General features: G+C 34.0%; 1 protein-coding gene across 2 annotated transcripts; it reads left to right on the plus strand.

The window, feature by feature from the left end:
- Positions 1-46,086: 46,086 nt before the first annotated feature.
- Positions 46,087-60,584, plus strand: LOC107893820 (uncharacterized). Of its 2 annotated transcripts, none has more exons than XM_016818909.2 (4): positions 46,087-46,422; positions 46,509-46,709; positions 46,808-47,080; positions 60,193-60,584. In XM_016818909.2, exons 1-4 carry the CDS (start codon positions 46,417-46,419, stop codon positions 60,268-60,270), a joined length of 558 nt encoding a protein of 185 aa, XP_016674398.1. In that variant the 5' UTR covers positions 46,087-46,416; the 3' UTR covers positions 60,271-60,584. The 2 variants fall into 2 exon arrangements, with proteins under 2 accessions (XP_016674398.1, XP_016674397.2); XM_016818908.2 differs by having other exon boundaries at positions 46,112-46,422; positions 46,811-47,080; positions 60,193-60,571.
- The last annotated feature ends 1,738 nt before the right edge of the window (positions 60,585-62,322 follow it).

A 62,322-nucleotide genomic window follows, 5' to 3' on the forward strand; every position in this document is an offset into this window, starting at 1 on the left:
TTATATGATTCATTGAATCGGTAAGTTTTTAATTTTTTTTAAGTGATCTGCAAATGGTAGTAATGCTCTAAAACCCTTTCTGGCAGCGGATACGGGTTAGGGGTGTTACACCGTGTCCTCCACACGGTTGAGAAACATGGTCGTGTCTCTACCCGTGTGTTTACTACCATGCATACTGACCTAAAATTTTAGGTGCAGGGGACACATGGCCGTGCAACATGCCCATGGGAACTGACCGTGTGTCACACACGACCTAGGTACATGCCCTTGTGTTTACCCGTGTAGACCTTTTTGTAGGCTATATTCCAAGCCTTTGGTCACCCTCAAACATCCATACACGCTAATATGTTCCTTGGACGTCTATCATGGTATAAATGTACCCTTACAACCTTTTTAGCCAAGGTCAGCATGTTGCTTCATGACTCTTCTTAACCTATATTGGTATTACCCTCTTGTTTTAGGGTTACCATTTTACAAATCATATTATATACTTGGCTCATTTTATACATCATGCCAATTATGACATAAACCATTTTCAAGTGGTTTGGCCACATTATACATATCCATTCATGGTATATCACATTAACCATCTCATGAAACATTAAAGCATAAACATACACAATTAGTAGGTTTACAACCTACATCAACATGAGCCATATCTCATAGCCATATAAAAAATGAATTAGCATATCATTTAAGCCCTTACATTGGCTAGCCAAATGACACATATAACAAAATGACCAAAAATCTTATACATGCCATTATAACAAAATAAAAGTTTCTATAAACCAAGACAAGACAAGTTGATAGTGTGATCGATACTCCAACTGTCTTCTAATTTTCACGAGTCCGGGAGTTCTGTAAGACAAGGGAAAAAAGGGGGTAAGCATTAACATACTTAGTAAGTTCGGATAATAGGAAGGTAAACTTACCAATTGTTTAGCATACAACCATATTAGATTCATTCCAATAAGTATAGTATAATCTCTCTATCACATACACTCAATTATCAAGTTAGTCTCGCGTTAATACATTATAACATTATTCTTAGATGAGCTCATCAATTCAAGAATTTCCATTCTCATTTCCCATTTTAATCTCATTGAATTTTCTCAGAATTTCGATAGATATCCCCTTTATTGTCAAATATGCAAGTGATCATTTTGAGTACGTACTCCCGTGAACCTTGCTCTTACGACAGGATTACCAGTCCAAGCTAAATCCCCCATAACATAAACTCATAGAGCAATGTCAGGATTACCAATCCAGGCTAAATCCCTTATAACGACATACACTCCTATGAGTTCGGATCCGAATTACCAGTCCAGGCTAAATTTAAATCCTAATCGGATTACCCGTCTAGGCTAAATCCATTATAGCATACATATTCTTCTAGAGGCTAGATCACTCAAGGAACACCCGTCTGGGCTAGATCCCTTTTACCGTCAATTCATTTCTAGAAAATACATCAGATATCCTTTTTATTCAACCGGGACAATTTATCCACTTTTCATCAACACAATATTTATCATACATTGTTTCACAACAAATATCAATATTATAATTCATTCATGAATATACATTTTTTATGTATTTAACAGTCTATATTCAAGTTACGCGAACATACCTGGTAAACATTTCGGATTCGTATTTCGGTTACTCCGAAACCTTTTTTTTCCCCAATCGACCTCCGGAATTGGTCTCCCAGGGTCTATATCAACAAAATAAATTATCAATACATCACACTATTCATTTTAGGCCTAACTTTCACCCCCGGTCAAAATGACCATTTTGCCCTTAACCTTTCAAACTTTTACAAATTAATCCCTAGGCTCGTAAAATGAAATGTATGAAATTTATTGGTTACCCAAGCCTAACCGAATGTTTTTCATACTTATAGCAGCCCATATTTTCCTTCATTTCACAATTTTACCATACATTTTATACCCTTTACAAATAGGTCCATTTTTGGTGTTTTCATGAAAAATCACCTAGTAAAATATGTTTATCTAACATCTAACTTTCATAATCCTCCATAAATCATCAAAGAATAATCATCTCATGCATGGGTCAAATTTCTAACATGAACCCCAGCTTGAATTATGGGTAGAAATGGATAGAGCATGTTACGAGGATCTCATAAATACAAAGAACATTAAAAACGGGGCTTAGGGAGCACTTACTATTAAGCCTGGAAATGTTAAAAACCCTAGCTTATGAAACCCTTGAAATTTCGACAGCCACAAGGAAGAAGATAGATGATTTTAGCTTTCTTTTTCCCTATTTATTTCATTTATTACCAAATGACCAAAATGCCCCTCCTTACTAAACGTCTAAATTTTTCCATGCATGCCCATTTTTGTTCAAAAACATAAAAATCGGACAATTTTCTAGTTAAAACCTCCTAATTAATAATCCAAAGCAATTTTATAGAAATTGCTTCTAGAACCCAAGTTTTGCAATTTATTCAATTTGTCCCTAATTTCCACTTAAACACATTATACTTAGAATTTCTACATGAAACTTTCACACATGCATGCTTTCATGTCCTAGACCTCAAAATAATCATAAAATAAATATTCTTAAGTTGGATTTGTGGTCGTAAAACCACTATTCTGACTAGGCCCTATTTTGAGATGTTACAACTTAGGCTCTCTCTTAATATATATACATATCAAAACAAAAGTAATGACATAACAAGCCTATTACATGTCATATAATCAAAAACAAACATTTAAAAACTACCAAAAACTATTGGATAGTGTGACTCAAGTGCTGATCTGATCGTCTAACCTTTAAAAGTATCTACAAAAAACAAAAATTAACACAAGTAAGCTTATTGAAGCTTAGTAAGTTTAACCTAAAGAAACAATAAGTCTCACAGAAGTAAATATAACAATTCAATTAAGAAATAATTCAACAAAAAGTGTTTCCTGTCATCCACAATGTCAAACCAGTGAATTGCATAATTCAATTCAAAGCTCAAATAATAATTTTCAAGAGAACATATATGTCCACAACGAACTCAATTCAAGATGTCTAATACATGTCATGCCATTCAACGTCATTAAACAAGTTATAATACAAAAATTTACGACTTGATGAATAACTTACAGATATGAGTACACAAGTGATCCAACCAAAACACGTCGAACACTCATAAGAGCTAATCCAACTGATAACAAATGTTGAACCTCGGTATACTCAGGAAAAATGTATAAAGCATGTCACATCAATCTCCACTCCAACCTCATATAACATGGCATCATTCAATTGTATTCTATCTTGCGTTCATCCGGCCCAAGTATTGATATTCAACAACATTCTCCAAGCAGTTTACATCATCAATAGAATAATTTATATCCACTATTTCATATCATATCATCATACAATTCATATAGATATTAAATTACAAACCGAATGAACTTACCTGGACTATGATGTAATAGTTGTAGAAGTTCAAGGACTATTCCATAATTTTCTCTTTTTCACGTAAATCTAGAGGGTCTTGATCTAAAATGTAAAATTTCCCAATTACTAGCTTACATTCCATGTTCCAATTTATTCTACAGTTTATACCCTTTTAATTTTTTTCAAGATTACTAATTATTCCTAACTTTTACAACTTTTTCAATTTAGTCCCTTAACCCGAAAATCATCAAATTAACCATTTTCTCAAGTTAGAATTTACATCCGAATAATCTAGGCCTTTAAATAGTCCTATTTATACTTCTAAATCACCATCAAATCTTGAAATTTTGACATTTTAACAATTTAATCCTTAAATCAAAAACTAATAAAAATTACTTCTCAAAACAACCAAATACCACAATCAAAACTTCAAAAACATATTTATCATAAAAAAAAACCAAGATTCATCAATGGAAATTTCTAAAATTTTTAACAGATTCAAAAATGGAGATACGGGCTAGCTGGACCTAGTTGCAATGATCTTAAAAACATAAAATGACAAGAAAGGGGTAGAGAAATCATTCACATGCAAGGTATTGAACTTGGCCGATTCTCTAAGCATAAAAAACCATGGACATTATGTTTTAGGATGAAAAATTAAGGAAGAAGATGATAATTTCATGTTTTATTTTTGTTTAATTAATACTTATTTACCTTTTTAACCTTTAAAAGCAATAAAAATTCCTTTAAATACCATACTAGACTGTCCACTAAATTATATAAGGTCTAATTGCTTTATTGGACCTCCCACATTTATTAATTAGGCTATTAAATCAGCCAAATGCAATAATTAACAAGTTTTGCACCTTTTACAATTTAGTCCTTTTTCTTAAATTAGCTATCTAAACGTTAAAATTTCTTAACCAAATTTTGATATGACTCTAATGACTCCGTAAATATTCTATAAATAATATTCACGGACCAACACAATAGAATTTTTTAGTCTTGAAACCATTGTTCCATCACCACTCAAAAACGGGTTGTTTCGTGGGTTGTGTTGTGTGATGCTATTATAGCAGGTAATATGTCAAAAACAATGTCAATCTGATATGTGATATATTTTTTGTAATGCACACATATGAGATCTCATATATGATAGCTCAAGTAGCATTATTATGGCACTTAGAGTGCAATTAAATGTGAGTCCGATAAGCATGTATTATGTATGAGATTGTGGTGTGAATCGATGAATATTATTAGAGGTTATGTGCATTAAAACATTAATTAAATATATGCACTGTTTAGTGTCTAAATTAAGCAAGAAATGAGTTATAGGTTTAATGGTTAAGTGTTAGAGAGTCTTTCCAAGAGATCCAAGTTCGAGCTTTCTTCCTCCCATTTTATTATTTTTTACAAACTAGGGAAAAGTCACACCCCAAAATAAATATATACAGTTAAGAAATAAGATTAAGAAATAGGTATCAGATTTAATGGTTAAGAGTTAGATTCCCTCCCTTGTAATCCTAGTTCGAACCCCTCATTTCCCTTTCATTTTGGGAATTTGGCAAGTCTCCCTAAAAGAAAGAAATATATACAATTAAGTGTCGAAATTAGGCAAGAAATGATCTACGAGCTCAATGGTTAAAACAATAGAGCCCTTCTGGACCGAAGTTCAAGCCCCTTTCTTCCCTTTTTATTTCGTAATTTCGCCAAATACGCCCCAAAACATATGTATATGATTAAGCATCAAAACTTAACAAGGAATGAGCAACAGGCTCAATAGTGTAAAAACTTGGGAAAATTGCATGTGACATCCCTAGGGTTTATAATGTGGTGTCCCAAACTTGGCTGAAATGAACCAACCCAAATTTGAAACGTCACATTAGCCACTTACTTGACTCTCTTTACCAGTCAACCAACACATCACAAACCAACCATCACACTAATCTAAAACAAGCTTAAATAAGTTGTTTTTAAACAAACAAACCTAAATCATGCTGCGATCATCATAATATAATGAAAAATGAGCAAAGGTAAAATTATCGTTTTACACAACATTAATGATAAACACATAAATAATAAAATTAATCTAACGAGTGTCCTAGCAATTTATTTAAAACCATTAGAGAAAATTGTAGCTCAAAACAACATTTAAAACCATTTTAATTTCAAAACATAGTTTAATGACCAAATCGTAATTTTATTCAAAATATCCAGTAAAACCATTTTAAGAAATTGAAGTTACCATATTAAAATTCAATATACAAAACCAAGTCATGTAATTTTTCAAAGCATTTCATGTTGTTTAAGGCCTCCAATTTTATTCTATAAATATCAGGACTTATTTGCAAAAGTTTCAGAACATGCCCAGAACTCTTGATCACTATGTCACGAACTTGCAATTTCCATGTCACGACATCAACCCGGTATCGCTATATCCTATGGGTGTGTCGCAATATCAACTAAAAAATTTGCAGGAAAATTTTAGTACTTGTGTCGGAGACTTTTACACCCTCATACACATACTAAATCAAGATTTCGTGCTATTTTCCCTATTTTAACATGTTGTATAACTTACATAAAACATGTCAATCATGCTCAAAACATAAGATCATACATTAACATGCTTTGACATCTCAAGTAAAATTTTATGCTATCATGCAATCCTAAAGTAACAATTCAATTACTCAATATGTCAATTTTACATTTTAAGCATTTCTAAGTGCATAATTGATATAGAACATACCACATGGCCATTTTGGACTTACCTTAATACTCAGCAAGCCAATCCACTTGCAATTTACATGTTGGCCAATAAACAAGTATAGAACACCTTATTAATTCAACCAATAACATGCATTCTCAAATCATCCATTGAAAGCATTTATCCAAACCAATTTTGAAAGTTCTAAAAACCATTTAAATAGTCCATATTGTCCATTTACAAATCATTAAAATTTCAAAGTCTAAAACCCTCTAGATTAGTCCCATATTGCCTTTTCTTGTTCAGTTGGAAACACATCAAACATAATCAAGTTAAATTGCCTTGCTTTGGAGAACTTGGTAGCTCACTTCTCCTCCTCGATTCAACTATATCTCTACATTGTTAAACATAAAAGAGTATAAGCTTTTTCAAGCTCAGTGAGTGCTTAAAGATTTTCATAAATAATCACAATATTCAAAGTTAGAATAAAGCATACTATCACAATTAATCGTGGTGAGCAATCAAGCATAATTCATAGCATTTACTTTGATATGTTGGCACAATATGATTATGAAGCATATATATAGCAATCAAGCATAATTCATAGCATTTACTTTGATATGTTGGCACAATATGATTATGAAGCATATATATAACATATTACAAGGGATAACTAGATTTCTAAATATGACCGATATAATGTGTTGCATAAAGCTATAACCCACCAAACATAATCATTATACTCTCTAACACAACCATTATAGCCACTAAACACAACTAATATACCCTCTAAACATATCCACTTAAACATGTATACTTACTATTTTATGTATACTTCCACATAACATACAACTCATGTTCATATTACATATTCTAGTCTCATATAATGCACTTACAAGTGCTCACATTATGCTCAAATAGCCACAACCTATATATCTCATATAGTGTACATAAAATCAACAATACTTATATCATATTCAGTCATAAACATAACATTTTCATTGTCATCTCAATATACATCACATAACATATCACATTTAAGCATCATTTGTAAATCATCACTAGTTTAGTTAGAAAAACTTACTCTTAAAAACTTAGTATAGGTAATTACGCTACCTAAGCTCCCCTTTAACACTTTGAATTGTGCTTAATTGCAGCACACCGAACCACTCACCTTGTCAATACCTCTTGCACAATAATGTCAACCAAGCTTTTCTTTCCCTTTTTCCTTGCTCATGAAAGCTCCCGGCAAGTCCGACACTTTTCATTTACATTAAATACATTAAAAACACATTGTTAATAGCTTTAAACTCAAACAGATAATAGTATGACCACAACTCTAAGCTCTCTTTTCTCATGCCAAAAACCAACTTATTTTGTTGAAATATGAGGTTTCTTCACTTGATATTTGTTCCTAAACCTTAATTAAGTTTCTAAACATCCTATTTAACCTATTATTAAAAATATAAAATTTTAATTTTGCCTAATCTCACAAATTTAAAATTCAAGAAAATCAAGCTTTTATTAACACACAAAAGAGGGAAACTCAAAATTCATTAAAATTGGATATTGATCTATCAAAATGAGTTCAAATATCTCCTATTCAGTTAAAAATTGATTAGAAATCAATAAAAAAATGGTAGGTTTACTCATTATTTCAGATTTCACTATTGTTGAATCAAGATTTGATTAAAAAGCTTTAAATCCTAAAAAATCTCAACACACTCGATTAAATTTTGAATTAAACAAATAGAAACCATAATCAAATCATAATAAGTTAAGAAATTACCTCAATTTGAAGAAAAACAAATTGTGGAGCTAATTCGAAATTGAACATGAAAAGGATAATCACGAATTTGATCAGGATTTAATGATTTTTCTTTAAAATTGGAAGGCGTTAAGGTGTTTGGATAGCTAGAAAATCACTAATGAGGAGTTAATTTTAAGAGAAAATATCATGTTTGAATTTGGGGTAATTTTGAATGTGAAGATTAATAGGAGGGAAGGGACACTAGGTTCTTACAGAAGCAAGAAAGATGAGCAATTTTTTTTAAATTAATGGAAAATTGCATTTTAAAAACTCTCAATTTTCCCCTGTCTTTCAATTTAGTCATTAATTTAATTAATGTAACACCCTAGATTCAAGGATTAAAAGTTTTGGGGTTCTAAGTAAGGGTTAGTGAGTAGGTTGGTCTATTGTGCTTAGTTTCGCACTCTAATGTAAGAATGAGACTGATGGTTTGATGGTGGTGAGTGTGTTGGTTTACGTTTGGGTTTCAGGTTTGAATCTTGTGTGTATTTTGGGGAAATATTTTTACTCTAGCTTTTGTCTTATGTTTAAATACATATTAGTTTATTATTATTATTTTAATTATATTTTATTTTTATTTTATTTTTTCATGCTCTCCTCTCTCTCATGTATGTCTCTTCCCTTTTTTCTTTCACTATTGTTTTCTTCCTTTCTTCTTTCCTTTTTCTTTTAGAAAAAAATGTTTTTGTTGTGGCTTTGAAAAGCGTCGATTTCCTTCTCGTCGAGTCAGTGTCTAGGCACTACCCAATTCCTATTTTGTTGTTGCTAGTTCGTTTACATTTTTTTATCGACAGAAGCTTTGGGTTCTTTTTGTGATCGTCAAAGTGCGTCGATTTACTTTTGGGCATTTTTATCACGAATCAGGTGTGGGTTCGGAAAATTCTTCCTTTTCATTATTGAAATTCTGAATTAGTTTCGTGGAATTTGATATATTTTTTGTGTTACTAAAATTTACCAATTGATGTGTGGATTGTGGTGGAATTGCTTGAAATATTGTGTGTTTTGGTGTATTACTGAGTTAACGAGGGTTGGGAGTTGTTTCAGCATTAAATGCACATTCTGTAACCTATTCCGATGTGGTCTCATGACCACACGGCTGCCCACACGGGCGTGTGCAATACATAAGTGGCTCACACGGCCATGTGAATTTGGGAATTAGGGTTTTTGGGCAATTTTTAGTGCCACAGGGCATGTATCCTCAATTTGGGGATTTGGGGATTTTAATCGATATACACACGGGCATGTGTTTTGGACACACGGCTGTGTCCCTCAGCCACACAGGCGTGTGATATTTCCATATGGTCGTGTCTACTCTGCACTCTACTTTATCTAATTTGGATAGAGAGTTACACGGGTAGTTTGCACGGCCACATCACCTAGACACATGGGCGTGTGTCATCTCCATATGACCGTGTGTCTCCTTTCACACGGGCATGTGCATTTTTCACATGGGCGTGTGCCTCCTTCACATGATCGTGTAGACCTCCACACGGCCTAGGCACTTCCACACGGTCGCGTGGCCCTAATTCTTAGATTTTTTTTCTATGATGAATTTTTTACTCGTGGGTATTTCTGTGTGTTCTAACCCTCAGTTATACTTTAGTAAGTTGGTAGAGACTTTGATTGGCTCAGATTTGTACGTTTGTATACAACTAGAGTGTTAATTTATTAGTTCAAATAAGGGTTATGTGATGTTACTAGTAAATAGCTACAAACTTGATTGATTCTGAATTTGGTCGATTGAATATGTGCACCTCTAATTCTGTTTGAATGAAATGTGTCTGACTGTAATTTATTTACATTACTTCTATAAGTCTGTTGATGACCAATTTGCATACATACATTTGCATAAAATTTTGGGTTTGGTAGCGAAGAAAAGGGAGTCTGATCTGATTTGGCAGTTTTAATTGCAATACACCTGTACAACAGTTTACCTTACTGTACTATACATATGTCAACCCAGCTGCATATTATGATTTCAGTGGCTTAGTTCCACATATGTGGTGTGTAGGGTGGATGGGCCTTTCGAGGTCCTACGTGGTATGCATGGTTGGTTGGGCTTGATTATCTCAAATGTGGTCTACAAGGTGGTCGGAGAGGTGTTCGGTTGGTGGGGTGGGTTTTTGACTTGTTGCATTCATACGCATCTGATTATATGTCTTAAAATATGTGACTAATTATGCAAGTATTGAGGTCCTATGTGACTTGTTGCACTTCTTCTTCATATTTGCCAATGGAAAAAGTCACGAGAACTTGTCGAGTTACCTTGATTTCACCATCGTCGTTGAGCCATTGAAGCTTGTAAGGGCTCGGATGCTTGGTGGCCGATAGGCCAAGTCGCTCCACCATAAGGGCACTTGCCACATTGGTACAACTTCCACCATCGATAATCAAGCTACAAACCTTTCCTTTCACTTGACACCGGGAATGAAAGATGTTTTCCCATTGCTAGCACGAACAGGCTTTGATCTCTCCTCCTCGTGAGATATTATTTCGGCCTGGTTCTCGTTCTTTCTTCTATCCATGCCTTTCGACAAAGAAAATCATTTTAAAATCCTCACCTCAAAACCTCACTTTCCACTCGAAAAGAAAAATGAATAAATTTCACTGACGCTCATGTTTGCACTTGTTTCAAGGCTTTTTCTCCTCTCGAATGAACTCACACACTCTCGCCTTTTACCACTCAAACTCCCTCTTATGGTTTCGTATGTCATCTCTTTGAACTTATTTGTTACTTAGAGGGTTGGTTTCAAGGGGTTTACAAGGGTTGTAATGTAAAGGGTGTACGGTAGGTTGAAACTAAGCTCAAGTGAGCTGATTTGAGCTGAACAGAGATCAAAGAGCTGGAAATGAGTTGAGTTTGACTTGCACAAAGGTGCAAGGATTCTTTAGGAAGCTGGTTCGAGCTTCGCCATTAACATCGAGCTTGTTTTCTTCCCAAAATTGAGTGATTAAAGCTGAAACAACTTCTTGGAATTGCCTAGCTCGTGCTCGAGTCATTGGTCCTTTAGGTAACTCGAGGGATTCTTGGCTCGTGCTTGATGAGCTCCCAGGCTTGCTTACATCAATGTGGACCACACCCCTCATGGCAGTGTGCCCTAGAAACCCTAGCTAGTTCGTGAACCACATAGCTTGCCACATGACTATGCCTCTCCTGTAAGTTAATTTTTGCATTTTCCATATGGCCATGTAACCTCTATTTATAGTTTTACCCAAAAAATTACGATATGCTCAGTGTAGTCCCTGTATACGCCTTGAATTGTTTTTAGAGTTTTTATTTGCTTAATTAAGTCCCTGATATTGTGTTATTCTAAAATTTATCATTTAGTGACTAAAGTGATATTTCTATATCATATGAGAAATGAATGTTACATGCTTTTGTCATTGTAAAAAGATAAATTGTTAGTGTTAATATTGTTACCACCTTATTAAACACATGTTAAGCATGACTAATGCTACTGTTGAACTGAATACATGTTAAGCATGTCTACCATTTTACATGATACTGTGTTAAGAATATTTGATTATTTGATAGCATTTAATAGCATCTTTAGAGCTTACAGCTGATTCTTAAAGTCTCTAATTAAGAGATATTCTTTCCTTAGTTAATTCAATGCTATATGTATATATAGTTGTACATATTTCTAAGAAATACATACTTTTGAGTGAGTTTTTCCTAAATACATTAGAGTATTCATCTCTAATTACAATATGGTATCAGGTTTTTTATTCGATTTGTGGGATTTTTTTATTTTTGAAGTTTGTTGAAAAAAACCCTAGAAACACTAATTTGGTACTTTCCACCCTAGCCTTCTTCTTCTTTTTCTTTCGCCGCCCCTACCATTGGAGTCAACATCCACTCACCGGTGAAACCCCAAAATCTAGTGAGTAGAAATCCTCGTGTGGTCCTCATGGGCTACCACAAGCTACGACACTTTTTTTTCACACGACGCGCGTGACCTTCACCTGCTGCTGCTATGTTTTTTTTATGCCATCGTTGTGCTCTCTACTCCTTTGCGACCATTCTCCTCTAATTAGGGGTGTATTTTGGCTAACTTTTTTTTGTATGGGATATTTTTGGTTTTTTTGGGTTTTTTTCTAAGTTTTCATGAAGATTTTTGGGTAGGGCATTAGTTGTTTTTTAAGCATTATGTTTAAAGACGAAAAGCTCGTAATTCCAACTGGTAATCCCTCGTTGCAAATGAGTCCTGTAAAACTTGATGGACATAATTACATTACTTATTCAAGGTCTTGCTTATAGTTATTCAAGGCTCGTGGCTTGCAAGGATACATCACCAATAAAATGTCAAAACCTGAATTCACAGATTCAGCTTTTAGTTGGTGGGATTCAGCAAATTCTCTTGTTATGGTGTGGCTTATCACATTTATGCAACCCTATATTTCCAAAACTTATTAGCTACTTGATACTATGGAAAAGATTTGGAATGCTAATTTTTTCACCTACTCTCATGTTAGGAATGATGCATAATTTTTTTAGATTCGTAATAAGGTCAATGGTACAAAACAGAGGGAGTTAACAATTTCACATTATTTTGCTGAATTAAGTGGGTTGTGGTAGGAACTTGATTATTATTAAGATTTTCAAGCGAATTGTACCAATGATGCCATAAAATTTCAATAGATGGTTGAAAAGGAGTGCATTGTTAATTTCCTGGCTAGGTTGAATACTGAGTATGATCAGATTCAGTTTCAAGTTCTTTGCAAGACTTTGTTCCCTTCTTTCCATATGCCATACTCTTATGTACAACAGGAGGAGAGTTATCGTGTTGTTATGCTCTATAATCCACCTATAGAGAATGCTAGCCTCATTGGTAACTAGGTTGGTCTATTGGGTGCTAAGTCTTTTAATGATCACTTGACATGTGACTACTGTGGTAAGCCCTGGCACACTAAAGATTCGTGTTGGAAGTTGCATGGTCGCCTCACTCAAGCCCGTGGTGGAAAACAAGGGGGTAATTCTCAGTCTCAGGCAAATTCGTCAACTTCTATGAAAACAGAGGACAAGTACACTTTTGTTGGGAGTTTGACCTCGAACCAGATTCAACATCTCTTATGCCACTTGTCTCAAATGGACTCTACCTCGATTGCTAAGTCTAATCATGTGACATCGGGTACTGTTTTAAATGCTCCATCTTCTTCTAATTCTTGGATTATTGATTCTAATACGAATAGACATATGACAGGGTCAAAAAAAAAGCTTATTTAACTATACTACTTGTCCATCTAAAGATAGTGTGCGAATAGCCAATGGCTCCCTTATCTCTATCTTCAGAACAAATTCCGTTGTTTGTACTCCCAATATCACTTTATCCTCTGTCCTCCATGTCCCTAAATTCCCGATTAACCTTTTATCTGTTAGTATTATCTGTAACACCTTAAATTGTAAACTTGAATTCTTTTTTGATCATTGTGTCTTTCAGATTAGCAATGGTAGATTGTGTTATGGCTTATATCTTCCAGATCGATCGTCCAGCATGTCTTAAGCCTTATTTAGAGACAATAAATATGTCAACCAGGAGATAATTCAGTGGCATAGACTGTTAGGACATCCATCATTTATTGTTCTTTCCAAGATGTTTCCTGATTTGTTTTCAAGAACTCAGTTAGACTCTAGTTTGTGATGCCTTTGAGTTTTCTAAACATACAAGCATGTCATATTGCATGACATGTGGTGCGACGACTATACAAAGGAAATACTAATAGTTTAATAATCTGCAAACAGTGTGGTTTATTCATGAACCAAGTGACAATGCTTATTTGCAAATATATTTTGCATCCAAAATAAGTGGCAAATTATCTGCAAATGTATGGTTCGATCATGAACCAAGTGATAGTTTATTTGCAAATGTTTCTATCTAAAAATATTGACAGTTTATCCACAATTTTTTACAAACCCAATGGCAACTTTTATCTCCAATTATGTTGTGTATCCACAACAAGTGGCAATTTATTTGCTAATCAGTGGTGGTTTATCCACAACCCAAAGTTATAAGGTTGGATAAGTTCTGGGGAACTCATAGTGTGGCGTGTAGCTGTAAGGTAGGACCTTTTTTGATAAACTAAAATTTCATTGCCATTCATAAGCATGTGCATATAAAACTGTGAATTCTAAAATATTATAATGATATCCTATTCTAATAAACCAATAATGTGAAAATCGTGACTTGCTATACGAATGTGTTTATGCTAAGAACTATATCTTGCATGTTCTGCTTACTATTTCACATTGATTCTATTGCAATTGAATGCACATTGAGCTTTTTAAGCTCACCCCCTTATTTTTCATCTTTGCAAATAACCCATCAGGCTAGGACACAGACTTAGCATATGGAGGGCTCGGCTCAGATAATTTTTCTTATTAAAAAGTATTTTAGTCTCTATATTATATTTTCTACTATTTGGTATTGTACTATTTTATTTGAATTGTGACATGGGACTTAAGTTTATGATTCATTAGCATGCATGATATTTAATTTGAATTTAGGATATTGAATAATGGATTTAGAATTTATTACGCATAAAATAATTATGATGTTACTTAATTAAAACTAAGTTGAATATCACTTTTCCACTGCTAGATTAGAAATAAATTTTGAGGAATAAATAAATTGGAAGTTAAATAAATTTTCAAAAGTAGCCATTGTTATAAGGAAAATGCTTTACTTAATCGATTTTTGTTACATCATGAGTTTTTTTTTTTTGAAATATGCTAAGTTTCTTTCTAATATAAACAAATGTTTTAAAATGGCTATTTTATAAACTCTGATAGCTTACTGGGTCATTTCGATGGCCAATATAATCTTTCGAATTCGAGTCTAACATCTAGGCCGAGTTGGAGAAGTTAAAAAAAATAAGATTATAAAAAATAAAAATATACAACACGTAAGAAATACCTTAAAATTGGACAAAGACAAAGTAGAGTTATGCATTATCTGGTTTGTTGTTAACTATGACTTGCTAATGATAAAAAAAAAAGTAAATAGAGATGCAATGGTTAGAAATGTAGCAAATATATATTATGGAAATATAAAAGTTGTTGAACACTGCTCTATTTATATGTGACTCTGAACCAAACATCAGATGGTATTGGTTACAGATACTTATTCAAAAATTCTAAATAAAGGGTTTTTTACCTAAATAATATAAAAAATAAAATATATACCAAAATAGGTAAGGGCCATAATATTTACCAATCTAGGCAAACTGAATAGTGTAAAACCATTGCTGCCTAACCAATCGGTCTCCCCTACCACCAATGACATCACATTTAAATAATAATAATTTTTTTAGTGTCGCCTGAGCAATCAGCAGCACTAGTATTGTAGACCCAAAAATACATCATTTTTTTGTACATGTATAATGAAAAAAAATTATTGGTGCCATTAATGTGACAGGTGACACTCTATCACATATTATGATTTTTTTAAAGCTACAAAAAAAAGCTAGTATACTCGATATCGGGTATTGGAACCTAGACCCATGACCGACGGGTCACATTGGTGGTAAGCCGTTAGGCCTGTGCCGCTTGCTGATCTGTCAGTCACAGGTTCGGGTTCCAATACCCGAATATATTTCTTTTTTTACTTTCACCTTTAAAAAAATGTTTTTATTGTTTTATTTGTTTCATGATTATTATAAAACGGGGCTTGGTTTGGTCCCCAACCCCTACAGATTTCTTAATTCAAAGGAAAAAAAATAGATTACTACTGAAGGTCCCCCGAACCCCATTGAAAATCAAAAGATAAGAGAAGGTATGTTGTAATTTTTTTAGTATTATTAGTTATATTTTAGTAGTAGTTTATTAATGTTAGTATTAAAGGATGTTATTTGTGTTAAAAGGCTAGTATTAATTTAATTTAATTTTTTAATTTTTTATATTACAAACACTTGGATTTTAAAAAATAATTAGAATTGTGTTAGTTTAGATATTTGTAATATTATATTTTTAAAAAAAATTAGAATTGTGTATGCCAATTTTGTAGTGTAAGTATATTTATATTATTTTGCAATGTATATTTATTTTATCTTATAGCGTATGTTTCTTAAGATAGGTTTGGTAATGCATGTTCATTTTAGTGGAATAATTAGAATTGTTGGAATTTTGTATTAAGATAGATTTGTGTTAAAGTAATATTAAGATTGATTTGACTATTGTATGTTTTTTTAAAAATAATTTGTATATTTGAAGATATAAAAGTGAACGTTATATGTTTGTTTGAGTAATTAGATTTTTGTTGATTACGAAAATGGGCTTAGAAAAAAATAATTGCCATTATTTTTTTATTTGTTAAGTCGATGATTACAATTTTAATTGTTTGCGCATATATCAATATGGGTTCTTTAATTAGTACAAAAGATCACATAGCAAGGACGATACATTTGCCGATGCATGTAATTTTAATAATAGTTGCACGTAATTTTTTTATTTAATTATGAGATCTTAAATTTAATATGATTAGGGTGCGTACTGCGTGTTGAGGCCACATGGTCATGGTCCAAGCTACCAGTTAGATGAACAGATTATGCCCTACCTAGATGCTGCGGGATTTGTATCAACGGTATCAATCCGTGTGATTGAGTTGAGGGGCGACTTAATATCGGCACCAGTTGACCGATGGCACCCATAGACGCACACATTTCATTTCCCGTGTGGGGAATGCACCATCACACTGGACGATGTCGCAATGCAATTAGGGCTCCCTGTGGATGGTGATGCAGTAAACTGATTTTGTAACACCATTAACCTGTCTCAGTTGTTAGATTAGGGTTACGAAGTATTACCATACAATTCAGAACTTTTAACTTCAAATAGAAACAATTATGCAAATTATATAATAACATTCAATAACTCATTTTAATCAAGGTAGAAATACACTTATTGGCCTTAAACTGAGCCTACGAGGCCCTAAAAATAGTTTGTGAATGTTCCAGAATTATTTTGAAACAAATAAAAAAAGTTTCGAAAAATTGAAAATTTTTTAAAATAGGGGTCACACAGCCATGTGACATAGTCCAGACCGTGTGAGCACTCAAAGTACGAGACACATGAACGTGTCCCAGTCCTTGTGTCCACCCTTATGGGTATTCGAAATAGGGCCACACGACCGCGTCGCAGGCAGTGTGCCAATCGTAATACCCTAACATGGCCGTCTCGCAGGCCATGTGCTTGACCGTGTTCAAATCGATGTTGGGTCACATGACCGTGTCATAGGTCGTGCCTAGACCATGTAACACACTGACTTGTAATACATGGTCATGTAAAGAGACCGTTTGCAGCACACTGCCATGTGATAGTTCGTGCCCCAGGCTGTGTGCCCCTAATTTTTCCTTCAAATGCAAGCTTACCAAAACATGCTTTCTTGAACATCAAGCAACTCATTTACCATCATTCAAACCTATTAAAAACAAACTTAAACAAGCTCAAAACATGCCAAAATCAACCAACCTTAGTGCCTAACCAATGTGTCTTCATTGACACCACAATTGAATTAACAAACTCATCCACAAATCATATCAAATAAGTTGCATTCTAACTTATGAGTTCATACCTAAAAACACTTACCAACTTACCATTTTATTTTATCTATTCATATTCAATCTTACCACAATTCAAACATTTCCAAATGATTTATATCAACTAACCAAACACCAAGGTTAAATGCACACTTCAATCCAAACACAAAAGGCACATACATAAGTGATCTAAAACCAAGTTTAAACAAATTTACATCAATCAAATATATAACACAGAAATATTTATTCGACATAAATACGAAACACATCTATTACATGCTATATAACCTAAAGATAAACATATCAAAAACTACCAAAAAGATATTTGAATAGTGTGATTCTTTGAGTTGATCTGATCGTCTGATTCCACAAAAATGTAATCTACAAAACAAATAAAAGAAGATACATGAGTAAGCTTGATAGAGCATAGTAAGTTCAACAGTTACAATGATAAAGTTTACCAAACTAAACATAGCATTTATAATAACAAAGTAATAAAAAGTGTTTCCTGTCAACCACAATCATTAACAGGTGAGTATATACATACAATCATGTACAAGTTACATTTTTAATACAATCATACGAGATCATTCAATATTAAGCCACAATGCTATCAGGAAGTTCATGATCAACTTTCAAACAATTTAAAACAAGTCTTTTAACACTAGAGGTATTGTCTGATACACGATATACGGATATGAGTCTACAGTTACCTATCTGAAACACGCTAACAGCTCAAACGAGTCAATCCAACCAAAAACATGCTTCGGCACCAAGTGCCTAGCCCATAGGCTAACAGCCCTTCGAAAACATGCCAGGGCACCAAGTGCCAAGCCCGAAGGCTTTACATCTGCCTCTGGTAACACACCAAAATCATTGTAATATAACACGATAGTTTGCAACAAATGTTGAACCTCGGTATACTCAGTGTATAAACACTAATCAAGAACCATTGCCTCATCACAAGTCAATCCTGTATAATGTGCATTTTAATCTATTGGCATGTCAATCATACTTTGTCCTACGTTCATCTGGCTCATAAGATAATATCACTAAACAATGTTCCAAGCAATTTACTACTTCAATTCACTCTAATTAACATCGAACAATTAATTGAACATTAAGCAACTAATTTCTAATTCAATACATTTCAAAATATACTAAACTAAACTGAATGAACATACCAGGGCTAAACTGCAGAGTTTGTAAAAGTTTAAGGACTACTCAGCAACTTTCCATTTTCCTTGGTTATCAACTTGTTCTTGATCTATAAAATAGTTTATTTCAATTATTAATCTCAATTTCATATAATATTCTATTTAATATAAATTTATCCATATTTACAACTTTTCACATCTGCCCCAAACTTTTATACATTATTCGATTTAGTCCCTAAAACTGAAACAAGATTATTTCTCAATTACTTCATATACCCAATTTTTTCCTAATAATTACCCAACATAAACAACTCCTAGATTCAAAAATTTCTCAATAAACTCCTTCCAATTTCACATTTAATATATTTAATCCTTAAACTCAAATTTACTAAAAATCATTTTACAATGTAATCATATCTAACAACCAAGCTTCCAATAAAACCAATTAACATCAAGAACATTCAAAATCATCAATGGTAAATTTTTAAATATTTGATGGTTTCACAATTTAATCCTTAATTTATCTAGACCACAAGACAACAATCACAAAAATAAAAATTTCATGAAAAATAAGTTAAGAAAACATTTACATGTACTAGCTTTTGTTTTGTCAAATTTAAAGCTCCTCTACTGGAGATTTTTGGCTTGAATTTTCAATGGGTGTATTAAAGAAGATGATGATATTTTATCATAATTTGTTTAATTTCATTATTAACAAATTACCTTTTTAACCTTAATATTAACATAATATTTCAATTATAACATGCATGAACCATCCCCCTAATCAACCATATTGTATAATTTCCACTTGAATCCATCCATTTATATTTCCATAGCCACTTAACCCTATAACTAATAGAAATTAACTTTTTTTAGTTTTTACAATTTAGTCATTTTTAATTACTTAACTACCTAAACATTAAAATTTCTTAACCAAAAATTAATACAACACTAATAATCTCATAAATATTAATTAATTAATATTTACAGACTAACAAGTCAAAATTGTGGTCCCAAAACAACTATTTTTGACACCACTAAAAAATGGGTTATTACAGGTTCAAGCCTCATAACAGATCTTGCAACACTCTGCTACAATTGCTTGGATGCTTTCCTGATGATGGTACTGATAAATTTACAGGTTTAAAATTTTCGTGGTTGAAGGAAAATTTTGAAACTTTATCAAATTGTGCAATCGAGAGGGAGAAGATACAGTCGGGCCTATATACTAAAGCTTATAGGGGATATTTATGCCTGACTTCGATAATAATAGTGTCCACTTGATGTACTTGCCCTTACTAACTGATTTGCAAGGTGCCCGTTCCTACAGCTGGGGTTTGGCATTACTAGCGACACTATATCGTGAGCTTTATCAGGGGACAAAGCATAGAACACAAGATATAGGTGGTTGCTTGATATTGCTACAATCTTGGGCTCTATACAGGATGCCATTTCTGGCATTAGTTGGTCACTAAGTACATGTGTTCCCACTTGTGAATAGGTGAAAAAATTTAAACTTGGATAAATATTTTTTTCATGAAAATATGTTTTAACGAGTTTGGTTTATATTTTTAGATGGTATACTTGTCTGAATATTGGGAAGTTGAAAACACTCATTGTATACATACAGATGATTGAGGCATACGCCGGGGATGAGGTAATTTATATGTTTAATTATGCAATTCGTGTGGATGTCGTATATCGCGTCGAATGTTGCTTAGGTCATTCCTCCATCGATTAGAGCCCATGCACTCTTGTGGTGTGTTAAAGTACCCATGGTAAAATTTAAATGGTGAAGTGGTACGCCAAGGACTAGGTGCTTCGTCAATTTGAGTGTCATTAATATATTCCAAACGTTCCAATACAATTGGGCAAAGATGTCCACGAAATTGACAAGAAGGGAAAACATGAAAATAATTGGGCATTAGAGCATCAACCATATATTGTGTTATGGAATGCCTAGTTGGAGAGGTCTTATTTAGAATTATGTTTTCCTGATTTCACTCCCTCAAGGGGCTACCAGAAGTGGTACGTAAAAAATGGGTTGCCCTACTTATATGGTGGCCAATTATGGTAGTCCTTCCACATATGGAACAACGAGGTCCCCTACAAAGCCGTCCTCATCAGTCGTCTCCTTTTCCACCACCCAAGCCCAAGCCCGAGCCGGCACCTTCATTGTTGTAACAACCTGATTTTGGGTCTAGTTAGAATAGTGGTTTCGAGACCACAAATTCAAGGCCGAGAAATTATTTTCATGTTATTTTATGTGTTATAGCATGATTATATGGATGTTTGAAAATTTTGGTGAATTAATTTAAGTGATTGCATGCTTAATTTTGAAAAAAAATGACTAAATCGCATAAAGTATAAAAGTTTTATTCTATTAGCTAAAGGTGTTAATTAGCTATGAAACGTTAAAATAGAGGTCCTTATTAAGAAAATAGACAAATATTAATGTGGTGGCTGGATTTGGAGACAAAAATCATCAACAGTCAATGGTTAGTTGGCATTAGGTGACAAAATTTGACTAATGAATAAAAATAATAATAATAAGCCTAGTTATCATCGTTTTTTCCATCTTCTTCTCTCCACCGATTTTCTCCAAGAAAAATGACCATGGGAGCTTGAAATTTTCAGCAACTTTAGACCCTTGCAAGTAAGTGATTTTAGTGGTCTTTCTTGATGATTTTTGTATTTTTGGGACCCTTATAGTATAAGCTAACTAATGGGGGGACTATTTTGCAAAATGTTTGAAAGTATAGGGTTTTTCCATGATAATATTCATGTTGTTTGCTACATTTTTATGGAATAAAATGAATATTGTTGTTAAATAAACAACTTTTCTTAAATGATTTTCATGAAAACACCTAAAATGGGCTATTTTGTAAAAGTTGTAAAATAGGTGATAAATGTGTGAAATAATGGAAAATGTGAGCTACTATAAGTATGAAAAAGGTTTGGCTATGCATGGGTAGTAAAGAAATTGAACACATTTCATTTTACAAGCCTAGGAGCAAAAGTGTAAATATGAGAAAGTATAGGGAAAAATGTAATTTTACAAAAAATGTGAAATTGGGCTAATTTGAGTAGCATGATGAATAAATAAATTAAATGTGTTGTTATAGATCAAGGAAGATGAAATTCGGAATTAGATCGGGGGAAAAACAAGATAATCGAGTAATTGACTTATTTCATCGTTTCATACCGAGGTAAGTCCGTGTGATTAAATAAGCATGATATCCATGCTATTGTTAATATACTTGAAATCTATCTTGCTATCATTGTATTGAATTATATGTTGATGATATTGTATAAGAGAAAGTGATGCCAAATGTTAATAACATTTGGGTGATGATTGAATACACTTGAAATTTGATGGAATATGATATTTCATTAAAACGAGTAAGTTGTGTGTAAATAATGCAACTACATTGTTATCATGTGCGAATGACTTGATATAACATAAATTGGTTGATTGTGAATATGAAAATGCATGATTTGAATTGATGTAGTACAAACTCCTAGTTGAACCTTAGGAATAAATCGAATATTCGTGCCATGACATTTGGGTTAATTGTGTGCTAGTGTAAGACATGTTTGGGACATGCATCGGCCACATTATGAGAGCCAGTGTAAAACCATGTCTGGGACATGGCATCGACTTAATGGATGAGCCAGTGTAAGACCATGTCTGGAACATGGCATCGGTATTCTACCCTATGTTTGAGGCTTATCGAATATCCTTTAGTATCCCGAACTGTTCAACGGAGAGATTTACTGTTTAAACTAAATGAGAAAGGTTATGACCATGTTATGAGTGGTACAAGTACCTACTTGAAACGAATGAGATGTGAGCTCGATATATGATATATGAATTGTATTTGATAGTGATGAGTAAGTTGTGCTTATGTCCACTTATGTATTATGAATAAACTATGAAATGTTGTGAGCATGTCGAAAAGGTACAGGTATGTACTCGAAGCTCAAATGCTATTACGATCATGAAATGATGCAACTTTAGTAAGGATACAAATAAGTAAGCTATGCCTATAAGAATGAAATATTGATGACCTTGTGATTATGGTTCTCTGCTTATGATGTACCAATATGTATTTTCACCATGATGTTTAAAAAAGTTTGCAAAGTTGCTATAAGCTTAGTTACCATTACTTTACACTAAACATTTTTGGGACAGCTGCAGTAGTCCAACTTGGAAAATACACCAAAAATAGTGGAAAGAGGGTTAGAGATTGAATAAAATATGGAATTAAATCTAATCGAGTCTAGTCTCTCATAAAGGAAATGGGGTAAGCAAAAGAATTTCATATTATGAGATATTTGAATTTGTGTGAAAGAGAGTCAGAACAATTATGAAATCCCCTGTACTTATTTTATAAAATCATTAAAAATTTTACAAAACTTATAATTTATATTCTTAGATTCTATAATGAGTCTATTTTCAAAAGAAATAAACGGGAACATCATTTCAATCCCGAATGAGGAGATAACTAATTTTTAGTGAACAGGGGGCGGAACTGTTAGATAGCAAAATAGGGGTAACTTTAAAGAATAAACTGTACTAATTGGCTAAACTAAAAATTCTGAAAATTTTATGATAATAATATATATGAGTCTAGTTTCTAGAAAAATTATCAAATCTTAATTTGGAGTTCCATAGCTCCAGATATAAATAATTTAGAGACTGTGACTCGAGAAAATAGCTTGACTTGAGCATAAGTAAAGTGCAAATATGGTTGTATTACCTTGAGGAGCAAGTTGATAATTGCTTATGATTTTTTATACAGTCTTACTAGGCTATGAAGCTTACTCCCTTCCTTTTCTTTTCTTTGGTGTTTTTAGGTTAGCTCTGAATTGGAGATCATCGGAGACAGCATCCACTATCAAGCCATCACCTTTGTAATATTGATTCGTTACACATTTTTAAGTGAGTGGCATGTATAGGGACTTATCTTTATGTTATGTGTTATTATAATTAGCCAAATGCATTGACTTATATTGAGTTATTGTATATGGCTAGGAGGTGTGTCTTATTTTGATTATGGTTTGTGAACCTATCTATCTATGCTATGTTCTAATGCTTGTGATGAGGTGGTGTGATTGTGCTTGTTAGCCATATATGATTGGCATTAATGTTATGAATGTGTCTTCATATGAGATGCTAAATCATTAAAATGATGTCATGATATGTGTCCTTAGTGTGTATAAAAATGTGAAGGATTAAAGGTAACATAAAGGCTTGGAAAATGGCCTAAGTGTAAACCACATGGGCAGAGACATGGCCGTGTGTCTCAGCCGTGTGGGGGACACAGCCTTAGCACACGGGTGTGTGACTTGGCTGTGTAACTCTAAATGTTTGCTAACGTCATAAACAGAGAGTTACAGTGGCTGAAAACACGGGCATGTCCAAGCCACACTGGCGTGTGAAACCAACACAGTCAACCCACATGGGCGTGTGACTCTCTAAAGTGTGAAAATTTTCTAAGTGTTGCAAAAATTTCATATGTTTACAGTTTGGTCCCGAAACACCCCGAATGTATGTTTTGAGCCCCGTAGGCCTATATAATGGACAGTAAGCATATGTATGAAAGTTTTTAAATAGAATTCAAATTTTATGGCCGATTTTTTACATGATTGATTGTATTTAAGTCTAGTAATGTCTCGTACCCTGTACCGGCATAGGACACTGGTAAAGGGTGTTACAATTGTCATACACACATTCAACCTATAGCTCCTACCATCCAGAGTACTCGTAATACACACGGAGAGGGTCGCTAGGCCCAATACTAGATCTAGGGGTCGAGGGTCGGTTACGGAACGACTCCGGTCCAATAAGGCTGAATTATTCAGGGGTGTCGCTAGAGTCGCCCCTAACGTGGTCGAGTATTGGATGGAGCCCACGGAAAGAATTACGAATGATTTAGACTTCACTGTTGAGCAAAAGCTTAAGAGGGCTATTTCTCTACTCTATGACGAGGCATATCAGTGGCGGCTGACAGTTAAGGAGGGCACACAGCCTGACCGATTAACTTGGGATTATTTTAAGACTACGTTTCAGAGTAAGTAAATGGGAACCAGTTATATTGATGCCAGGAGATGTGAGTTTCTCAATCTCACTAAGGGAGATCGTTCAGTAGTCGAGTATAAGGTCGAGTTTCTGAGATTGAAACGTTCTGCGCGAGGCATGGGGGCGACCGGGTATGAGAATTGTGTCTGATTTGAGGATAGTTTCAGGGACAATTTGCGAGTTCTAATAGCTCTGCAGAAGAAGCATGATATTTTTGCTCTAGCTGAGAAGGTGAAGATCGCTGAAGAGGTAAAGCGCACTGAGCACAAAACCAAGACAGAGGAAAGACTAAGAGGGATTCGAAATCTTGGAGTTCTGGGATGAGGCCTAAGAAAAAGGCCAGGTATGATGGGCCAGTAAGAGTTGGGCCTCCTATTGCACCTACTGCGGTGGCACTTTTTGGGCACTGTGGTATACGCCATCCGGGCGAGTGTTGGAGGACTACTAGGGCATGTCTAAGATGTGGGTCGATTGAGCACCATGTTAGAGACTGTTCATTGAGAACTAGTTAGATGCAAGCTCCATTTACTGAGACTGTACAGCCATCGAAGAGTAATTCAGCAGCCACCTAGAGGTCGGGGTCAGGCCAAAGGTGGTAACGATATGGGTCGAGGATAGAGAGCATCGGGCAGAGGTGTGGGACCGACTGAGGTGAGGCAGCCTGCTTTGGTCTATGCTGCTCGTCGTCGTGAGGATAGAGATGCTCCAAACATCATTAAGGGTACATTTTTAATATTCGATGTACCTTATCTTGCATTGATAGACATAGGCTCTACCCACTCATATGTAGCTAGTATTGTGTCTGAAACTTAGGGGATTCCATCTGAGAGTACTGATGTGAGGTAACGGTGTTAAGTCCTTTGGGACAATCCATCCAGGTTAGTAGATTGCATAGAGATGTTCCGCTAGAGGTCCAAGGGATAGTATTTCTGGCTGATCTAATAGAGCTTCTGTTTGGGGAGTTCGATCTGATTCTGGGGATGGACTGGCTGGTTAAGCACCGGGTGAGTCTGGATTGTGCGACGAAAAGGGTTGTCTTGAGAACCAATGAGGACAACGAGGTAGTTGTGATTGGGGTACGACGAGATTATTTGATTAATGTGATTTCTGTGCTGGTGGCGAAAATGTTAGTGAGAAAAGGATATGAAGCATTCTTGGCCTACATCTGTGTTTTTGAATCTGAGAACTCTTCGATTAAGGACATCAAAATCGTGAAGGAATTTCCAAATGTTTTTCCTGTGGAACTACCGGGGTTGCCTCTGAGCCGAGAGGTAGAGTTTGGGATTGAGTTGATTCCTGGTACAGCTCTGGTGTCTATCGCCCATTACTGAATGGCACCGAAGGAGCTTATAGAGCTTAAGACTCAGATTCAAGAACTGTTAGACCGTGGGTTCATTCGTCCCAGTGTGTCTTCGTGGGGAGTACCGGTTCTTTTTGTAAAGAAGAAAGATGGGATAATGAGGATGTGCATCGATTATCGACAGCTGAACAAGCCAATGATCAAGAATAAATACCCACTTCCGAGAATAGACGACTTATTCGACCAATTCAGAGGGGCTTCTATATTTTCTAAAATTGATCTACGCTCGGGTTACAATCAGTTGAGAGTCAAGGAGGCTAATGTGCATAAGACAGCATTTAGGACTCGATATGGACATTACGAGTTCCTAGTTATGCCCTTTGGTTTAACTAATGCACTAGTGGCATTTATAGACTTGATGATTCGTGTGTTCCAGCCTTATCTGGATCAATTTGTGATGGTATTTATTGATGATATCCTGGTATATTCTAAGCCTGAAGATGAGCATGATGAACATCTCAGAGTAGTTTTACATACTCTTCGTGAGAAACAGCTGTATGCGAAGTTCAGTAAGTGTGAGTTTTGGTTTCGAGAAGTAACCTTTTTAAGATATGTGGTGTCTGCTGAGGGGATTCATGTTGATCCTCGTAAGATTAAGGCTTTGTTGGATTGGAAACAGCCGAAGAATGTGTCTAAAATTCGTAGCTTTCTTAGGCCGGTAGGTTATTATCGATGTTTCGTAGAAGGGTTCTCTTTGATCGCGGCTCCCATGACTAAGTTGTTGCGTAATGGAGTTCCTTCTATTTGGACTGATGCACAGCAGAAGAGTTTTGATAAGCTTAAGACTATTCTGACTCAAGCTCTTGTTCTGATACAGCCTGAGCCTGGTAAAGACTTTATGGTATATAGTGATGCATTGCATGTGGGTCTGGGTTGTGTTCTGATGCAAGACGGGAAAGTAGTTGCTTATACGTCTCGATAGCTCAAGACTCATGAGGCTAACTATCTGACGCACGATCTGAAGTTGGCAGCGGTTGTCTTCGCTCTAAAAATCTAGAGGCATTACCTATATGGTGAGAAGTGTATCATCTACACGGATCATAAAAGCCTCAAGTACCTCCTCACCTAAAAGGAGCTGAATCTTAGGCAACATAGATGGGTTGAGTTGCTTAAGGATTATGATTGCACCATCGAGTATCATTCTGGTAAGGCCAATGTGGTGGCCGATGCGTTGAGTCGTAGCGCTATGACCAATCTGAGAGCGATGTTCGCTGGACTGAGTCTTTTTGACGATGGGAGTCTGTTGCCAGAACTCCAAGATAAATCGACATGGATTGATCAGATCAGAGATAAACAAATGGGGGATAAGTCTCTTGAGTTACATTCCCGTCAGGTTGAGAGTGGTACTACTACAGAATTTGGGATTAATAAGGATGGGGAATAGTGTTTCTGTGGTCGGATTTGTGTATCGAATGATGAAGACTTGAGACAATCAATTCTGAGGGAAGCGCATAGTAGCTCTTATGTTATGCATCCAGGGAGAAATAAAATGTATCGAGATCTGCGAGAGTTCTACTGGTGGCCAGGGTTGAAGCGAGAGGTTATCAACTTCGTGGCTTGCTATTTGACTTGTCAGCAGGTTAAGGCTGAGTATCAATTACCTACGGGTTGGCTGCAGCCAGTTAAGATACCGATGTGGAAATGGGAGCGAGTAACGATGGACTTCGTTAGTGGATTGCCTCTAACACCAATAGGAAGGATTCTGTCTAGGTCATCGTGGATCAATTGACCAAGTCAGCACACTTCATCCCGGTCAGGTCAGACTTTTCTTTGCGAAAATTGGCCAAGCTTTATATTTCTAAAATAGTGAGGTTGCATTGGGTACCTGTCTCGATCATCTCTGATAGGGATCCTTGTTTCACGTCTCGGTTCTGGAAGAAGTTTCATGAGGCTTTGGGTTCAAGATTAAACTACAGTACTGCTTTCCATCCTCAGATAGATGGTTAGTCGGAGAGGGTGATTCAAGTATTAGAGGATATGTTGAGGAGCTGTGTTATAGATTTCAGAGGCAGTTGGGAGGAGTACTTGCCTTTAATAGAGTTCGCTTACAATAATAGCTATCAGTCTAGTATACAGACGGCCCCTTACGAGGCACTGTATCGTTGTAGGTGTCACACTCCCTTATGCTAGACTGAATTGGGTGAGTGATGTATTCTGGGTCCGGAATTGGTTTCAAAAACTAAGGACAATGTCTGTTTGATCCAAGATCGACTAAAAGCGGCTTCTGATTGGCAGAAGTCCTATGCAAATCTAAAGTGTCGAAAGATTGAGCATATTGTAGGGGACTTCGTGTTTCTGAAGGTCTTGCCATGGAAAAAGATTCTGAGGTTCGGTCGCAAGGGCAAGCTGAGCCCTCGGTTTATTGGGTCGTACTGGATTTTGAGGAGAGTAGGGTCAGTTGCATATCAGTTGGAACTACCTCTGGAGTTGGATCGCATTCATGATTTTTTCCATGTCTCGATGTTAAGATGTTACCTCTCTAATCCCACGCACATTGTTTCAATAGAGAAGATTGAGGTTAGACCAGATCTAACATTTGAGGAGGAGCCGGTTCAGATTCTAGATCGCGATGTTAAGGTTCTACGACAGAAGTCTATCCTCTTAGTGAAGGTGCTATGGCAGAATCATAACATTGAGGAGGCCACTTGGGAGCCAAAGCATTCGGTACGGCAGCAGTATCCTCACCTTTTCTGATCAGGTAAAATTTCGAGGCCAAAATTTTCTTTTAGGTAGTAGAGTTGTAATGCCCCAAGTTTTTAAATATGTTTTTGTAATTCACTGACACAAGTGTGTATCTGCTTCAGTGGTTAAGTATTCTGGGTGTGTGTGTGAGGTCCTAAGTTTAAGCCTTAGTTTGGGCAAATTTTGGCTTTTTAATGAATAAAGCCTCACTCTAGTTCAGTAGGTTGGTAAAATTTTACCAGAATGGGCCTACTGGTCTGGTGGTTAAGTAGAATGTTTGATTGCATGAGGTCCTAAGTTCGATTTCTAGCTTTGGCTTTATTTTTGCACGATTATGGGGAGGATTTTGAGTGGCGATAGAATTCTGAGTAGTGGGGATTTGGTAGAGAGAATTAGGGGGAAAAGATTAGGGGGTTATTAGAATATCCCATTTGTTTTCTTTTTGGGAAAATTCGGTAAAGAACTCTGCTCTCCCTTTCCTCCATTCTGCCAAAACCCTACTCTTCTTTTATATCTTTCTTCTTTCATTCTTTTCCTTTCGATTCCCTTGTGCATCGTGAGCTACACATTCTGGTAAGTAAGTTTTGTGCTTTGTAAGTTGTAAATACTAAGTGTTTGATTGGGGAAAATTATGGACGTTTTAATAGTAGCATATTGTGAGAATCGAGGTTATTTCCGTGCTGATTTGTAATCTACTGATTCGAGGTGTTAGGGGTAAGTTTTTTTCGCTTTAAGAATGGGTATCCCAATTCGGGTTCGATTTTAAGTTCAATGATTAAGTGATTAATGTAGTGAAATTGGTCAACTATAGGATTTGAAGTGCTCGGGGATCGTTTTCGCATCGATACGAGAAGTGTACCCGGAAACACAGAAAATAAGAATCGGCAAAATAATTGGTCAATTATAGGCCGTACGCACAAGACACAGGCTCATAACACAGCCGTGTGATGGCCAGTGAGGCCGTGTGTGAGAAACAAGCTCGACCAATGGGGTCGTATGGGCTACAAAAGCGTATGGGCCCACACGAGTGAACCACACAGGCGTGTAGAGTTCTGGGCCAGGCCGTATGATCCACACGGCCAAGGTCAATTTGGGCCGTGTGGGCCACACGAGCGTGTGGGCCCACATAAGCTTGTGAACCTAATTTTCTGAAATAATCTGTAAGGTTGCATGGGTTGCCCAAGTCGACTATGACCTACCGTAGGGTCGGTAAGCATTACTTAGACCTCTGATTCTGTGATCTAACTATAAGATGTATGTATTAAGCATGTTACTCTTAGCATATGTATCTGACCGATTGTATGATCTGTTAAGTTGCATTATAGCATGCCATATTTGTATAATGCATTGCATCGGGATGGGGTTGGTGTTATGATGGAGGAAGTATTCTAAAAGGCTCTTAAGTTTGTTATCTGGTAGCTCAACTGCAATAATCTAATTATGTGCCGCATTTCGGTACAGCACGATATGTTGGGATGGGTGAGTCGATTTTATCCCCACATGGTGTGTTGGGTTGGACGGAATTGGTATGCAGGGCTGGTGCGCATGATTTCTGTTTCTCTGCACTATTATGCATGTTATATCTGAGATGGGCTAGAGATCAATTCGTATCTGATTCTGTATCTGAGTGGACTAAGGTCTACACCAGTTCTGTAAAGGGCACAGGCCCGAATTATCTGTTATTTGGATATATGACTGACTTCTGCTACTGTGTATATTTTTCTGTAGGGATTACACACTGAGTTTGCGAAAACTCGCCCTTTTCTGTTTAATCTGTGTAGGTAATCCCCAGACTTGACAGATCAGTGCAGCGGAGGGCTCAACAATGACCACCACTATCGAACTGCTTGTTTATAGTTTTTTTCAGTTACATCGCTTATTTCTTGTTCGTATTCTATGTATGATGGACTTCGGGACTGTTTGGTTTTAATTTCGGATTTTGAACTGTTGATTATGGACTTATAAACTGCAATGCAACAAAGTATGGCTTTCCTAAGATAAACTAAGATTTTCATAAAAGAAACAATTTTCAAAAATTATTTGGGTTTCAAAAGCTTCTGCGTAAAAGAAATGCTTTAAATTAAATCAATTAGAACACGGTTTCCCGAACAAAATAAAAGTTAATATTTTGAAATGATTTGAAGGTCAAAGTGTTTTTAAAACACTCTCATTTGACATTGTCAGATTATGCCATAACGTCCAGGCCGAGTTTGGGGTGTTATATCCCTTATGTCCATTTCATTTATTATCCGAGTGACATACAGACGACCTCTAGGCGTCCTACAGAAAATGCAGTCTAGGACTAACTTAAAAGTCGGTGAAGGAACTTCCCACGTTGACACATCCTACATTGTTAGGAACTTGTTTCCCCAAATACGTAATGTGGGTTTTAGTGTTTATACCTCATCGATATATTGTTTGACATTGATGGAGGTATCAATGCATGATGCAACGATGTACACACATGGGTAATGAAGCGTCTGGAATTTCCCACAGTCACATCGCCTATCATATCCCGAAAACTGGCCTAGTCGAATTGGACATTAGATTATGGGTTTGAGAGAAAAATTAGATTTTGTGTCATAGAAATTAAAATAGGATTAAATAAATAATTAGTTAATAATAGTAATAATAATAATGAAATTAAATAATTATGGTATTAAGAATCGGGGAATTAGTAAAGATTAATAGATACTAATCTAGAATAGTAGTTAAAGTAAAGGTTAAATGTGTAAATTAAGACTAAATGTTAACAAGGGAGTTATTAGAACAAGGGAGAAATAAGAGAAGACTTAAAGGGCAAAGAGCCCAATTCTAAAAAAATGTTAACTGGCTATAAAAAGCCACATCCAACGTTTTTTTTTCTTTTCTCCATTTCTTTTTCATTTCAAATTTTGTTTGATCTAGATTGGGCATCTCTCATATTTTCTTAGCATACAAATATTTTTCATTCCTTTAATTTTGCAAGAAAATCACTCTTTCTTCTCCAATTTCTCACCTAAGCTTAGCTCGTTTTTGCTCAGTTAGTACAAATTGGTGGAGGTTTTTGAATTAAAGGTAAATCTACTATTTTCTTATGTATTAAATTTTTATTAAGTGTTTTTTATTTGAATTTTCATATGCCTAAGTAATAAAATTAAAGATCCATGGTTTTAAAGTTACCTTTTTACATAAAAAATGTCAATCTCATAAGAAAGAGCTAAGAGATGTTTTTAAAATGATTTGTAGTATATTTTGATGAGATTAAGTGGTTTACAAATTCAATTTATCAAAATATTTAGGAATTGCAGGAATTAAATATTTTTTCTTTTGAGAATGAAGATGAACAATGTTTTTCCTGAAAAAAATATTAATTAAAGAATTGAGTAAAGTTAGAGATCTAGATCTATAATTAGGCACAAGTTAGGGGGTTAGGAGGTAGAAATTAAGGATTTAATTAAATTAAAAAAAAGAGAGAAGATTAAGCTAAATAGATTGTACGAAAGAAGCTGAGTAAGTATGTGTGAATGGAGAGCCGTTGTAACCCGCCTTTGCTACTGGTGGTCCCTACAGCAAGGAGGAGAGGTAACGCTTGTACATGAAAGCAAACACAGAGAGATAAATTAAATTATTTTTAACTGCTTAGTAATATGTATATTTTTGTGTGAAGCTAAAAACATTGGTGGTGCCTCAACAAATCAAGATAAAGGCATGCAAAAAGTTGTCTAGTTCGACGAGCCATGGTGAGCTACAAGTGAGTGCATTTGTATGTTGTGTTTCAACATGAATGTGAAATCTAGAGAGTCGAAGTGTGGCTTGCAACCTCCCATTAATGGTATGCGAACCTTGACTTCTCTCTTATGCAACTCCTTGCAATTTTGGTTAAATAATTGAGTATATACACCGTGCGATTTTAATAGTGCAAAATGCATGAATTTATAATATATATACATAAGCTTTATTTTGTATACAATATATATTAGTTGGACTTATATATATAATATATTAATGGGAGAGTTGGTCATATACATATATATATATATGCGTGTTATATAATATATATATATGAATGGGTTGTATATGATGCGAGCATGGACCCAACCAAAACCCTTAATGTCAAACAAGCAACTCGTGAAACCTTGCAAAATCCAACCAAGCTTCCAAGAGGGCCAATTACTCACACACAAGCCAAGAAGTTTAAAGAAGCTGTCATGGGTTTAATTGATCGAGTTTAGGCATACACTGCATGTGTTCCATGCAAAACATGCATTCCATGCAACCAATGCATTTCATGCGAACTATACATCCCATGCAATGTGCTGCATGTAAAACTTTAATATTCGTGTGTTTAAATTAGGTTGCTGGAGATAAGGATTTTATCCATTTAGTTATTTTGGTTTGAGTTTTAATTATGTCTTAGTTTAAACATCTTAAATGTGTGTCTTAAATACTGTACTTTAATTATGTGTCTTTAAATGCGTGTCTTAAATACTACACTTTAATTATGTTTCTTAGTTTTTACATCATTAATACTTGTCTAAGTTCATACAACTTAAATGTGTGTTTTTTGTCTTAAATTATGGCATTTAAACCTTGTTTTAGTTTTGACCAGACTGTTCACATTGTTGTTGCTGCTAGGAAGCTTCCTCCCAAACTGTTCGTGTTGCGTAAACAACATTTAAAGAGTTGAACACAACCTCCTATGAGCCATTCCGTGAGAAGCAAAGCATCAAGTGTTTTCACACTTGACCATTCGGTTGGCTACCAAGTTTACACCTATGGAATCATTCACTTCTTGTTGTTCACACCTTGAGACTCTTCGTGCGACACAGTCAGCACTAATGATCTATATATCCCAAGTGACCATTCGACTATCAAGGTAGCATCAATTCATGTTCACACTATTGAAACCATTCAACTCTATGCACATTCAGTTAACTCTCAAGGACCAATGTAATTGGTTGTTTGGGAATTCAAATTTCACAATGCGAACAAGGCTTTTGGCATCATCAACATCTAGAAACTCTCAAGGGATGCTTTGAACGAATTAATGGACATCAAACATATTTATTCTTATTGTTATCTCATGCCTATTCGGCTAGTTCCTTGTACAACCTATAAATATGAGGCTTAAGACATTTTGTAACGAATTTTGATGAATTTTAAACTTATTATAAGTTTTCACTCTCCTTTTTCTCATTTGACTCAAATTGACTTATCAAGCATTCCTTGTGGCGTCAATCTATTTCATTCGAACTTATCACTTCTTAGAAGTGTGGCGTTCATCTTTTATACTGATTGGTTCCTATCTTGCTAAATAGCGGGTCATGTTTCTTGTCTCCTTTTTGCATCCGTTTTAAGTACTAATCTAAGGATTAGGCTAGTATTGTTCTATAATATTGGTTCATTCTTGAGTCCTTAAACCGAATCCAAGCTTACCCTTCCTTCTTCCTTTATTATCCATCAAACCACTTTTTCAAATTCCTTTATTATCCATCAAACCACTTTTTCAAAGCCTCTCATTCACGTTTTCAACCTTTACAAAACACATTACATTTGATACTTCTTAATTTTTATCGGGAACTCTCGCGACTCATAATCATCCTACGAGGATAAGTTTGTATCAGTATATATATACATATATATACATAGGTGATTATACATATATTATATATATGTATGGTTCTATTGTATATAATATACATAATTATGGGTATGGTTTTATATAATATATAAATTTACGGGACTTTTAATGTATGCTAAAATTTGACATGACAAAGGTAACTAAATAGGTATGTATATATATGTAATATATATTCGTATATGGTTATGTAATGCTTGCGAACGGGCATAAAAATAAAGATTATAATATAAATTTTTATAACATGTGAACTTTATTGATAGTGTGCATTTATGTATGCACGAACCCGTAAGTGAATTATGAGATTTATGATATTGCGAGTTTTGATTAGTGCAAATTTATATTAATATGAGATGGTAAGTGCAAGCTCAATAATAATGCGAGCCAGTTATATTGTATAATAAAATGTGATTAATTAGATATGTTGGCAATCTGAACACTTGAAACTGTTGGATATCATTGGCATGCCATAGGATTATGAGTACTCACCCTTTTTATTATGTGCTAGGCTTTGTGGCCCGGAGATAGCATTGGAGAGACAAGGGAATGTCGAGCATAGCTTCATTCACTGTAGATAGCATGGTGTGTTTAGAGAGTGTGAGCATACGTGCTACACTTACATGGAGATAGTGTACGACTTTATGACTCATGTAGTGTGTTTTGGAGATCCGTTTATCCAATTAGCATATAATTTGGTTGTGTTTTATATTCACGAATTGCCAATATATCACTGTGTTGAGTATGAAAATTGTGTTATATGTGAACTGTTAAAATATGTTTAAATCCTAACATGTCTGGTGTGTAACACCCCCACGCCCGAGACCGTCGCCGGAGTCGAGTATGAGGTGTTACTAAGCTTAATTTAACATATTTAGAACTTTGGATTGTTTATTTCTACATTCACAGCTTTTAAGCTACTTGCATCACAGTCACAAGAAAAATCATATCTCGAGTTACGAAACTAAAAATCAAGATCCGTAAATTTTCCCTAAATCTAGACTCATATACCTATCTACTAATTTTTTCTAGAATTTTTGGTTGGGCCAATTAGTACAGTTTATTAGTTAAAGTTACCCCTGTTTCAGGACTTGACTGGTCTGACCTCTGTTTACTACGAACCACATTTCTCTCTATAAAAAAATTCATATGACTATGAGGTTTGTTTCTACTAAAACTAGAATCAATAAGGATTCTGAGGATATAAAATACACCACCTAATTATATCTTTACAATTTATGGTGAATTTCTAAAGTAGGAACAGGGGATTCAGAAACTGCTATGACCCTGTTTCACTAAAATTCAAATATCTTCTAACATATAATTCCTTTACCTGTTTCATTTGTTTCATGTGAAACTAGACATAATAATATTCAATTTGATATGTAATACATCACCAAATTCAATTGCTATGATTTTTAGTAAATTTTCAAACTCGCGTCAGTGTTGCTGCAGTATTCTGTTTATGGCAAATTTCATCCCTATTATGAGTTTTTATGCATAATCTAAACTTACCATTTTCATAATTTATCATTATCAAATATTTTCTCAACCATTCTGTCACCATATCATAAGATCATTTACACAAAATAAGTATATTGCTATACATGCCATACTTAAATTTACAAGCCATTTACCAAAAATCTTCCGGATAGTGTGACTGAGCCTTCGACCTATCCCGACTCCTGAACTGGCTTGTCCAAAACTACAATGAGTAAGAAGGAGGGAGTAAGCATAAATGCTTAGTAAGTTCATATGTAAATAATAAATAACATAACAAACAGTCATACCAATCAACATTAGCATGTATCACTAAAACACATATCACATTTTTAATCATTTTTCATCATCTTATTACCTTATCGTGGTTGTATCAATACTCAACCCGAGGGTTAAATACATACCTGTCCAAAATATCCATTTCACATCACTTACCAATACGTCTCTTTACATCTCGAATATTCCTCCATTTGAGTAGAACTTTACCCGTTGAACACATCGGAATATAATTCAGATACATGGATAACTTGCACATAAGTGCCATATATGCAATCAAGCAATCATGTAACCTGCCCATAAGCGAACTCGGACTCAACTCAATGAGCTCGGGCGTTCGCATCCATAAGTGAACTCGGACTCAACTCAACGACTTCGGATGCCTAGTTACATCTCACGAACTCGGACTCAACTCAACGAGTTCGGACATTCGCATCCATAAGTGACTCGGACTCAACTCAACGAGTTCGGATGCTCAACCATCCTAGTGACATGTCACTTGTATCCTAATCTATTCCTAAGGTTCAAACGGGCTTTTTCCTCGAACACTTATCCTTGCCGTCTTCCGTAGAATGCCGAAATCAATACTCGATAACAATTATATTTAACTAGTTCACACAATTTACATATTATTTGAAATTAACCACAAAGCATACATTTCATAATAAAATTCAGCATAACATATAATTAACATCAATAACTTAAAAATAACCATTATGCTACATTATTTACACATGAACTTACCTTGGTACCAAAATACAAAGATTTTGCAATTTAGTCCACAATCTTTTCTTTTCCTCGATTGAGGTCGATTCCACGTATTTCTTGATCTAAAATAACACATTTAGCTCATTTAATACTCACATTATCAAATAACTCAAATTTTGGCAAAATTACAATTTTGCCCCTAAACTTTTGCATATTTACATTTTTGCCCCTAGGCTCGGGATTAAACTTTATTCCTTATTCTTATGTTTTACAACATCCTGATCACTTTTCTCTTCTATGGCAACATCAAATTCTCACTCTAACATGTACTTGTGACTATTAGGTATTTTTACCGATTAAGCCCTTTTACTCGTTTTTGCTTAAAATCGAGTAGTACAAGTTGTCTAACATAATTTAAAATCCCATATTCTATCATAAAACATCAAAATACACAAATTTCACCTATGGGTATTTTTCCAAATATAAACCCTAGGTTGAATTATTGCTAACATAAGCTTAATCGAGCTACCGGGATTCCAAAAACGTAAAGAACATTAAAAACGGGGCTTGGAATCACTTACTATGGAGCTTGGAAGCTTGAAACAAACCCTAGCTATGGAGAAACCTTTAAATTTCGGCCTAATGAAGAAGATGGACAAAAATTGGCTTTTAATTTTGTTTTTAATTCATTTTAATAACTAAATGACCAAAATACCCTTACTACTAAACTTTCCAAAAATTCCTTCCATGTCCTAATTTTTTCCATGAACTTAAAATTGGTCAAATTGCTATTTAAGACCTCCCCATTAATATTCCAAAACAATTTCATACTAAAAACTTCTAGAATGCAAGTTTTGCAACTTATTCGATTTAGTCCCTACTTTCAATTTAAGCACTTTAGGCATAGAATTTCATCACGAAATTTTCACACAATCATGCAATCATATCATAATCATCAAAATAATTATAAAATAATTATTTCTATCTCGGATTTGTGGTTACGAAACCACTATTCTGATTAAGCCCTAATTCAGGATATTACATGGTGTGTATATATTTGTGTTGTATGCATGTGTACTCACTGAGCTTTCCCAAGCTCACCCTATTACTTTACCTTGTAGATAAATAGTTCACGGGTTAGCAAGGAGGGTGGTAAATTGATGATCCATTGCAAGGCATTTTCTTTTAGTGTGTGTGTTGAGCTTTTAAGCTTCGAAGTGAAGGCAATTTGGGTCGTTCCAATGGTTTACTACTAGAATTAGACTTAAAATTTTTAAACAAAATTTTCAACGGGTTGTAAATAGACATTATGAACTGTTTGTTTTTTGGGGACTTTTGAATATTATAATTGTTTGCTTGATTGTTTGTTTAGATGGTTTTAATTACTTGCTTAATGTGATGATAATTGAATGAACTAAGGGACCGTCGAGTATTAAGGTATGCCTTATACCTTTTAAAATTATTAATTTAGAAAAGCATGCACTTAAGTCTAATTTCCTATATGAAATATTCTACAATTATGTTGTATGTATGGTTGGTGGTGTGGTTCGTAAAGTTTAAAATGGAGAGTCACCTCGGTGGCTAATGTGATTTTTCGAATTTGGGTTGGATCGTCCCGATTGGGTTTGGAACATCACATTTAGTGGTATCAGAGTCAAGTTTACAAAAATTTGGGCTGAGCCATAGTGTTTGAAAAATTAGCATTTTTGAAAATATAAATACATTGATTATAAAACTTTAAAAAATGGAAATATTTAAACCTTTTTGACAAAAATAATCTTGTATGAAAATTAGTTGTACATGGGATAGGAACAGGAACACATTATTTTCCTTGGGAGTGTTTTATTGAAAAATTACCTTGGATCACTTGTCACTTCTCACTCTCCCATATTATTTAAATTTATGTAAATAGTATATAGAGATGCCTCTTAGACGCAGGAGTCTAGCTATTAATGCACCAGTGGAACCACCTCTCGGGCAAGCTGCACTAAGAACTAGTTTTGAGCCCTTGGTTCAAGCAATGATTAGGGTATTTTAGAGTATAGCCAATGAGATCCCTACCCCAACTACTAGAGGTTTGCCACTCAAACGACTCCGAGCTTTTGGTGGTAAAGAATTCTGGGGAGTTAAAGGAGTTGATTCGACCATGGCTGAATATTGGTTGGAGAGTGTTGAAAGGATCCTTGATCAAATGGGAGGCTTAGATGATGAAAATTTGGATTGCACCTATCCTTACTAAACGGTGAAGCTCATCGTTGGTGGAATACCATAAAGAAAAGGACCACTATTGATCACCTACTTGGGAGTTCTCTTTGGATTCCTTCCAAAAGAAGTACTTGGGAGAGCAATACGGATGCGAGGAAGAGGGAGTTCCTGGATCTGGCCAAAGGTAGTATGTCTATGGCTAAGTTCGAGTCTGAGTTTGTGCGGCTCATCCAATATGCTCCATAGATGGTGTTCTTTGAGAAGGAGAGGTGTAAGAGGTTTTGATTTGGGCTAAATCGGGACATTCAAGTATATCTAGTAGCACAGAGCACTGAAGCCTTTGATGATTTAGTAGAGAAGGCTAATGCGGTAGAGGAGACACTGATAGAGCGACTGAGACGAGTTGTATCTGAGTTAAAATAGAAAGGCTCCAATCAATCGGGATTGTCGAAAAGGCTTGGCAAGAGAGGTTGTGATTTTCGAAAGTCTTATGGGGGTGCTCAACGAGACTCTCAACTTAGCCAAACTGGACCGTAGAGTATCGTAGTAGTTTTTAAGGATGGATCGATTGAGGTAGTGACTTGTGAACATTGTGGACTTAGGTTCTCGGGTGTGTGTTGGAGAGTGTTAGGGGCGTGCCTTCGTTGTGGGTCAATGGAGCATCAAGTACGAGACTGCCCGAAGGGAGTAGAGTTGTCTGAGACTATCGCACCTGTTAGAGGCCAAGGTCATGGTGGTAAGGAGAGATTGATAGGTCAGAGGACAGTTGACCATACAATAGCTACATCGATTGAGCCTGGTGGACCCACTCGTGTTTACGTTATGAGGGAGCCGTAGGACTGCGAGACAATGGATGTGATTGTAGGTACATTCGTATTGTGATCCTTTTCCTAATTTGCATTAGTATATTCAAGTTCCATCCACTCATATATTGAGAGTGATCTGGCTAGTGAGTTAGGGATTCGGTTTGGGTGATTGTTGATCGGTTCTCGAAGAGTACGCATTTTCTAGTAGTGCGTACTAATTACTCAATGGAGAGATTAGCTAAGTTGTTCGTAGCGGAGATAGTTTTGACCGCATGGTGTACCAGTTTTGATCATTTCTAATAGAGATCCATGTTTTACCTTGATATTTTAGAAGAGTCTTTAAGGAGAGCTGGGTTCGAAGTTTAGCTTTAATACGACTTATCATCCCCAAACAGATAGTTAGTCGAAACGAGTAATTCAGATACTCAAGGAAATGTAGTGGAAGTACTGATCCGACCTATCGTATACTGTTCTGATAAAGGAAATTTAGGTTCGACCTGATTTTACTTATGAGGAGGAACCGGTCAAGATCCTAGCTCATGATGTTAAGGTGTTGCGTAACAAGAGTATGCCTTTAGTAAAGGTTTTATGGTGTAATCACAAGACTGAAGAGGCTACTCGAGAAACCTAGGATGCAATAAGACATTAGTAACCTTATTTATTTAGTTAGGGAAATTTCGAGGATAAAATTTTTTCTAAAGGGAGAGAGTTGTCACATCCCGAAAACCAGGTTAGTAGAATTGGAAATTAGATTATAGGTTTGAGAGAAAAATCAAATTTTGTGTCATATGAAATTAAATAGGATTAAATAAATAATTAGTTAATAATAGTAAAATAATAATAATTAAATTAAATAATTCTGGTATTAAGAATCGGAGAATTGGTAAAGATTAATATAGTCTAATTTGGAATAGTAGTTAAAGTAGAGGTTAAATGTGTAAATTACGACTAATTGTTAAAAAAGGAGTTATTAGAACAATGGAGAAATAAGAGATGACCTAAAAGGCAAATAGTCCAATTTTAAAAAAAAAAGTTAGTTAGTTGTAAAAAGCCACCTCTAACATTTTTTAATTTTATTTTGTTTTTCTTCATTTCTTTTTCATTTTTGTTAAAGCCACCTCTGACGGTCTCTGTCACCCGAAAAGTTTCAAAATTTCGAGAATATAATTGAGTGTTCATGGTCCTCGCTCTTCGGCTGTTGATCTTCATTTCCTTCCTAACTACCTCGACATGCACAAACCTCGCATTCATCTGATTTACTTGTCTGAGCCCCATTCTTGGCATCAATGTAGTTATCCGATAGAAAGTAGCTAAGAATACAGGTGCAATTGAGAGATGTCGTGTATGCTTTAATACCGCATGAACAACCTCTGGCAGGTTGGTGGTCATATGACCATATCGTGAACCATCATCGAAAGAGCCCATTGCCATGGCTCCATACTCCCAAACCATTATTGTAATGTAGTATTTGTTTGACCTTGCATATCAACTAGGAGATCAGCTAGTCTCCGTCTGAACCGATATGGTTCCAACTGGTACCTTGGACTGTTACAACATGTTACATGCCATTTCACAAACTCTAAACATATGGAAAAAAATGAGACAGATAATTACCCATATTCACAACTTTTCTACGCCAATCCACATTTTTGAATTCCTTACGGAAGCCGCCGCAATGTTCTTGATACAATAGACGATCTCTACAGAACATCCTAATGCCTAATTGCGAAATTTAGTCCCTTTGATCTATTGGAAATGATACAAACATTGTCTTGAGTGACAACTTACCTCCGCAAGTTCTCCAAGAAAATTTCCCACGACTTTATGTTTTCTCTCTCAACAATGGCAAACGCTATTGGTAGCAAGTTTAGATTCCCGTCTTGTGCAATCGCCATAAGGAGGATTTGTGTATATGTTCCGTACAGCCAGGTCTCATCTACCTACACAAGTGGCTTATAGTGGGGAAAGGCTCGACTGCATGGACCGAATGTCCAAAACATCCAGTGAAAATTTCTTTTCTCCGGATATAGTTGATTGTCCCAGTTATAATAAGGCAACATCTACAACTTAACACAGTCCCTAAAACGTACTCCTGCATTGCGGCTATCCACCCTTGGAGTTCGTTGTATGATACATATCAATCTCCATACAATTGATCTATAGCCATTTGTTTAGCCAACCATGCCTTTTGAAATGAAACTCAGTACTAGAACTATTTTTGCATTTCGACAATTAACACCTACACAAGAATGGTGGGCATGTCTTAACTATTTCCAATATGCAGTTGTAGATGGTTTTTTAATCAAGCTTGTGGTGGTCCTACATCATACATGCAAAACTGCATGTATGAGGCCCAACATATTTTCGTATCTCCTACTCTGGGACCTCTGGATAAATATAGCTCGTACCCACCACTTGTACCCTTCTGTCAACCTCCAACACTCACCAACATAGACCGTCAGTTTAAAGTCAGCCACTTTCATGCTATAACGCTTGATGGCATCGTCTTTGCTTGCGAATATTTGACCCACGAGCAATTCTCCCAATTTAGGATTTGTTAACATCAAGTGAACATGTATTATGTTCGGGTACTCGGGGAACTCAGAAGCATGCGCTGCATCGGGATCAACGATCGACATATAGGCCCTGGGATCATTGCGTATGACAATGCCACAACTTGAGTTTTCGATCGAAGGGGCGTGATCATTTCCATCATTCGGTCCTCCATCGTTGATATCATCTAGGACATCGTCTAAATTGGGGTCACTAAAATCTTCACATTCATAATCAAAACAATCATCATTATCAGATCTATCTTCACCAAGCGCATCGGTTTCAATAACGACTGGGTGTATATGCAACCTACCACCGTACTGATCTGAACATCAAACTTTGATATCGATGCCAAAATTGCGCATAGACAACCTTCTATCGACAAACACTCTAGGAACCTCTATACACGGGTCTTCAACTCCATATTCTTGACTTAACTGAGTTGCATTTTCTACGGGCTCTGCATATGCTAACTCAGTAAATAACTGGACCAGTTTAGTGTTCACCCTCCCTAGTGGGCAATGCAATAAGACCATTGTCTCGACGTCATCATCGTCTAAAAGTTCCATCTCACTAAATTTGATAGGTTTGACGAAAGTGGAAATTTGTAGAATTGTTGCGTCATCCTCCTTCCACAATGCCGAGAAATTTTTCACTGACCTTCTCTTTCATATCAATGACAGGCACATTCCTATCAAATCTCATTCCTATTTTTTGGCAAGTTTCAAAAATACAACCAATGGTTGTTTCTAAAATAACACCATTGAAATGAATGACTGCAAAAAATTGATTCTCTATTTTTTTTTGAAATTGCAAACATACAACCAAACATCTTAATAAACGAACCATACAAAGTAAACATACACAATTATAATAATTTTCATAATTAACATACCTTAATACTAAATAAAAGAAACTTTTAACACAAATAAACCACAACTACAAAAAAAACTAATTATACTACTAAAAAATATAACCTTAATACTAATTAACTAACATTTTCTTCTTAATTTTGGGTGGGTTACCTTCAACTGGATTTTTTTTTCTTTCGTGTGGTGATTGATCTGTAGGGGGAATAATTAGTACTAACCTTTTTTAACAAAATAACATGCCTTAATACTAAACTAGTACTAATATAACTAATTATACTAATAATAATAATAAAACACATACCTTCCTTTTGATTTTTGGGGTGGGGGGACATTCAGCAGCTCTTGATTTGTTTTTTTTCCCTTTCGATTGATATCTATGGGGGGTTGGGGATCAAACCGATGTGACTCGTCGATCACGGGTTCGAGTCCATATACTCGAAATTTAATATACCAACTTATAATAAAATAACTGGGTGCCGCCTAACACATCAGTAGCACCAATAAAAAATATTTTTTTTAATTATGCATGTACAATATTTTTGGGTTTGAAATACGGCGGCACTCAAAAAAAATATTTTTTTAAATGTGATGTCATCAATAGCAAAGAAGTCGAGTGTCGTAGATTGGTCAAGCGGCATTGGTTTTACACTATTCAGTTTGCCTAGATTAACAAATATTAGGACACTTATCTTATCTAACTATGTATTTTATTATTTTATATTGAGTAAAAACCCCTAAATAAATTATTGTGAAACAATAAATTATTTTGGAGATTTAATCAATGCAAATAAAAAAAATTTGAAGAAAGATACATCATTTTTGCAAAAAAAAAAGGTAAATTTCTGAAAGAAAAAAAATATATATTAGAAATAAAAAAATTTTAAAAAATAAGAAAATAGATCTTTCTTTTAAGTAAAAAAAAATTACTTACCTTTCGGAACAAAAATTAACAGTTTTTAGGTTTCATGTTAAATAAACTGCAATAATTAAAGTTATATAGAGAGAGATTGACTTAGATTTTCATGATTGTTTTTATTTTTATTTTTAATAAAAATATTTATTTTCTGAACATTATACTTTAAGTTTTAAAAATTATAAATCTATTTAAATTACTATTATCTCTTAAAATTAGAATTTAGTATTTAAATTTTTTATTTTTTACTTTTTAAAATTATAAATTAATAATTATTATTATCATAAATTTATTAATATTATTATTATTTCTCAGATGTTCAGGATCACATTTAAAATTCTTTTGAAATGTAAATGAAAAACTATAGAAATTATACAAAAGTATTATATTTAGAAATATAGAAGATAATTTTGTTTACCATTTTTAGTAATATAGAGTACATATTTATAAAATTTTTCCCCTTGATATCTTTTTATTTGTCTAAATTTAATTTATAAAGAAATCTAAATAAATTAAATTTATTGTAAACATAGGTTATAAATTTATTTATCTAATAAAGTTAAATTTTATATTTTTCATATTTTAATTTTATTTCTATAAAATGAATGTTTTTAATTATAATTATCTTCACAAATTCAATTAACGATAGTTATATAAAAAACTGGAATTATATTTTTCGTATTTTAATTACTTTTATGAATTAAATGTTTTTAACGGTAATAATATAATAATTAGACAATTGTTGAAGATGCTTTTGAATTAAAATATTATCATAAATAATATATTATAATAAGAAATTAGAAATATATTAAATCAAAAAAATATAATAACCTTTATGCGTATAAATTATTATAGATAATTAAAAATATTTTTAATATATTTTATTAATTATTTATTTTAATTAATAAATTTTTACATTATTGATCATAAATATATTTATTACAATATTGATAATTTTAATATATTTTTATCAAGGAATATAATTCATAAAATCTATGTATTTATCATAAATAAATATATTTTATCTAATAAGAAATAACATATAACTCTGTGGTGATTAATTGAGTAAATTATTTATCACATATTAAATCACCATAGAATAATATTATATTACATAATATTTTTATTTATCTTTATTATAATATTAATACAAAAATATTAAAATAGTTAATAAACTCTTACGTGCATGAATTAATATATTAACATAAATAATATACTATAATATATTATTTTAATATATCATCAATTAAAATATTTTAATTTGTAATAAACCACCATTAGACTAAATCATAAAAATTATTATAAAAATAATAATTTATTTATAATATTGTTATTTATCTTAATAGATGATATAACCTATAAAAAAATTTCTATAATATTACATTTATTTTTGTCAATCTTAATAAATATATATCATTTTTATTTTCATAACATTTTTTATTTAAAAATTTGATGATATATCTATAGTATGATTTTATTATAAAAATTAAATTTTAATGAATAATTAAAAAATAAAAAAATAAATGAAAAAAATAGAGAAAACGCCACTTGACGAAAAAATAAGGTATGCACTTTTTTATATTTTATATATGTATATATATCATATGATATCTAGATTGACTCTAAATCTAATTTTACTAAATATATTTTTTAATTTTGCGCAAAATTTACATAATTTTTACATAATAAATCATATAAAAAATAAAATTATTAATTAAATATAAAAATAATTATAAAATTTAAAATGATTATTTTAGTAAAGATTTCAAGACAAATTTAGTGAAAATCGCACTTCTACGGTTCTACCTCAATTTTTTGGGAAAAAGATTAGGATTGTGAGAAAAAGTTTTAAGTTGCATATTATATATTATAATGAGACAAAGTTGACAAACCAAGGCCCTAAACATTGACTTTTGCCCCTATTTATCATGCTTTTTCAACCCTCTTTTAATCCTTCTAATTTATTATTTAATATATATAGTACTGTGTTTCCATGAGAGACGAGAACTGAACTCTTATCCTTTTTTCTGTAAATTCATTCTCTTCTTCAGTGTCATTTCTGAAACTGGAATCTGTATCTTCTTTTAACTTCCTTGAGAATCCCCATATCTTCTTTTCAGCTTTTTCATCTCACTTTCTTTAAACACAACCCTTTAAAGTCACCTAACACCTTTTCAATTTGCTCTTATTTTTATTTTAGATTCAAAATAACAGCAGACCACCATGGATGTAAGTTGTGTTTCTCTTCTTGTTTGAATCTCTTCTTTAAAGCTAAATCTAAGGTGGGATTTTTCTTGTTTTGTCTGTTTAACTAGGATTATAATTGCAAGAGAAGTGGGCAGATTCCAGCATTTGGAGACTGGGATCATGCAACTGAATTGCCCATAACTCAGTACTTTGAATCTGCTCGAGAAGCTGGTTTGATTGGTTTCAGCTCTTCATCAGCAAAACCCAAACCTTATCTTACTGTTGATTTGAAAACCAAACATCCTCGTAATCATGTTCCTGTTAGAAAGGTTAGCTAGCTCTTCTTCTTCTTCTTCTTCTTCTTCTTCTTCTAAGAATCTTGCTGAATTTGAGTAAGAGAATGAATGGGGTTTGGTATAATATTTAGCAGGTGAGTAGAGTGAAAGAAAAGCGAGAAGGCAGCGGCGGAGGAGGACCGCTCGTTACGGAGGAAAAGAAGGCGGGGAGAGTTGGTGGCGTGACTGAACCGCCAAGGAAACTCCACTATCAATATCATCATCGACATCCCCACCACCATGTGCCTAACAATATTAATGATTGCAATAAGCAGCATGGAAACGATGTCGTTCCTCCTAAAAGATTGCCTGTTGATGAAGATCTCTACAAAATTACCCCTGAAATCCTCCATTCTTCCAAGCCTGTAAGTGCCCTTCCCATCTCATTTTTTGTAATGTTTCAATTTTATTTATTAGTAGAAGTAACACAAGCAGATTTTAAAATCATGCCTTCACCAATAGGACAATGAAAGGGGTTAAATTTTATTACTTTTAACTTTTCCTGTACTAAACTATGAAAAGGTGTATTAATTTTAAGTATAAATAATAATAATAAAAAAATAGGATTTTGTTTGGACAAAAATTAAAGCTAAGTGTTTATTTGGATGTAACGAGTTTATTTGAATGAATTAAAATTATAAAGTTTATGATAAAATTAAGGGTTTTTTAAACTTAAAATTTTTCATGTTATTTTTTAAATATGATGCATCCAACATATTATTGTATATGTAATCTCATATCAGTTTATTATTACTTATTAAACTAACAATTTAGTTAATAAATTAACAACGGTCATTTGAATCAAGACTAAAATTTAAAAATTCAAAAATTATAAAGACTTAAATGATATAATTGGAGAAAATAGACTAAATATAGAACTGCATATATAGTACAAGAATAATAATTAAATTTAACCAAACAAATTTAATTACTATTGTTTGTATCAAGAATAAAATTTCAAATTTTAAAAAATATAAGAACCAAAAGTGACCAATTTCAAAAAAAAGAGAGACTGAAATTAATCAAATTAAATTATAAAAATTAAATTTATAACTTTCGAAAAGTACAAATACAAGATTTTACCTTCTCTTTTTTTTACTGATGAGTTAGCAAATGTTAAATGAATTCTAAGGGTTCATTTCTTATATATATATATATATATCTATATCATCAACGACAAACATAAAAAATAAAATCTCTAAGGCAAATATAACTGTCATTAAAGTTTTTTTTTTCTGCCAATGTATTAAGATTAAAATTCACATAATAATTATTTTGAACTTGCATTATTTATTAAATTACTTTTAAAATAGATGGAAAAGTTAATCTCTATTAACTCTACTGTGTAACATCCATATGTTAATCTACATGTATATAATGTTAGTAATTAATTAATTTTTTTAAAATTTAAAAATATTTTTAAACTTTTTTAATAATTTAAATATTTTTATAAATTTTTTAAAATTTTAAAAATTAATTAATTATTGAAGTATACACCACATCAACAAAGTTAACCAAAATTAATTTTTCTTCTCATTTGAAGTAATTTGATAAATAGTACAAAAGATTAAAATAAGATCAATTAAATGAAAAAGTAAATTTATCATTTTTTTATATATAAAATTTAAAAACTAAATAAATGATTATGCCACCAATATTTAATCTAAAGAGGCGGACGGAAAAAGTGACCCTTCAAAGATAATATTATAGTCAAGATTTTGGAACAAATATTTTTTACTCCAACATAAGATCCGGATCATTGTTTTCTTTCTCAAAGAGATACATTAGTAAAATTTGGCAATAAATATTTTTCGTGAATAAAATATATGTCAAACTTTATTATCAAGGTTCTTAAGTAATATGAATTATCATACATAATAAATTCCTTTTCTTTATAAATCTCTTTCTTTATTTTTTTATTTTAATATTTAGTCGAGTTGATTTTATCTATCAACTAGATTTAAATTTAATTATGAAATACGGAAAAAATATATTTCTCTTATAAAATAAAAAATATTACATTTTATTTTTTTATATATAAAATTTTAAAAATTAAGTACATAATAAAATTTGAATTTAAAATATCTTTATCTTCAACATTTTATTTTTATTTATATAAAATCAATATTTTACTTTTATTTATATAAAATCAATTTTTATTACATATTTTTTTTCGCAATCATCAATAATATTTAAAAGAAATAACGTTAAAGTTATATACTATATATAGGGAAGCAGTTAGTAATTGTTGAAATTCAAGTTAAGTAGAAGTAAAACAAAAATAAAAATAAAAGAGAAGCTAAAATATAACTAACATAAACAAACTTTGTTCATAACAAAAGCTATATACGACCGTGTGATTACAATATATTGTAATGCACCCATAATGCTCTTATAGAGAGACTCATCTTCCATGGGGCTTCCAACATGGGCTGACAAACTGCATGTTGTGACCATTGGGGTAGGTGATCCTTTAAATTTATTCATCATACTTCTTTGAAGTAAATCGAGGATATATTTTCTTTGATTAAGAAAAAGACCTTTTAGAGTGTAGGTTACCTCAATTCCTAGAAAGTAGCTTAACTTCCCCAAATCTTTGAGGGCAAATTGGGAGTTCAACAAACAAATAAACTCATCCACAAGTCGTATGTTGTTTCCAGTGATGATGATATCTTCTACATAGACCAACACATAGATAAGAATAGTGCCAAACTGTTGAACACACAAAGATGCATCAGACTTGGATACCACAAACTTGGCAAACACCAAATATTCCTTTAGCTTGCAAAACCAAGCTCTAAGGGCTTGTTTAATATCATAGAAAGCTTTCCTTAACTTGCAAACTAGTTGTTGACTATCACAATGTTTCTCAAACCCTAGTGGTTGCAACATATAAATGTCCTCAATTAAGTCACCATTTAAAAGCACATTATTTATATCAACTTGTCTGAGAGGCCATCCAAATGTAATAGCCAACGCGATGACCACCCTGATTGTTGTAGGCTTGACAACGGGGCTAAAAGTCTCTTGGAAATCGATACACGTCTGTTGAGAGTAACCTTGAACTACGAATTGCCCTTTATATCGTGCAATAGACCCATCAACATTCTTTTTCACTTTGAAAATCCACTTACACCTTACTACACATATATCTGGAGGTAGTTGAACTAAATCCTAGGTTCGATTTTGAATCAACGCATCAAATTCCTATTGAGCTCCTTTTTGTCTATGCTTCGCTTTGAAAGGCTTCTTCAATAGTCAACGGTTCTTTGTCAGCAAGCCATGTTGAAAACACTTTCGACTTGAATACCCATTCTTCGATCTTGTCTACATGGGATGTATATTTGAATAAACTAGTTTGTCAAGAATAGTATCACATTGATCATCATAGTTTCAGTTTTGACTAGGCCTTCACTTTGACCATTACTATTTTGAGTTGGACTAGAACCTTCACATGAAACCTCCCTATTCGTAGGGAAATTGGAGCCTTCACCTGGAACTGGACCAGCACATAAATCATCACATTGACTAGAAGATCTGAATAAGGAAGATAACCTTTCAGGAGGTAAAGAATCATTATGAGGAAATAACAAAGAACTACCAGAAGTAGCAGGAACTAAGTGGCACATGAGATCGTATAAGACCATCAAATGATAGAAAAGTAGAACCAGAACCTGACTGTGTTGAGAGAGCCAAAGGAAAAATGGTCTCATCGAATACAACATGACGAGACATAAAAACCTTGCCATAATCACCAAAACACTTGAAACCTTTATGATTAGAGATAAATCCAAGAAAAATGCACCTTGTTGACCGAAACTGCAGTTTATGTTGACTGTACGGCCTTAGGTAAGGAAAAAATGCACATCCAAATACTCAAAATTGACAATAAGTTTGTTTAGCTTCATATAGCTTCTCATAGGAAGTTTATCCTTGTAATGATTCAGTTGGCAGCCGATTTATCAAGTGTATAGCATGCTTAAAGGCATGAGACTAGTAATTCAAAGGAACTGAAGCTTGAGCCATAAGTGTAAGCCCAATTTTTACTACATGTTAATGCTTCCTCTCAACTACCCTATTCTGTCCTAAAGTGTGAGGACAAGTAACCCGATGTTGAATGCCATTTCAAGATAGAACTGTTGCAAATGAGTGATACTCACCTCCCCAATCACTTTGAAAACTTTTTATGTGGTAACCAAATTGCACTTCAATATACTTTTTGAACTGAATAAAATAGCTCAAAGCTTCTAACAGACTCTTGAGAAAGTACAACCACGTATACCTACTATACATATCAACAAAGGACAGATAATAGAAAAAACCCATTTGATTTCATTTGTGTTGGTCCCCAAAAATCCTAGACTACCAGTTCAAAAGAAAAAGAATAGATTGTACTGGATGAAGAAAAAGGCAGCTTGTAAACTTTGCCTAGCTGACACGCATTACATACTTGTGACAACTTTGCTTTATTGAAATTAATATTACAATTGCATAACATTTGAGTAAGAACTCTAGGACAGGGATGGTCAAGCCTCTTATGCCATATTTCAAAACATTTGGACCTCAACATTAAACACACATGTGGAAAGATTCGAACCAAAAGTAGCTTTAGGAGCACCTGAATGTTCACCAACAGTTGAAGTGTCAAACTTGTAAAGCCCATTATGCATGTGGCCCACAGTAACGTGATCCCTATCTGAATATCCTTTACAAAGCAATTGAAAGGGTGAAACTCAAAATAAACCCTATTTTCCTTAGCAAATTGGCCAACTGAAATCAAATTCCTGCAAATAGTTGGGACATGCAAAACATTCTTAAGCTGCAAAACCCTAGAACTAGTAAATACAGCAAAAGAACCTATATTGGTAATAGGATCAGAATGACCATTTCCTATCGACACCTTACTCATACATGTATATGGCACAACATTTGTGAGCACAGACATATCATTTGTCACATGATTTGTTGCTCTTAAGTCTGGATACCAATCTTGATTAAGAGGAGTGTTAAAGTAACCTCGACTGTTGTTCTTAGCACATGTTTTTGAAGAGGGTTGTTTATTGTGGGATATAGGAGCCCCACAACATGTCTACATATTAAACATTAAGGCAATAGACTAGAATAGTTTTAAATTTTTGAACCATTTTGATTATCGAAACATAATAGTTGACTGACATTGACTGACCCTGTTCATTAGGTAATCTAGAAAATTTTTATCAAACCTATAGTAACAATTTTGTACCACATGGCCAACCTTACCGTACAACTGACACTAAGGCCAAGAGTGAGTAAATCTGCCTCCACGCCCCCTGCCACGATAAGTACCTCTACTTCCCCCTTTATGTTTAAACCCTTGATTGTAATTTCTTGAATAATCACTCAAAGAATCTTACTTTGAACAATTATTACCATAATATTTCTGTCTATTTATCAAGTTAGCCTGTATGGGCACATCAGTAACTATCTCCAACTATCTTGTTTCACAGTCGAGGAGCATCTTAGTTAACATGTCAAGAGACACATGAGTCGCTGATGCAACAACCCTAATAGATTCGTACTCAGTCGAGAGACCTGTCAAGGTTATGCTGACCTATTCTTGATCAGACACCATGTTACCTAGAGTAATCAAACTATCCCACATATTCTTTATCTTAAAAAGATACTCCTTTATAGTAAGTTGACCCCTTTTTTTGAGAATACAAGACATGACATAAGCTGGATATTTTGATGCTAGAATTTGCAACAAACCTCCTTTGAATAGTCGACCACACCTCAAAACTAGGAAATATCCTTGCAGATCATATTTTTCAAGTATCAAAAGAATCTAATGCTTCCACAGGAGAAAATTATCCTCACCTTGTTTGACAGTGTCATGCTTGGGAAAGTGTTGCATCTTCTTGGAGAAAACACAAGAAGTTGATCCTGACTCAGTATGCGAAAGATGTGTCTGACCACCTATGTTTAAAGAATGACATGGACTTTCAGACCTTGGAACCACCTCTGGAGCCATGAAAACCTTCTCAAAACTAACTTACTTCACCAAGAAATCCTAGCTCTCAATACCATATTAGAAGATAGAAAGATCTAGGAAAACCTTCTTTATTGAATAAACTTTCATGCTGATACAACTATACTAACCTTCATATTTAATGTAGCGAATGATAACTGAAAACATTTAATAACTGTTAACTATCTTATCAGTTAACTGTAGCTAAAAACCTTAACTGCTAACAACCCTAACAGTTTCTTTTCTTATTCCATAAGAATGGTTAAAACAAATTGACCCAATAAAGGAGGTATTCTCATAAGAAACTCAACCTTCATATAACACCCCCAAACTCGGCCTAGACATTATGCTTGAATTTGGCGATGTCACATGATAACGTTTGAAACTAAGTTGCTACGATAAAATAATTTCCATTGGTATTCAATCATTACTTATCTAGTCAATCGTTTTTACAAGTTTCGTTACGGAAGCTTTTAAAAGTCGTTTTGAGTAAATCGTATGTTTAGAGAAAACTTTACCTTTTTGGAAACCGATTTATTAAACGTCTTAGTAGTTATAAATTCATAAAAATTAAGTAATAAACCAAATTAAGGAAAAGTCCCAAAAATTTCGCAAATTTACATAAAAAATTAACCCAAAAAATAATTAAGATTTACATACCCAAAGTTGAAATCAAAATAGTGTAAATACGTGTGGCCACTGTCAAGTCCTCCGTTGCACCACTCCGTCATGTCTGGGGATTACCTGTACAGATTAAATAGAAGGGAGTGAGTTTATGTAAACTCAGTGTGTAATTCCCATGGAAACAATAGACAGTAAACAGATAATCACAGTCTGGGCCTAAGCCCTTTTCAATATCAATATCAGTATCAGTTTGGCCTTAGCCTATCTCAGTAACAGTAAGCATTAGAGCCTTAGCCCATCTTAGAAACAGACATGCAATACAAAATCCTACCCAACTAGCCTCTACACTCCGTCTCCGTCCAACCCTACACTCCATGTAGGGATATAATCAACCCACCCATCCCTACACTCCAAATAGTACTGAATGGGACACTAGACAGTGATTTGCAACTGAGCTGCCAGTAAGTTAGACTCGAAGTCTTTTAATACACTTCTTCTTATCAAAATAAACCCATCCCCGTGCAATGCAACATACATAAATGACATGCTATCTCACAATAACAGTACATACAATTTTCAGTTCAATGTAATAATGCCATGCTCAATTATATATATTCATACAATAGTTAATCAGTCGTTTCCTACAATTACGGGTTTGGGTAAAGCTTACCGACCCTATAGTAGGTTCATAGTCGTCTCGGGTGACCCGTGCAACCTTAGCATCAAAATAGTGAAAATAGGCCCACAAGCCCATGTTGTCAGCCCATGTGGGCCCACACACCCATGTGGCCCACATGGCCCAATATGGCCTTGGCCGTGTAGATCACACAGCCTAGCTCAGATATACCACACACCCGTATGCCTACAAGGCCCAAATTGGTCGAGCCTGTATGTCGCACACAGCCTCGCCCAGTCATCACAAGGTCGTATCATGCACACACGGCCTAGCTCGTCGCTCACACACCCGTGTACCGTCACACGGCCTACCACACAAGCAACTACACGCCCGTGTGGAGTCGACAATAAGCTTTTTTGACTTTTTGTCAAACCCTATTTTCTACGTTTCGGGTACACACCTGGTTCGATTTCAATGCGTAATCACTCTCGAGCACTCCAGAATCTATATTCGACAATAAAAAGCCCAATTTCATTCACTTAATCCAAATTGCTAAGAACAAACAATTCTCAAAAACCATCGACAACTTTACCTCGCTTAAGCAACCCCAATTCCGCACAACCACCGCGTCAATAGGGATCCACCAGCCCCTTAATTTGTGCCTAAACAGACAGTAACTCTGGTCAAATGAATATTCATTGAATAAATTGAAAAGAACTCACTTATCACTTACCAACATATGAACTACGTTGCACAAATATGACAAATCGAGAACGAAGCTAAAAAGAGAGAGGAAGGAAAAGGCAGATTCAGCAAATAGAAAGGGAAATTCGGCAGCAAGGGAAGAATGGAGAGGAAAAACGACAGAGATTTTGATAGAAACACAAATTCAAAAGTAAAGAAAATAAAATAAAATCCTGATAACCCCCAACATCCCTTAATTTTCTCCCTTAATTCCCACTACACAACCACTACTCAGAATCCCTCTATGACACAACTCTAATTCGAAACTGAGTAAAAATAATACCCTTGCTTACGCAGGGATTCAAACATAGGACCTCCAACTTATCAACACTCCACTTAATCACCAAACTAGCGGGCATTTTCTGATATATTTTACCAGCAATTAAACTTAAGCCTACTGAGTAGGGTTTAGCCTTTATTTTGAAAAGAAACCAAAATTTACCCAAGGTAAGGCTTGAACTTAGGACCTCTTACACACACTCAGAACATTTAACCACTGAAGTAGATACGCAATTGTTTGACAAACACACAAAAATAATTATAAAGTATTTTTAGGGCGTTACAACTCTACCCCCTAAAAGAAAATTTCAGCCTCAAAATTTTACCTGATCAGAACAGATGAGGATAATGCCGACGCATCGCATCCTCAGGCTCCCACATGGCCTCGTTAGAGCTATGATTACGCCATAAAACTTTAACCAGTGGGATAGACCTCCATCTCAGAACCTTTACGTCACGATCCAATATATGAACCGACTCCTCCTCGAAAGTCAGATCTGGCCAAACCTCGATCTCCTCTACTGGAACAATAGAGCGATAGCGCCTCAACATCGAGACATAGAAAACATCATGAATTCGATCCAACCCTAGAGGTAGCTCTAACTTGTAAGCAACCGGTCCCACTCGTTTCAGTATGCGATAAGGCCTAATAAACCTATGGCTCAGCTTGCCCTTTCGTCCAAGTCTCAGTACCTTCTTCCATGGTGAGACCTTAAGAAAAATGAAATCTTCCACAGAATACTCGATCTCGTGTCGCATCAAATCTGCAAAAGACTTCTGTCTGTCAGACGTTGCCTTCAATTGATCCCTAATCAATTGAACCTTATCTTCAATTTTGGAGACCATCTCAGGACCCAGAACACGTCGCTCGCCCAACTCGGTCCAACATAAAGGCTTGCGACACTTACGACCATACAGAGCCTCATAAGGTGTCATCCGTATACTCAACTGGAAGCTGTTATTATAGGCAAACTCAGTTAACGGCAAATAGTCCTCCCAACTGCCTCAGAAATCAATTACATAGCTCCTCAACATTTCCTCCAGTATCTAAATCACCCTCTCAGATTGACTATCTGCCTGAGGATTGAAAGCAGTACTAAAGTCCAACCTTGTACCCAAAGCTTCATGTAGTTTCTTCTAAAACCAAAACGTGAAACGATGATCCCTATCAGAGATGATCGAAACAGGTATCCCATGCAGTCTCACTATCTCAGACACATACAATTTAGCTAACTTCTGTAGAGAGTAGTTGGTACAAACCGGTATGAAATGAGCGGACTTGGTCAATCGATCTGCGACAACCCATACAAATCCTTCTTAGTGGGTGTCAGGGCTAACCCACTAACGAAGTCCATAGTCACTCTCTCCCACTTCTAAAGTGGAATCTTGATTGGCTACAACAAACTCGAAGGTAATCGATGCTCAGCCTTAAACTACTGACAAGTCAAACGTTTACCCACGAAGTCAGTAACCTCTTGTTTAAGTCCTAGCGACCAGTATAACTCATGATTATCACCTTGTAGACTAGTTTGTTAAACTGCTAATACAAATGATTCTTCATTTAATTGAACCCGATTTGAAGATATGTAAAGTAATCAAATAGTCACCTTATTAAAAGTAGAATGGTTGGATTGATCAGAATCTAATCTTTCATCAGAGCTAAATCTGTTTGCAATTCAATTCAAGAAATCACCATAAAGAATTTATCCATCTACTTCACTTGATCCACAAAGTTTTTAGTAAGAGGTATAAGAACATTGAATTCATCCTTCAAAGATTCAACTTCACCCAAAGAACTTGTCATATCTTGTTGATTTTGCTACAATTAGACAAGATTGGAAACAACTTTGTAGATTTATCAAATATCATTGGTATATAAATTATTAGCCTTGGTTCAAACTTTGTAACACATTTTGCAAGACTAAAACGAAGTAAGTTTGGCTCGAGAGATTGCCACAACAAGCTACATAATTGGGCATGAAGTTTAGCCTAAGTATCCTTACTCTTTTCATCAACAACATTAACATATTTTTCGAGATGATCTTGATAACCTTGATCTATAAACCACAACTCAACAGAAGCGACCCAAGAGACATAATTAGTACTATATTAGAGTTTGACAATAGTAATAGTAGGAGAATTAAAGAATGCAAAGAAGAAGGGATTAGTAGAACTTGAAAGATCCAAAAACAAAATAGAAGGAAAATTAATTAAAAATAGAAGTTATGGTTGAAATGGTATGGGGAGAACGCCATTGGGGATCATGGAATGGTGGTCCAAGGGTTCCACACGCGCTCTCACGTGCTCGCGTATAGAAGAGGAGTAGAAAACTTGTAATGGCGCATGAGGGCTACCGCGTTGATTTTGGCAATGGGGTTTTAATCAAAGGGTCGATAAGGACTGGGCAATTCAATGGTAGGGGCAATCAAAGTTGTTGGCTTTGGCACCATGTAAAATTGATAGAAAGAGGGGGGAATAAGAATTTATTAAAGTTTTTGTAGTGGCTATTACAACTATGAAAATTTAGAAGAAAAGGGGGAAAAGTAAGGGAAATAGAGAGGAGAAAAGAGAATAATAATTTTAATATGTTTTCATCTATACACGCACCCTAATACATAACTTATTTATACTAGTAGATATACATACAAAAAAGGAAAGTCAAAGATTATACAACCTAATTATGTGCTAGTCAATCCTTAAAATCTCTATATAGTAATCAAAATATTATTATCAATAATATAAAATCATTCACATGCTCTAGGTTAGAAACTTTTTGGATGAAAATCATATTTGTAGCATTTATTCCTGTCGACATAGTTTTGTGGACAAAGAAACTCTTGATGAGAGCAATCACTTCATCTTTGATTATGTCCCAATATTTTTTTTATAAAAGATGATCATAAAGCCATTAGAGCCTCGGCCAAATATCGCCTAGGGCCAAATATCGCCTAAGATGAAATAGTGCTTCTTGAATTTCTTTAGGTAACACGTCCTTTTGTAATAATTCATTCATTTCATCAAAGTATTTCCTTTTGACATCCTTCAATATTTCATCAATTACACTATTTGGCATAGACTTGAATTTTGTAAAATGGTTCAAAAAATGTTTTTCACATTCGTCTACTCTTCTTCCCATTCTTCTACTTTGCTTCTCGTTCCCTTATAGGCTTTTAAAATTTGAAAAAGGCATTATTCCACCTATGGTTAGCAGTAGAAGCATGAAAGAATCTTTTGTTTCTTTCACCAAAGTTAAGCCATTCACTTATTGCTTGAACAAGTAGTGCTCTTCCCTTAGCCATAAAACATCAAGTTTTTTTTTAGGATCAAGGATCTTCATTTTTTATGTAGAACTTAGAGGCTTATACTATAGTTTATCTATGTTCTTAGTTAATCTTTCTCCTTTTTTGGGTATCTAAACTTTTTTTTTGCTCCACTCAATCAGCTTTTGTTTAGTTACATCCATTCGAGTGTAAAATTGATCATTAGGAAGGCTGTCAGTATGCGTCTATGTATGCTTTATAATATAGTCTATTTTAGGATCTAATGTCCATTTGTATTCAAATTTGAAACCTTTCATGTTTTTTTTAGTGTGCTTCAAAAAGATGACAATTGGTTTATGATCAGATTCTATCATTAGTTCAGCTTTGCTAAAGACATTAGGAAACAGATCACTCAATGGGATATTAAAGAAAAATATATCAAGCTTTTTTCCTAAATGAACTCTATTGTTAAACCATGTCAGACCAACCCTACTCACAATGAGTTCCATAAGATCGCAACCTTCAGTGCATCCCTCAAAGTCTTTGCAAGAATTGAGAACAACTAGCCTCCCACCTTTCTTTTTCTTTTGTTGGAATTTAACAACATTAAAATCCCCCATGTTGCACCAAGTTACATTCACACCCAAACTGAGGCATGCAACAGTATTTAAGACTCGTTTCCTATTCTCTTTTGGGGGATGCCATAAAAGAAAGTTCACCACCATGGTAGCTTTGATTGCCAATTGATGCTAGTGTGAATTTTTTTTATCAAAGATTAGAACCTCCATTCAAATATCATTAGTCCAATACAGTGCAAGTCCTCTTAACAAACCTTTAGGGCTCACATAGAAGCCCCATAAAATTCCATTTTGTATTTGGTCCTGTCCATTTTATCTTCATTCTATTTTATTTCCATAAGGAACACAATACTTGGTTAGTTTCTTGTTAAGGAGCTTTTTAAGAGACATTGTAGCTGTCAATTTTCCTAACCCTTGGGCATTCCATGCCAACATACTCATACAAAACAATAGCCAAAATCATAGTCACAAATCAGATAAAAAACAAATAGAGTACCTAAACGACAAAGGAACAATCAAAAAGTAATTAAAGGTGAAGGAACTATTAAGTACTTACAGTAACATCTCAAATCATCTCGTGTTTTCTTAGATATTTCAATGAACACCTTCTAAGCATGAGTATCACTTTCATCCTCTCATACAATAAACCATTAAACATAAACCTTCCCTGGGAAAGTAAACCCCAAATGATATTTCATATATGCTTAGTGGAGAGAGGGGAGATCATACATGAAGGACAAGAGAGTGAGGAAAAGATGCAAAATAGAAATCAAAACTGGTTGAGCTTCAACATGGGGAAGCAAAGAATGCTTAGCTAGAATGGCATTAGGAAAATTTTATGGTTGAGGAATTTGGTAGGTGGGTCTTATGCATTTAGGGCAAAGGAAAGAAATGATCGGGAACAGAACCGATTAGAGAATTCCTACTCTAGAGAGAGAATGGAGAGTTTTTTATATGCATTACAAGCTTTTCGACTTTGTCCGAAATGTTGATGTCTTTTTACATAGGATGTTTTTTTAGTTATTTACTATTTAGAACAATAATAAAATATTTTTAATAATTTTTTAATTGATTTAATGTTCAATTAACTTGTAACACCAATTGAATCGAGCATATTAAATTTGTAAAGATAAATAAAATATAAAAAAAAAAGTAAGTTCGGATTTTTATTTTAATTATTAAGTTTAGGTCTAAATTGAATGGAACATATTTGCCTCGATATAAATAATAAAAATAATATTTAAAAAATGTTATTTTAAAAGAACAAAATGAAGCTATGGATGAAGTTAAAGGGTCCAATGAAAAGCATGAAATTATTTGTTGATTTTGAAAAGTGATTCTAACATGTTTATTGTTTTTTAAAATGTAGAAAAAAATGTCAGGATTCTTTTCATGCTTGCTTCCAGCTTGTGCAACATCAACTACTTCTGAACCTGATTTGGCTTGAAATAAAATATTTGTCTTCCCAGAAATTTTATATTTATATTAGAAAGAGAAAATGTAGTTATAATCTTAGTGCTTTATTACTTTTTGTTTTCATCAAACATATTAGCTTCTACTTGAGGGAAATGGCTATGAAAATGGTGATTTTACCCTTATTTAAATGACACCATTTTCTTTTCATTAATTGGAATTTAATTCCTGATAACCATAAAAAATCAATTGAATTTAATTCAATTAAACAAAATTAACCGATTTATTGTATTAAATAAATTTTGATATTTTAATGTTAACGGTTATCGGATATGTTTAATCTTCTTAGTTTTTATGCTTTTCTTATAATTTAGTATGTTCTAATTTTTTTTGTTCCATTAAAATATGGGTAAACTATCAAAATATTCACTTTTGTTTGTCTCAGGTTATATTTTAGTTACTTATGTTTGAAATGTTACATTTTAGTTACTTCCGTTACCGTGTTGTAACATTTTAGTCACTGAGCGTTAATTGTCGTTAACGATGTAACAATAAGCTAATGTAATACGTTAAATAGCCATTTCAAACGAAAATGTTAGGTTAAATTATACAACTAGTCTCTATATTTTTTTCCTTTTGAGCAATTTAATTTTTTTTCTTTTATGTTATTTGAACTTTCCTTTTTTTTTCATTCTATTCTCATTCTCCCTCTATTTTCCTCCATTCTTTGTTTCTTTTAACGTAGTTTTTTTATTTTTTCCATTTGTTAAAATTAGTCCCTATACTTTTATTTTTTTGAACAATTTAATTTTCTCTTTTTATTTATTTATTTTCCTTTTCTTCTTCCCCTTAATTTTTCTCTCTTCTCATATTCTCTCGATTTGAATATAACCTAATTTTGAAACTAAAAATGGATCTAACTAATCAATATAAAAAACCATATCATTAATCAAATCTAAACATAAATTGAATTCTTTATATTCAAAACATTTTTTTTCTGTTTCCAAACTTTTACATAATCGTGTACATTATTCCTTTCATTTTCTTTTATTTTCAAACAAATAAAATTAAGTAAACGATAAAATTGATCTAAACCTTCTTGGATATTCCCAAGCAAGCTTGATTGGAAGCCAAGCATAGATGAATCGAATAGAGAAAGGGAGCATGAAACTCATTTGAAGAATCCGTAAAACAATATAGTTCTAAGAGGGAAAAAATGTTGTAGGTAAGATAGATAAGATGGTCGTGGGGGTTAGTTAGGATGTTAAGAGAACAGGCTCGAAAAACTTTTTGAGGGTGGACTGCCATAAGTCACGACTGGTGAGGTCTTCGAGTGAGGCGAGCTTGTGGACTAGGTCATTGGGAGATCCAAATTGGTTCATTAAAGTGATGATGGACGATGAGAGTTTGCAATTGTGACGTGAGTATATGTGAAGCAAATTTTATTTTGGTTTCAACTTTCGCCTTTTCTTTTTTCATAAACATAAAAAAGTTTTAACAAATAAAAAACATAGAAAAACTATGTTAAAAGAGATGGAGAATGAAGGAAAACAGAGGGAGAAGTAGAAGTAAAGAAAAAAAAAGGAAAGTTAAAAGAACATAAAAGAAAAAAAATTTAAATTGCTCAAAACGAAAAAATATAAGGACCAATCGTATAATTTAACATAAATTTTTTGTTTGAAATGATGATTTAATGTGTTACTTTAGCTTACCATTACATCATTAATGACAATTAATGACTCAGTGACTAAAACGTTACAACACGTTAACATAGTGATTAAAACGTAACATTTCAAACATAAGTGACTAAAATGTAACATGAGGTAAACAAAATGACCATTTTGATAATATACCCTTAAAATCTTCATTTTCTTTATGTCATTAGTTTTCCTTTTCTTTTTTTCCTTTTCTACCGTGCTTACTCTAATATCGCCACTTGGATTGTTTAGGTTGAAAACTAAATTAAAAAAAAATTAAAGATAAATTTGATTGTTTGAAATACTTTTAGACGGCTTTCTAATTTGAATGGCTTAAATGATAATTTGACCCTAAACTTTAACACTTTTCACATTTAAGTATCTAAATT

This window comes from Gossypium hirsutum, chromosome A13 (assembly GCF_007990345.1).
Source record: "Gossypium hirsutum isolate 1008001.06 chromosome A13, Gossypium_hirsutum_v2.1, whole genome shotgun sequence".
NCBI classification, from domain to species: Eukaryota; Viridiplantae; Streptophyta; class Magnoliopsida; order Malvales; family Malvaceae; genus Gossypium; species Gossypium hirsutum.

Excerpts from the sequence above, each read along its gene's own strand:
- LOC107893820 (XM_016818909.2), top strand. Across the intron at positions 46,710-46,807 it reads ATCATGTTCCTGTTAGAAAG|CAGGTGAGTAGAGTGAAAGA; the intron begins GTTAGCTAGCTC and ends TATAATATTTAG. Across the intron at positions 47,081-60,192 it reads TCCTCCATTCTTCCAAGCCT|AAAAAAATGTCAGGATTCTT; the intron begins GTAAGTGCCCTT and ends TTTAAAATGTAG.